Source organism: Strongylocentrotus purpuratus, unplaced genomic scaffold (genome assembly GCF_000002235.5).
Source record: "Strongylocentrotus purpuratus isolate Spur 01 unplaced genomic scaffold, Spur_5.0 spur5_scaffold_5, whole genome shotgun sequence".
NCBI classification, from domain to species: domain Eukaryota; kingdom Metazoa; phylum Echinodermata; class Echinoidea; order Camarodonta; family Strongylocentrotidae; genus Strongylocentrotus; species Strongylocentrotus purpuratus.
Genome location: NW_022145611.1, coordinates 39,555,934 through 39,628,022, shown reverse-complemented (window position 1 = coordinate 39,628,022; position 72,089 = coordinate 39,555,934). Strand labels below are relative to the sequence as shown.

At 36.0% G+C, this 72,089-nt stretch overlaps 3 protein-coding genes across 3 annotated transcripts; 1 reads left to right on the top strand and 2 right to left on the bottom strand.

Annotated features, from left to right (window-relative positions):
- Positions 1-21,445: 21,445 nt before the first annotated feature.
- Positions 21,446-23,484, bottom strand: LOC105436925 (citrate synthase-lysine N-methyltransferase CSKMT, mitochondrial-like). Its single transcript, XM_011662984.2, has 2 exons — positions 23,352-23,484; positions 21,446-22,737 (listed from the first exon to the last, which is right to left on the bottom strand). Exons 1-2 carry the CDS (start codon positions 23,428-23,430, stop codon positions 22,046-22,048), a joined length of 771 nt encoding a protein of 256 aa, XP_011661286.1. The 5' UTR covers positions 23,431-23,484; the 3' UTR covers positions 21,446-22,045.
- A 6,893-nt stretch (positions 23,485-30,377) lies between these two features.
- On the top strand, positions 30,378-32,192 carry LOC588975 (testis-specific expressed protein 55). The gene is made up of 2 exons (XM_788634.5): positions 30,378-30,965; positions 31,980-32,192. The coding sequence occupies exons 1-2, from the start codon at positions 30,474-30,476 to the stop codon at positions 32,121-32,123; spliced, it is 636 nt and encodes a 211-aa protein (XP_793727.2). The 5' UTR covers positions 30,378-30,473; the 3' UTR covers positions 32,124-32,192.
- Positions 32,193-34,393: 2,201 nt separating this feature from the next.
- On the bottom strand, positions 34,394-70,437 carry LOC592509 (echinoderm microtubule-associated protein-like 6). The gene is made up of 35 exons (XM_003727964.3): positions 70,157-70,437; positions 65,925-66,084; positions 63,283-63,381; positions 62,617-62,874; positions 61,938-62,073; positions 61,359-61,560; positions 60,458-60,595; positions 59,694-59,950; positions 59,141-59,353; positions 58,282-58,455; positions 57,717-57,933; positions 56,559-56,745; positions 56,078-56,183; positions 55,487-55,681; positions 54,740-54,942; positions 53,983-54,222; positions 53,257-53,458; positions 52,850-52,942; positions 51,838-51,969; positions 51,092-51,357; positions 50,685-50,880; positions 49,898-50,018; positions 49,509-49,599; positions 48,758-48,887; positions 48,029-48,301; positions 47,449-47,669; positions 46,806-46,963; positions 46,085-46,199; positions 45,444-45,632; positions 44,503-44,675; positions 43,746-43,908; positions 40,797-40,900; positions 39,689-39,842; positions 39,098-39,198; positions 34,394-38,431 (listed from the first exon to the last, which is right to left on the bottom strand). The coding sequence occupies exons 1-35, from the start codon at positions 70,351-70,353 to the stop codon at positions 38,407-38,409; spliced, it is 5,889 nt and encodes a 1,962-aa protein (XP_003728012.1). The 5' UTR covers positions 70,354-70,437; the 3' UTR covers positions 34,394-38,406.
- Between the last annotated feature and the right edge of the window lie 1,652 nt (positions 70,438-72,089).

The window sequence follows — 72,089 nt, the reverse complement described above, 5'->3', positions numbered from 1 at the left end:
AGAGTAGAATGGATAAGTAACGAGTTCTGTGTCAGCTGTTTTAATTGAAGCTGAGTATGAATACCAATAATAATGACTCATCAACATATATCATGTCAATGTCATTTATACCATCCTTCGATTAATATGACACACTGATGTTACTATTTTAGCAATGGCGGAGAAGAATGTCAGGCAGAAATGGGTGAGAATTATGTTAGTTGGAGAAGTTTTCGAGATACATCTTCCACAAAGCAGGAAACCATAGTCTAATTGGGGGAGGAGAGGGGGGGGGGGCGTCAAACTGACTCAAAGGTCGTTCAAGATCACCAAGGTCCATGGTGAAACCCTATACACACGAATGGCTTGTCGCATCGATGAATGTATCTGTATTTTTTAATCAATTAAGTAATGTCTTTTTTTATTTGTACAATAATTCAAGAAGTTATAATTCCAGTATGATTGATTAACAGAAATGTAAAGCGTCAGCGAATGATTTTTTTTCCCGTAGAGAAAAAATGAGACTTTTCATATCCAGTGCACATTCTTGTGCTGTCAAGCCATTCAGGGATATACTAGTTTTTATGTAGATAGATAGGGAATTAATTATAAATGCCAATGCCCTTACACTTTACCTACATACGTGTAATTGCGTCTAGATTTTCTGTATGTCTAACTATTATCGACATCTTCACCACAACGATAATAATAACATGACCTGTTACACTAGGATTTATGATGCAAGCAAACGCATCGAGAATGCTTTTTTGTGGAGATGATGAACTATCTAATATTATTTAAGGGATCGAGTGGCCTTAGATGGAAAATGCGAAGGCTCATCATAGGGAAGGCCCATCATCAATAGTTGCCATGGATGATACAAAGGGCTAGAATGACAAAAGTTCATAAAACTTCGAAATGTGATCTCCGTTTGTTTTATATCATATTTTTTCAATTCGTTGCATGGGTAGGCCTAATTGATAATTGATTTATTCAAAGGCGAGAGATTTTGGTAGAGAATCGGAAAAGGCTAACGTAATTTAAATGAGGTGTTGTCTTGAAGCCCAGTATTGTCCCATTACAGGATGGTTTTCCGCGGGTAGTCCGAGATCAAACCCAACCCAGTTGTACTCTTACAATTAAAATGGTAATTCAGAAGACGAAAAAATGTTACCGAACTATAGATGCACCATGAAAAACACACTTAAATCAAAACCATAACTAAACTAGTAACGGCTACTAAGTAGCTTTAGAATCTCATCTGTTTTAACTATTTTCATGGGAAATAAGAACTTTGATTCTACTTGTAATCTTAAATAAGTTATCAGTAATTCTGATGAGAGAGAGAGTAAGGACTTACTTTGAGGTAGGATGTTTAGTGAATGAATAGACCAACATTTTGGATCAACTTGCTTCGTTTTCACTTTTTCCCTATTGATATTTTAGATATGTTTCCCAAATACTCTGAAAACAATTAAAAATGACATAACTCTCAATTATAAAATGCCATTTCTGTCCAATATCAGTACAACAAACTTAACAGTGAATAATGCCTATAATAGGAATTTGCGAATGAGATTGAAATAGCTTTTTACGACCATTGTCTGCTTGGTATTTTAAGAGCAATAATAATCAGTGTAACGATCGTACTAGATCTAACTTTTATCATTGGGTTCATTAGAGTGGTTTTCACCCACTCAATTACGTTATGTGATGAACTATGTGTTATACAAAAATTGTACTTCCAATCGATGAGTTGCGCCCCCCCCCCCCCCCGAAATAGACACGATATAGAACACCATGTAACATTACATAATGATGGAAAAAATATATACCTACAAGACCTTTTAAGGGCTATTCAAATACAAGCTGTAAACAAATTTATTGCAAATACGTGCACGAGGATGTTTTTTGAAGTAGCTCATTTATTAATTGATTATAATAAACCACTTTGAAATCTTTGAAAATTTAACAATTTATGGCCCGAATTCACAAAGCAAGGTTTGAGCTCAAACCTCTTTTTGTTTCGCCAAACCTCCTTTTGTTCTTTACAAACCAGGTTTGTAAAAAACGCGTAAAACGCGTCATATGACGTACGAAAACCAAGGTTTGTCGACAAACCTCCTTTGTGAATTCGGGCCTATGAGTTTGACAAATATTTATCACATCTGTTGATATTCATCTCATGTATTGACATGGTTACACGAAAGTCAAGACATAATGGTCGTATTAATAAAAAAACAAAAAATGATTTGACGTACGTTTTGTGCAAAATACCTCTTCTAGAGTGAAAAAACAACAACACAAAATCATCAAGCACTAAGTTTTAATTATGCACTTGGCGATATCTTCCATACATGTCATGAGTTTTACGTGAAATTAAAAATTAATGTGTACTTTGAGTGACAGGATGGCATTACGCTATGTAAAATGATATGTGTTAACCCTTTTCTAGCTCCTACCATAATATTTATTTACTCTCCCCAATGTCAAAATATGGAAAAATTATTGACATTAATATAAACTGAAATACATATTTCATTGGCAAATTAATTTAGGTTACGTTTTATACATACTTTTGCCTGAAACCATAAAGACTTAGTATTGGGAAAGGGTAAATGGGAGGCTTGTTCACATAATAATGCGGTCGACCGCCGTACATATGAATTCTTTGAATTTCCATCATTATTTTCACGTGATGGCCGAACTATTCGACCTTTCTTTTTGTCGCTCCCTAATTATAAGGAGGAGATGAAGACGCCATGACCATGAAAATCGAAAGATGAATGAACTTTGACGATTCAGTATTCATATTTTTTGTTTTCTTTTAATAAGGCTGATGCTGCATATTTATGATGATAGCATCACTGGGCATCTGAAGCACTTGGTATTGAAGACAAGGGTAACGATGCACCTTTTAGATGGTCACAGTTGACACCGGACACCTTGAGCTCTCGCTCCTCGAACCGCCCATTAATGAATAAATGGATGAGCTGGAGGTATAGTGTTTGAGAGAAACGGCCGGCGAGTAAATGAGCTACTATCAAATCTCGCCAGCCTAACAAGCCGCCAACAATAACAGTGGTCATCCAACAAGCTTCGGCCAACCAATATTACGCTCTCAGCACATTGACCCCTTGGACATGCACTTCACTAAAGGTCAATGGCTCCTGGACCTTAGCCGGTGTTCGATTGGAGGGAGAGCGATGGCCTTTTGACAACGTTTCTCAAGGGATTGCCATATTTCTTAGATGGTGTAGATGTGGGATTGTGCAATAACTCCAGGCGCGGATCCAGGATTTCTTAGGGGAGGGGGCCCAACTTTTTTTTTTTTTTTTGCTCCCGAAAATTTGAAAAACGCGCCGGCCGAAAATTCGCTCAGTGTGGGGGGGGGGGGGGGGGGGGGTAGTGAGCCCTTTTTTTTTTTTTGTCCTCAAAAAAATTTCAATTTGCACCCCCCCCCCCCCTTGAGCGCCAGGGGGGGGGGGCCCAACCCCCAAAAAAGGTGATTTTACATGATTTTTTTCTCAAGGGGGGGGGGGCCCGGCCCCCCCCCCCCCCTGGATCCGCCACTGAATAACTTAATTTTCTAAACGGCTCAAGTCAATGACTAGGTTGAGTTTTATAAGCAGAAATTCCATTTCCAGGGTTGACATTAAGGAAATACCATTTTGTGACACACAGTGACGGCGCGCAATCATAAACAGTTTGATTTTTGTCACATCTGATCCCCTTAACAATGATGGAATATATATTACTAGAATAATACATTTTGAATGAAACATGAAATGCAATCTGAGAGACGTCTATAACATTATACGTTTTCACAATTTGAATTATAAACAATATGAAAAGGTACTTAGAAATCAATCCTTGCGTGTTTCGATCATATCATTGTCTACATCATCTATATTGCATGTTCAGATTATATTTGTTTTTGTTTTTAAATGTTAGCACTCATCGAAGAACAGGCTTCTATGGGCTGCTATGAGCTATCACAATTAGTTCAACATTTCACATTAGATCTGGGCTTCCCAACTAAAATGTGTTTTGAAATAAACGAACGAAGAAAGATAAGAAGAAAGTACGTCATTCTTATTATGCAACACAAGTATATATAGTAACAATACTGATATGAAGATATGTCTGTAATAGAGATTATATTTTAGTTCTCTTAAATACAGAATGCACTTTTTAACATGAAGTTTAAATATGTGGAAGGTAATCTTGTTGTTTGTTGTCCGTCCAATGTTATTGAAAAGCACTGAGAGAAATCATGTACAACGTGCTATACAGATCCATGATATTGTTAGTGTTGTCGGTGTTGTTGTTGATGATGATGATAATGATGATAATGATGATGATGATAATGATGATTATTAGTACTATTATAGATCTCATTACTATTATTAGAAATGGACTGGTACATCATACTTTCGAAATCGTATAATATCAATAAGGAAAGGAAAAAAAATATTGTGTTTATCATTAGTATTATTGTAGCTAAAGTAAATAAATCATATTTAATTCAACTTGTTTAATTTGGGGCCCTATTTAAATGCAATTTGCTTCTTTGTGGTCCTGACCATATATTTGCTTTGTATTTTGTATGTTTTCTAATTTCTATTGTATGTTTTTCTTTTACATCTACACTGTCGCTCATATAGGTGGAATATTTTTGTTTTACCCCAATTTATGGAATTATTTTAAAAATAATTTAAAAATAATAGATCTAGATAAAAGTATACATTTTCAGATTTTATTGAATAATAATTTGCAAATGTGTGTTTTGCGTGACTGCTAAAGCATGTGTATGCTTCTATGCTTATCAAATAGGGGACCTACGCCCTTCAGTCATAAATGACAGTAATGAGGATTAATGCCCCACAAAAGGGCACTAATAGCACATCGACACGGTTTTGATCCTGGGGCCTCACAGTTACGAGGCCATTGCTTTGTCACTGAACCATGACTGTACGCAGCGGGGGCTAAGGTAGGGAGCAGTTTCCATAAATATTTAAAAAAAAACAGAAAATGCAATAATTTTTCATTAATTTATTGCATTTTACCCCGGTTCCCAACATTTAAAAAAAAAATCATCTGTGTGCCCATGCCTTGAGCCATAATACATGGCCATCCATAAATTGGGGTAAAACAAAAATATTCCAACTATATGAGCGACAGTGTATATGATTTAATGAATTCAATTCAACTCAATTTAATTCAATGTATCAATCAAGCAATTGAGTATTAGTCTAAATATGTAGGTGTCTAAGGATTATTCTGTCAGTAGAAATTAACGAAATTCAACTTTTAAATAACATTCAATTCCCCCCCCCCCAAAAAAAAAAAAAGAAAGCGAGTTCAAATTATCAGGAGTTAATTGATTTTGATAAAAAGACAATGTAAGAATATTGTAAACATTTTTGCTTTACTGGCGGCAGAAAATAATAAGTCCCTCTATACAAGTTGTACTCAAAGTCCTTGGTTTTTATGAACGTGTTAAATAAAAGATCTGAACTGAAACGGCATTTCAAATTTATATGTTTTTAAAAGCATATAACCACAGTTTTCAATTTCACCCAATTCTTTTAACAGAAAACTTAAATTATTTTTATTGCAACGTTACGAGAATAGTTAATTTAGTGATTTTTATATTGACACAAAGTTCATCGCAAGATTAATCCCAATTGGTGCTTATTACAATTGCACGCTCAGCCTCTCTCATCATGCTATTAATTCCTACGTACTTCCTATTTTTCATATACACTGTCCTTCATTCATGCGGTCCACACCTACTCACTCCTTTTCTTTTGTATAATTTTGTCCATCTAGTTCATAATTCTATCCTTGTGCTTCCATTCTGCGTATTATGATCGGTACCTGTTCTCTTCAGCAGTCTCCGTAGACACAACACTTTTTTAATTTTGTTTATATATATATAGTTGTTTTTTTAATTATTGTGTTAACTTTTTATAACATTATTTGTTGAGGAGTCCACACTATACAGGCTATATGCTTTTAGTAGATCCCTCCATTTTTACTTGACATATAAATATACAGCAACGTTTATTTTCTTTTTCTTTTTTCTTGATTTAGATTAACGTGTAATTAATAAATTATGAATTATATTAAAAAAATCTTTTGTATAATTACTATTGGATACTTTGTAAAATGTCGTTTGTAATTTATGTCATTATTTAGTCTACATATTAAAATGAATCTTGAACTTGAACTTAATATAATTATTTTGAATTGTAATTTATTTCCTTTCATTAGAGGACGTCCGTGTAAGTCATTGCTCAGAGCCCTCAATACATATTGTATAAGTTGGACCACGGCGCATGTTACTTTGTTAGACTAGCACACAATTGAAACCGAGTTGGCCTGTCTAGGTGTATAATCTGCTCTGGTGATAATTAGCCTTTATTTTCATGTATTGTTATCACCCTTTTCCACCACTTGGATTCCTTAGGACTATTTGTATGTTATTAAGTGCATTTTTATGATACTAAAACAGTTGGAAAATTGTCTGTTGCAATAAGTAGGAGGTCATTTTGTAAAATGACTGAACTATATACAGTGTACACGATTTTACTACCAGCATATGTTGTAAAGTTTAAATACCATATTATATTTCAAGATAGATGATAACATGTTCGTCTGAATAGGGATTATGAATCAAGAAGAATACCCACACTCGATCAAAATGAGAAATGAAGCAGGATTTGACAATGTTTGACGAGGAGTGACTGGTGTTTAGCTTACGGCGATACACACAAACCAGGGAAATACCACTCGTAATGAGATTATGTGTGCTCTTTCAATGATTTTGCAACAAGACATACCATTGACCGACTTAAGTCAACACAATAGTGCGTAACACACAGGTGCATCCCATATATATCATTGATAACATCACGTGAGTCGCATCATAGCTGCTCTATTTAACGGCAAGTTCATTGACACCTAAGCTCAAACTACAATCTTCAAATCTGGTACTGAATTTGACGTCGGATTTTCCTAGTGTATTGCCTACTTCTTTACATAATTTTGTTCCCATATCAAGTAGAGTTTAATTGCTTTTTCAAAAATTAAAAAAAGACCCTTTTTAAGCGCTAATAAATGCACGTAATTAGATTAGATATTATCATAATACTTCACACTGAAGATGAATAAAGATCGAGCAAAATCCTTATAATTATTGCTACCCCGATTTATTTTAAATTTACTTTCCTTGCATGCCAAAATCTTGATATCTTATTTCCTTTTCTCCCTTCTCATTTTCTGCACAATGTTGGATGAATTGTTGCATAATTTACTCATGCTCCTTTACTTCTTGTTGTTAGGTTTTGCTCGTTTTTTGTTTTTTATATGTGAAAACTTATATATAATTTGTGAAATTCTTCGATAGAATCTTGACTGCGATTTGAGTTTAGCTATGACCTATGACTTGCATATATGATTGAAAACGTTTATTTACACTTAATTATTGTTGACAAGAAATACGCAAACAAAACTTATGCAAATTTATGCCTGGTTTAAGGATGTGAGTTTTTTTTTTCTTTTTCTTTCATATTCCATGATCAGCTTAAAGTAACATTGTTGAAGGTTGATTAAAAAAATGCGTAATTTTTGTATGAAACGTTACTTATTATCTTCCTTCTGCTGTAACTATCCCTCTAACATGCAAAAAATCCTGAACAAATTCTCAAACCACAAAGATATTAATGGTATTCTAGGAAGGCGTTACTGTGCAATACCCTCTAACAGTGATTAACAGTAAATTTTCCCAACCATTTTTGAATTTATCCAACCATTTTTGAATTTTCCAAACAGCTTTTCCATGAAAATAAGACAAAAGACGGGATTTTAAAAATCTGTCAACACTTATATTTCTGGAATGGTATATAGAGCCAATTCTTTGCTTTGTGTCGATTTATATTCACCAAAAATGTAATTAAATTGTAATAATGTAGTTGGGGAATTCAGGTACCCATCAGACATGTTTTCTAAATTTTTTATCGTTAATAATGGTCTGTTTTCCCTTAAACTTTCATATTATCTTTAATTGTACATCTAGCATTGAAGTCACTACCTTAGCACCATTTTCTCTCATCTTTACAATGTTACCAAGTCCCTTTAAATTAAGGTCGGATGTGTACAGTCTACAAACAAATGATAACAATTTGCAACAGAAACAAGCAAACGAAATAATTGAATGTAAAATCTTTATAATCACATTTTAGCAATTTATTATTTTGTTTACGACCAGTACCATCGTTACTGTTCCTATCTTTACGTTGAACAATCTGTAACATGTGAATGGATGAGATGCCAGGATAATAACACTGTGACGTAAAACGACAGATGATCAGATCCATGTCTGAACGGGGTAACTTGAGGTCGTTGTGATACGTCATCTTACTCGCGTTTTTTACTAGATATTGCTTCGAGCCCGATTTATAGCCTTTCCTGTGAGGGTTTTCCGTTGGATTATTGGAAATCATAAAATGAATATATACTCGTGTATCGATGATTGTTAAACCTTTGTTTATGAGGTCGAAAAAAATAATTATAAAGCATTAACTTTATTGCAGATTTCACAGCGTTCTTTAAAGACAGTTTCCCTTTATATGGTAAAAAGGTAGTATGATATGGACGGTATATAACACGCTAAGTTTGACGACATAAACAGCTGCTGTTATAATGATATTCAATATAAATGGTGCTTTGCGTAATTCTTCATATTTCTTAAAACGTTGCAGATTAAAGGCTTTATCATATCAATCTCGATTCTATAATGTGATATCATATCCACCTTCTGCACCGTGGCATAAACCGACGGGCCTTGGTGTGTTATAGACATAATAATATGATAGGGGCGCCTCCGTGAAATTGTATACGCATATCCAGGCCATTGCAATCGAACCATAACGAAATAGCTCTTATCCTTCGCTTTGGAGGGAGATTTGATGGGATGAGAAAAATATCAAAGACACTTTACACATTGGCGTGTGTAGGATTCTGTGATGAGGGGGGGGGGGGGGGGGGGGGGGGGGTTGCTGAAACAGAATGTTCTGGGTCCCGAAGAGCGAAGTGTGCACAGCGGGCGTAGCGTCTAACATCGTGGGGTCCAGGTGCATTATTCGAATACAAAATTACAGTGATTTTTTAATAATGAACATATGCAAACAACTACATGTACCACCAGTAGCTTGACGGTTGACCTTAACATATATATATTTTTAAACTATTCTACCCCGTTGTCGTGGGGTTATAAAGTTATGAGCGAAAGTGAGAAAAACCTGCCTTTCGCTTCGTTTGTTACCAGGAAACGCGTTTACAGGGGGAATTCATATGGTTAATAAAATCATGGTCCCCTAACTCGAAACTTGAAATTATATTAATAAAGAAAATTAATTTGGTGCACAGAAAAGTCAGCAACATCTCAAGTCAGGCACAACGTTTGAAAAGAATGGAAATTGGGTCCTGGGGGTGCAAAGTTTGGGATGGGTCCTAGCTCACGTCTATTGTGGGAGTTTGGGGAAGGCAGTGATGGTAAAAACAAATGGAGGGGTACCACAGCTAGCCAGACACGTAGCCACGGGGGGGGGGGGGGGGGGGCGGCACGGGGGGGGGGGGGGCACGTGCCCCCCTAAAATTTCCAAGATCGGTTGAACTTTTTTAAACCCCTTTTTTTTTTACCTCGATCGATTACATGTAGGTGCCCCCCCCCCCAAAAAAAAAAAAATAATAAAAAAATAAAAAAAACATCGAACTTTGGCTACGTGCCTGCAGCTAGCTACGGCGGGGAGCATTTCCCTTTTTTCTTCTCAATAGATTAATGTTCCATCTTGTCAGTTTTTAAATGATATTTTACCTTTTAAATTACTTGTCAAACATACAATTTTCATGAGAGAATACAAAAGATCTTTCTAATTCGGATATATTGAAAGCATCCAGCAGTGAGGGGGCTCAGTCAGCCCCAAAAGCTCCCCCCCCCCCCCCGAACATGCTTGTGTAACAGGTCATGTACTGATTTTTGTTAAAGGCCTCCATAAGTATACAACTATATCGTAAAGTTGGAATTTCATATTATTCGTGTATGCTTTATTGAGATATCAGAAAATGTATTCCAAACCACTCACTTTAAGAGATAGACAGTTATCTTGGTGATAAGGGTTATTGTGTCAATTACGTTACGTTATTTCATTGTATAAGGCCATTGGTTACGCGCGCGTTTTCCTTTTAAGTCATGTCGTAGGTCGTCTGCACTCGCGTCTCGAATTTGGCGCGAATTTCACCTGATGAAAAATGACAGGCGACTCAAGCTGTATGCCTTCCGCCCGCCGTTCTTTGCTTTGTTCCCTAATTGCTCACGGCGTGCTTATTTCATGACAACGCTGGGCCATGGTTCTAGTAGCCGCTGATGCAGCTACAAGTGAAATTTTATGGGTTTTCCGAACCTATCATACTAGATCTTAAACAGAGTGATAGATCATCCTGAAGAACATAATTGGGGTTAATTAGAATCCCATTTGAGAGATTAAGAAATAAAAGTCATTCTGAAGCTATTATTTCTTTTTCCTAGCAAAAAGACAAAATGCTTATTTCAAATAAATTTTGAACTATACATGATGGTATCTTTCGTGTATTTAAAAACATGTATGATTGAAGCTAGCATGTCAGTGACAGTGAGTGCTATATACATGCACATGTTTAAACTAAAAGTGACCTGTTCTTTAAACAATTTTTTTTATTATCTTACCAATGTGCCTTACAGTTCAAAAGACCTTACTAGTACTACCCCTGCTGACAGGCGCGTAGCCAGGGGGGCGGTGGGGGCGGTCGCCCCCCCCCCAAAAAAAAAAAAACGCCGGCCAAAAAAAAAGAGAGAGAAAGAGGAGAAAAAAAAAGAGGACGTAGGAAGAAAAAGGAAAAAGGAGTCGAGAACGGTTCAACGAATCATCAAAGCTTCCGCGCTTCGCGCGGTAAGGGGGGAACTGAGTTCAAATTTAGGATTAAGGGTCGGGAACAACGTGACAACGAAAGTTACAACGAATCGTCTTCTTTCTCTTATAATTTAATGAAGCGTCAAAACTTCGCACGAGGGGGGGGGGGGGGCCGAATTCAGACAATGATTATGAGTCGAGAAAGGTACAACGAATCGTCTTCTTTCAAAGCTTCCGCGCTTCGCGCGCTCTGTAAGTGATTCGCACGCTTCGCGTGCTCATTACCCCCCCCTAAAATGAAATCCTGGCTACGCGCTTGCCTGCTGATTTACACTAAACAAAAGCTAAATGCTTTACATGTAACTGCAAAGTTTGCCAACACCGTCTCCGTCGAACTCGGCTTTTACTGGGGTGGAAGGAATGATATAAGGATACACGTGATACAATCCCAAACATACAGCCTCTCAGACCAACTGTCAGCGAATGTAGCCCAGTCTTTCTGCATGGGACTAGATGCATATGGTTATTAAAGAATAGATAATATAGCACGTTCCTAAACTTAAGCAAATCGGCCAGGTACCTCCCATTATTTTGTACCATTATTTTGTTACCATTATCTTGCCATGTAATACATCTTCGACGGATATTGTGTCATTTCAGTCATTAATGTTGATCATTCTCATTACCCATTATATATATCATGCAAGCAAAAAGAATTATGTATGGTAACAAATAATGAGAGTAACAATAATCATGATAATAATACAGTGCTTTCCACTGTCAGTGAAGTGAAGTCCCATCATAGTTACTACTTTTAGGTTAAAGGTACTATGTTCCATTTGCAGACCCAAAAATGAAAAGGTTAAATTCCAACAGCATTTGAAAGATAATAATAATTTAGAACTTCCCTAAAAAGGTGGGGCTTGAAATTGTCTTCAAGTGGGAAAATAACGACTATTAGTTGTCAAATCGACTTAGGAGCTATAGAGCCAATAAGTAATAGTCTTGATTTTCAGACCATTGTATCGAATGGTCATACGTTTTATGCTGCTCAAAGATTCAATCAGTTTAATTTTGGCCATCACAAGAAGTGGGTTATTGATGTAGACAAATGCTCATGTACCCTTTACAGCTCATTTTATGTATGTTATTACCAAAGAAGAAAAAAAGCCAGTCAGTCACTCAATAGTGTCTGACAGTGAAGTTTAGCAAGTAAACGGGTTTCCTTGCATGATTTGAATATTAGGACACTGCTAACGTTTAAATTTCACAGATAGGACATACATGACATATTCATAATTCCTGCAAAGTTCATACAGAATTTGAGGTTGGCTACAAAAGGGACATAGTACCTTTAAGGAAGACATCATGCGAGCAAAAAATATATAAGCAATATAACGGGCAGCTTAAGCTCTTAAGCTCTTTTCCTTTAAGCTTAGGATATATTATTTCCCATCTCTTATCTAGTCTCTCAGATCTGTCGAAGAAAAAGAGAGTTATTCTCTTCAGACGACTGGCAAGAGTTGAGATGCATTCATTTCTTACTCAAGCACAGAGCGCAAATCATGACGTATTGGAATTGATACAGGCGTGGAAGCCCAATGAATACCTCATCATTCACTCACGCGTGGTGTAGAAATGTGAGAACTCGACCTTCTCATCAAACTAAAGTAATTTGGGGGCATCTAAAAAAAAATGGGGTGGGGGGCTACGAGAGAAATGTTTTTGCAGCTCTTTCCATTATCTGTCTATTTCTTTTTCTCTTTCTTCTTCTTTCAATTCAAATTGTATTCGTCTTCTACTTTCTCTTCTTCCTCTTAATATCATCTTATCCATATTTTACTGTATTTGTTTGTTCTTGTCCTCTTCCACCTGCTTTTTCTTCCTCTTCTTTTTCATATTTTCTTCCCCAATCTGTCATCCCTCCATCATCTCTCCCATTCTTTAATTTTTAATTTACTTTTTTAATAGATGAGACAAAATTTAATTATATCTACAGAGTATCACTTTTCATAACATTGTGTACCTGACTTAATTTTCTCGATTCCCTATAACATGATAATAATGTTTTCTATATAGAGTTTGAGGAATGCAGTTATTTTAACTTTCTCTTTTGCTCTGTATTGTTTAGTACAATAGAGAGCAACATATTTCCGTCTTTTCTAGTAATTTTGTATACTGACACGATAATGATCGTTATTCTTCCATTCTATAAGAGCAATTTAACTCCTTGCTCACACAACGCCTCTGCATATCAATTTGCAGTTGTGGTTAAGGAAGATGACTATTTTACGCGCGCTTCCAAAATGATAAATTTCCAGTCGGGGTTTCTGGCGTCATAATTATTGCGATATCGTCTGCTCAAAGTGACACCGAGTTAGATCATCGGGCGGAGGGTCGCTCTAGGGGGGAAGGGGGGGGGGCTATGCGGCGGGCTGAGGAAGGCGGTATGAATGCTAAAGAAGTGTGACAGTTTTACAAGGAGTTAGCCATCGTATATCATAGGATGGAAAATGTTAGAGATGCTGTTCTAGTTTTTTGATAATCAAGATAGGAAGCCATAAAACGTGACCTACTCAATGTCCGATAGGTTTATATCTTCTATAGATATGACACCTGCCAATGTTGTTCAATGTTATGACGTACTTTGTTCAAAATTTACGTTACCCTAGAAACAATTTATTTATGTATGTGTCTCTTCAGCATCTCTAAAAAAAGGAAGGCCCGGCAGTTGGACTTTGGGGCCACTATACGGAATGTTATTAAAGGACTTTTTGAATTTTTGACTGATATGATTAAGTTTAGCGTAGATGTTGTTACTTTTTGTGTCATTAGTGTTATTTGATTTATAAGATTTGAATGTAAAATAAATCCTCTAATGTGGCCAAAAAAAAGTTGTCTACATAATCATCTCCGAAGCAATTCAGTTGTTTTGAGTAGATATCTGTATTCATAATACTAAATGGATATCTATATGCTGATCACCCAGTGGCAGGTTATGAACCTCATGATCCGTTTAACACTCGGCAGGCGTCTTAGCCACAATAATCCATCACATTGCTCATCATTACAATATCTCATCCTTCTCTATCTATCTATAACTCTGCTTTTTTTCTTTCTCTCTCTCTCTCTCTCTCTCTCCAAATCTCTCTTTCTCTCTCCCTTTCTCTTTCCCTCTCTTCATCATTATCTGCCTTTCTCCCTCTCCATCACTATACCTCTCTCTATCTTGTTATCACTCTTTCTCCCTTTCATGTTTTTTTTCTCTCTCTCCCTCATGATATTATATATACCTGTTTTTTCTTCATAAACTTTGTTTTTTTTTGTATATTTCCCATCGATTATAAATTATCAATAAGCCTATGAATTATTGTTTGAAAGCCTATTCTATCAGGCGAGCATGTTTTATAAACAGGATAGAAAAATCTTAAATTATTTTTTTCCTTCAAATTCGCAATTATATTCATAATAATATCCAAACACAATGTGAGATATTGGGAGCTAAATCCCTAAGTGAAGAATATTAAGCTCTGATAATCTTTGGACATGTGAGCATATTGGTGGTAAGCTGGCAACAAAACGCTTAAGGCTAACCAGTAAGTACACCGCAGATATGCTTTTGGGCTTTAATATTCAAGCATAGTTATGGTTGTGACATTGCCTCTCCAAACATGGATAAATCATAGACGGTCCGCTTCGAAACATCGCTATCATTATCATTCCGAAGAATCATCATCATTATTATTTCAGAACACACAACAGAAGGCCGTCTATTACCGAAGGGGCTGACGGTGTTAGATTACGCCATGAATTATTAGTGTGGAATTAATAAGGTGTCGAACTGGATGTCTCCAAACTTGACTGAGGTAATATCTCAAATTATCTTGAGAAAATACGAGGGCTTGCATGAAAGATCTACCAAATAAACAAACACAATTTATTTATATATTCTCTTGGACTTTAACCTACATCATGCATTCCTTCAAAAACCTTTCTTGTTGGTTATTCATTTTAAACCCCCTTCCCGGAGCATTTTTTTTTTGTTGGCGCTCTTTCCCTCCATTATGCATGTCTAGTATCTTATCTTGACTTAAGTGGTGTTACATTGTTACTTTACTATTTAATTCACAATAAGATTTAATTTCACAATGGGTTATTATTTTTTAAGTTAATTTTGTGTAGCAATACTGATACTGTGCACATAATTTTAACAAGAATCAGAAGTGAGAATGAATTCATGGCATATTAGTACTGTAAGAAGAAGCAATTATTTGTGTGAGATGGTAAAATATTAACAACTTCAATACTGACTTCACTTTAGACCACTATTTAACAAATCAATATAATGATAAAATAAAATAAAAATAACAAAGTAAAAAATAAATTCGACATCAGTACCAACATTGACCAGAATCATAATTAAGATCCAAGTTAAGTCTAAAATGTTTAGTTTCTATTCTGCTGAGTACGGCCTAGAATGTAAATTTTGTTTGCTTGTCTTACGTGAACATTAACAAATATTTGTGTTATATTGTCTGATTCTTCTTTTTTTTTTAAATGGTACATGACACAGTCGAGATTTTATACCCTCATAATATTGGAAGAAATTACTTTTTATAGAAAGATAATGTCGGTGTGAGCATAGCTTTCTGAATTACAACTTTTAGCCCTTTGTATAACTATACTCTGTAGTAAGTAATTCTATTTGTTTTTACTTAGTAGGTCATAAACACATTGCACTGTCATTGTTACACATTTTCAGTACATTTTGATGAAATGGGGGGGGGGGGGGCGGTATTGGTTAGAAGTGGAAGAGGAGAAAACAGCAGGTATCAGCAGGAAATTTATCTCCCTTTCAAATATCTTTTCTTTATTATTCTACGCATTTTGAAAGAGTTGTATTATTTTCGTTTATAAAAAGAAGAAAAAATCAAACAGAAAAAGCCAACAAAAATATTTTACAACTTTGAGAAACCCCTTGCGAGGGAATGATCAACGACTTGAGGTACAATACGCAGAGGTAAGCTGAGATAGTTTCATGATCTATCAGACCCGGGAGAATTACTCAATTCATCAACCTATTACACAGAGGAAAATAAAAACATACGGAACTCATACGAAAGATCGATAACACAAAATATTTCAGTCTTGAATTAAAGTAGTCTTATATTTTTTTATATATCATATATTAACGTCCATCCCCCTTATCATCCTTCAATTTCCTTCAATTTCAGCAAAACAAAACGGTAATTTGAAACAGTTTTGCCAATAATGATGGAATTTAAACTTGGGACCTCCGAATTCCGTGGCACTTAAATGTAGCTTTATTTATTTAGCTAGGCGTTTATATATAAATATATTTAAGTTTTTCCTGTTTAATTTGTTAATTTTCAAATATCCATCAAATATGTATATATGTTTTCCTTGAATGAAAAATCTACTTCCAAATGTACAGATTTAGCATCAAGGTCTATCAGCAAAAACCTTGGGAAAGACAGAAAACTAAAAAGGAAGAAGGAGATCACTTGAAAAGTTAAAAAAAAAAAAAAAAACAGCTAGAAATTCAACAACAGAGTGGAGAGGGAGACAGAGAGAGGAAGAGAGAGAGAGATAGAGAGAGAGAGAGAGAGAGAGAGAGAGAGAGAGAGAGAGAGAGGTGGTGGACATGATAAAGAAAGGGTGTACGGGCTGGAAACAAGTCAGAAATAATGAGAAAAAAAGGACGGAAAGAGAGAGTGATAAAAAGGGAAATGCGATAAGATTTGATGAGAGAGAGAGAGAGAGAGAGAGAGAGAGAGAGAGGGGGGGGGGGGTGGTTGGGGTAGTAAGTGTAAAGGAAAGAGGATGCAGTTACGGCAGGGTAAGAGAAGTATCTGGAAATTTATTTTACAATATTAAGAGCGAGAGATAGAGAGAGAGAGAGGGGTAGGAAAAGAAAGCCAAATAAAACATGTTTCTTCAGAGTAAACAAGGACGAGAGAGAGAGAGAGAGAGAGAGAGAAAGAGAGAGAGAGAGAGAGAGAGAGAATATCAAAGTAACAATCCGGCATATAATTGGCCTTCACAAGTGCAATATCCGCGTCTGTGCGTCCTTGCTCTTACGATTCCTATACGCTCTCTTCCCCTCTCTTACCTCATCAATCCTCCCAAACCTCCCTTATCCTCAACCATGCGACTCATAACCCAGCCGTAAACAAAAACTAACTTAATTCCTTGGATAATTACACACCGATATTTGTACTTGAACGTGCATAATTCACAAATCATAACCTATAGGCGAATACCCTTGTGGTTCGTCAGACAATAAGCGTTGTCCAATTTACTTTGTTCCTCTGACCATGAGCCTGGCAACCAAATAAATTGGTTTTCCGCGATTGCATCTCTATTATCCAAGTAGACGCGCAATCTTGATTTACAAGTTTTTCGTCCAGGACTATTGATAATCATATTGTCGAGATCAATCAATCTTTATGGGGGTGTGTATAACGATCTTTTCGCTCTATCAATCCGTCCGCTCCCATGCCTTTGCGGCACCAATGTTATGTACCTGTTCATATTTCTTAATATTCACCCTTCTATAATATATCTATATTTACCTCTTTCTCATAAACAACAATTCTTGAGAAAAGACTAAACTTGACGATGTGGAGAGATTCATGTCCGAATGTTTCTGAATATGAACACTTACTTGCACAAGTTCAAAATTAATAAGTGGTTTAAACTTCGACTAAAGAACAATTGAAGAGGTATCACAAAAACAAATGAATACAATCATATTTTATCAAGGTTAATGAATCATCTTGACTGGCAAAATATGATTCTTTGACCTCTCACCGGCTTCTGCAAATCAAAAGGTTATAATTATTGTCCTTGATCATTTTGGAACTCATTTCTATAAGATTCCCTTGGGGTGGAAATTAAGACGCAATACTGGAAATGAAAACGGAAGATGGTTCCATCTATACTTCTGATACGAGATGATAAATACAGATGGCACATCCAGCGTTTTACCGTCTTCATTTCTTTCTTCTCTTTAAATCTCTCTCTCTCATCATCATCATCATCGTAATGATCTACATCGCTTACATGGATAGGATAGATACGAGAAGTTTCTCTCTTGCTCCCCCCCCCCCCCCCCCCCCTCTCGCTCGCTCTCTCCTCCATCTCTCTCTCCCTCCCCACCCTCTCTCTCTCTCTCTATATATATATATATCTCTCTCTCTCTCTCTCTCTCTCTCTCTCTCTCTCTCTCTCTCTCTCTCTCTCATATATATATATATATATATATATATATATATATCAATGGTATCTAAATATATCGTATAATAATGAGCTTTACAAAATAAAAAGAACACAGTTGTGTCGGGTTTTCTGTCCAGCAGGACAAATCTGCTTTTTCTCTAAATATAATGTTCTCCTTGGGGAATTAAAATATCTCGTTTGTTTGCGATCCAATTTACAGCTATCAAAATGAAGTCAGGCTATAATCTGTGAATATTTTTTGAAGCAAATGCAATAACACGGTATATTTGTCAGAGACGGATAACAGTCGACACCGAATATTATGTGAAATTTCAAAATTTCAATGATTACAGAGCGATCATTGTATGATATTCTTGCGAAAACAGTATCATCATTTCTGAATTATGAAAACTAGAATTCCTTTTGCACTCGAAGTTAGATACAAGATAGGACGATCTGGATGGAATGTATGACTCCATGACCTACATAGATAAATAGATAGATAGGTACTATAGATAGATAAAAGATTTTAAAACAGGTAGAATTGCCTAAAAGATACAAAGACAGACAGATGGATAGATAAGTAGATAGATAAATAGATAGATAGATATATAAATAAATATTAGAAAGGTGAATAAATACATACATATAATTCATAGGTAGACAGATAGATAGAAAAAGAAGCTAGAATAATCAGGGTTGAACGAATGACTCCATGTCCTTGACATGTAAAAATACGTGTCTGATCTCTAGCTTGTTATGTTGCTCAATATTGTGTTCCAGACGAGTTGTGAGAAGTATACAAAGCTACTATTTGTGTTTGTTTTTCTTCTCTTCGCCTGTCTTTGTCCTTCTCTGACCTAATTTCGTAGCAAGGCCAAACATATTCTCTCTTTTTCATTTTCGGTCTGGCGTCCATTACTCACATCTATCGTCTAATCTAGTTCAAAGAGTCCATTCAGATAACTCCAAACAATAATCACCTCAAAACAATCCAAGGTTCGTAATACCATCAACTTGTACTTGAACTCTCTCAAAAACTTATCAAATAATTTCTAATTGAACAAACACTGATAGTAATCTTGTTGTGACCTAAGATGTATAGAATTTCGAAAAGAAGGAAAAAGGAATTCTCTTTGTTGACATGTGAAGTGTTTTTATTGCACATTCTCCTTGACCCTTCTGCGGTAAGTAATTATACGTCATAAAAATGCTAGCTTTATTTTCCTGTTTTATCTCGCTTTGACCGCTCAGCCAGGCGAGGAGCGCCTAATCTGAATGTCGAGAGTAATTAGGAATCGTCACAAACTACCTGCAAAATCATCCTTATATTCTCCCTCCCGTTTTTAGCCACAGCATCCAACAATGAGAGAAAATGCTGGAGGCGGCAGTAATCCAATTATCTCTCATTCTTCCCATTTTGTTCTTGACAATAATATAGAGCATCGTGCCATGGATATGCCCACTTCATTGCCGACTTATCTTTGAGTAATTACTGATTATGGAACACCACTCCTCCTCGCAATATTGTGCAGACGTGCCGGGACACAGATGGTCGAGTTTCTAAGACCAAAAATGACCCAGTGTCTATAATCGATTAGAGACAAATAGAAATTGCTCCAGGGAAGGTCATTTCAGGTCGTCGTTCTTGTCTCTATTGCGCATGTGCACTGGGTGACGTAACGAGGATCAAGATCATGCTAAGTCGTTATCATCGTAAAGACAACTCTAACTACTAATTAAGATTGGCAATGTTTGTAATTTCACTGGTTTTATCTGACAATTACTTTGTTCCCGGGATAGATGTTTCGGAATGGGTCAATTGATATTATCATATAAGAATCACCAGTCATTTGTGGTTTCTTCACGGTCACGGATTTGATAGGAAAGTCCTAATTATTTTTTATTGAGTTAAATGTCATACCTTCTCGAAGGCCTTTTCCTGACACTTCCCCCATTCAAAGTGACCTATTGCTAATTCTAGATCCGTTAATCATAGACCATTTTTTAATTGATCATATTTTCAAAATCCTATTTTTGTCAAGCAGTAACGTATATTATGGCTTTTTTCCGTGCCAAGTGGAAGAAAAAAATCAATCAAAGCCAGATTCTCTCCCCAATTAAACGATTTCATCAACACGGATTCAGAGGGATGATAAAGACTCAGAACATTGTCTTAATTTTTATTTTAAAAATGATTATGAAGAAAAAAGCGTGGCTCTATACTACTACAGTGCATGGGTGTCTTACTCACTCTTAGCAGGACAGCTTCACCCACCAATTTGTAAAATGATTTGTTTTGGATCTCTCATTTGGGCAGTATTTTGTTGAAAACAAAACTTAGTAGAACATTCATGCAAACACGATTTGTACTAACAATTGATAATCATTTTACCTAACCAATTACTGGCAGGTTGAAAATAATGTCAGATTGGACAACAGTCACAAAACTATTCATGATAGGTCAAGAGATGGCGGTCTTACAAAAAACTCAGACAGGGGCAGCTCAAACTCAACTCGGAGCAGGTGCACTAAGGGGTGCAAATGCATATCCATAACATATAACATAAAAACAAGTTGCACTGCTCTGCTCTAGGGTGGATTCCTATCAGTCTTGTACACAGATTGCAAGAAATACAATAAATTAAAGCTTAATTCTAAGACATGAAAATAATATATACATGAATTCTCAAGATATTTCCATCACATCAAGTTCATTTTAAAACCTGAAAGATACACAATCAATACATGCATAGATCTTGTCTTTGGGCGTTAGCTTGTGCCAACTCATAAATGACAACTTTTGTACTAAAAGTAATATTCATATTGTCTAAATCGTCAAATAATATCTTGTTAAGTAAAATAGTGGTCCAGCAAAATTTTCAAAAGTCTTCAATATGATTGATAAAGCATATCAATATCCTGTTTGATAATTTTGTATGTTATCACAACTTGGTGATGATATTCATTATGACACAATAGTATATCACCATCGCTATCTATTATTCTTCAATCAGTTTTCTCATCACCATCATCATCAACATCACTATTGCCGTCATCATCATCATTATCTTCATCAACATAATCAGCATCATCATCATCATCTATTTTCCCCATGACAACTTGTCACGTGACTACCAGAAGAGCATAATTGCATCGTACCATTCTGCTAAATGCAGATGTTCACTATTGTGTTAAAAAGGTCTTTAGCAGTATGAGTGCAGGTAATATATATAATATGTGCTTCTTTGATACAGAACTAATACAAATTAGGTAGGTACCTTCCATTTTCACTTTATTAGTCATCCAAGTAAAAAAAAAAACTGTGTCCTGTTTTAAAATGGTACAACTGGTATCAAAACCTTAAAAGCAATAACCAGAAAGTTGATGGCATGGCATGGCATGCATGCATGCATGCTACATCTTTCTGCCACTTACACAAAGAACCATCCCTTGGACTACTAATCACAACTACCTAGCCCACTAATTTAATTACCCATAAGGTAGTTGTTTGAGGGGACCATTTGTTTCCTGGGGGGGGGGGGGCACGTATATCCGAGTCATTGTTGAGAGTTCTATTCAATTCACTTCATTCAATTCAATTCCTTCTTTGTATAATTCTGTAAAATACATTGAATAAAAAACAAGCAATTACATTTAAATAAATGTTTAAAGATGACATCAACATATAAAAATGATGACAGAACTAAATTGGTTGGAAAAAAAACAGCAATAAGTATTTGTCAAGTTAGCTTCCCTGATAAAAAAGGATATGGTAGGATGGCTGGAAACAAACATCAAGAAAAGTATTTTGGTTCAGATTTTAAGATCAATAAGTCAACCTACCATTAAATCTTTGTGCCAGATTGTCACATCTTACCGTACTGAACTGTATACACAAAATATTCTAGGGCATCATTGTGAGATATATTTTTAAAAGAAACTGATATATGTTTGGGTTCTCTTTGCCATACATGACTTTTCATTCGTTCAAGGAGATCTAGTCTCAATTCAGGTGCTTCATCAGAGAATTGTAGAAACATACCACCAGGTCTCAGCACTCTGATAGCTTCTAATAAGAATTGGTCTGATTTTGGTCTCGTGTTCTCACTCTTCAGCAGAGCATCCATAGTTCCTTTCTCAAACACTAAATCAAAGGAATTCTCTGAAAATGGAAGATGACATACATCGGCTGCAACATACGCAAGATGGCCAGCTACTGATCCGTGAAACCTGGCATTACTTTTCACATTCTTTTGGTTGTGTTCTAGGGCAGCTGTAGAAAAATCCACACAAGTAATGCAGCATGAGCTTTGATGATCCTGTATCAGTTCCATGGAAAGCTCTGATGTACCACAACCAAGCTCAGCTATACGTATCAAGTTGAAGTCATTGCCTGGTAAATTTTCAGCAACATTTGCAAATGCAGATTGAAAGACATCCTTTGTTTCGGAGTAAGGAAAGAACCATTCGAAACAGTTGGAATCTCCAAGGTCTCTTGGCCTTCGTGAACGGTAGAATGCATCCCAATAAGACTTCATCCCCATGTCGCTTGCTTGACCTTCAATTTAAAAAAAGATGAAATATGCTTATGTTTTTTTTGAAAAAATATATTATTTAATTTTTCACATTTTAATCAATCCCGAAATAGTCTAGCCTCTAGGTTTATAGATCTATATTGTTATTGGGGATAACAAATTTTTAGTGGCTACTTGGAGGATAGACCAAAAAACAAGTATATTTCATTGAGGGAAATGTTCCGCTGAGACTACCTCTGACTTCATTAAATCCCTCTTCTACAAGTACAAGTAGCACATGGAGGAGATCATCAATGACAAAAGACAAAATATTTTTGTTGTTAAATCCTTAATTAAAATCATAATAGTCTAGTCTAATAAACAACACCAATTGTTTAAAATCAATGCTAAGTAATAGCCACCAGGTTGTCACACTAAGAAATAAAACACATGTATCTTGAGCAGTAACTCAAAAAAAAAGGGGGGGAATCATTTTAACCCCCCCCCCCCCTTCCCACAAAGGAATAAACACTGCTGCTGATGGTATCGCATTGACGTACACACAAAACAAGGTATGGGACTACACATAGGACAATAGCTGATAGTCTTTGGAGAAATACTGCATAGACTGATGTCGTCACTAAAAACAATATCTTACCACTTTTAGCACGTTGTTTATGTATCCTTGCTGATGACTTGCATGCCTGAAGAATGTGTTTAAGCCTTAGACACTGCATAATATGACATTGATATCTTTATTCTCGAAAATGGAAAGATTTGAAGCGTAACCTTTCTCCCAGTCTGAACAGGTTATTAAAAAATATATGAATTTGTCAATATATTGAAGATGATTGATTTCTAGGATTTGAATGAAATTTAAATGTACAGTGCAAAATATATTTATATCCTATTATAAATAATGAAATAATAAAGGATTACATGCAGAAATAAGTACAAATGTTTCTTCAATAAGTAAGAGATGTGTGCCTAGCTATAGGCTATCACGGATAATCGTCTGCTGCAAGTTTTTGTCCGTTTTTGTCGGGTTGCAATCGAGAAGGCCTCCTTGCTTTGTACATTGTATTTTATTATTATGCTCTAAAACACTACACAAAGGATAGAGGTTGAAAGAAAATATCAAATTGACTTCGATATTATGGAAGAATGTTTGAATTTTATTTGTTTTCAGTAACTTGATGTTATGATACAATGCCATTATGATCATGAACGAGATGCAATATCATCGTTTGGCATGTGATCGAGGCAGGGATGTGGAGGGGTGCTCGCTAGTCTATGGGTTGGGACTTCTCCATGATTGTGTCTGCAAGAATCTTCAAATCTGAAGCAGGCAGATTAAAGTTATTAAAGTTTTGAAGAAGGAGAAGAAGATTTTTAAAATCAAATCAGGTGAATTTCAATAAACTACTACATTGCTTACAGAAACTATGTTCGGATAATAATAGGCCTTATTCCATTTCAAGAGCTGACTACGCACACCCACACATTTCCGGCTCGATTTAATGTTTTTAAGGCTTCGTGATCATGTTATTATTACTCCTCAAATACATATAATGATGCAGTAGGCCTAACCGACATTAATTGTCACCATAAAAAGTGTCAAATTTATTGCTCGCACTTTTGACTCACACTCTCACTCGCAAAATGTTAGAAACTAGAAAGTACTGTTGATATCCCTGCAAGATGAATAGGAAGAAGAAGTAGACGAAGAAGAAGAAGAAGTAGAAGAAGAAGACGGTGATGATGATGATGGTGGTGACGATGACGATGATGATGATGATGATGATGATGATGATTATGATGAAGACGAAGGAGGAGATCGAAGCAGAAGAAGAAGCAGAAGAAAAAGAAGAAGAGAGGCACTGTCGGATACTACTATAAAACTCCATGCATACAACAGAAAAATCAACATTTCTCTGAAATCCCGAATTAATTATCGGATATTATAGCTGCATTCATCGATGCGCATGAGCATAATGTCTGGTCCGCAGACTGTAATCGTTTTAGCAGTTACAGTTTCAATCTTCTTCTATTTCACAGTACAAGTTTAGGAGACTGGAGACGATATCTCAGCGCTCTTAAAAAACTTGAGGATAAATTAATATTATACACATAAAATACATATTTCATTTAGTGTCTATATGAGTTGGTCGTTTAATTATACACTGAATTCCAATCAAGACATGTGGAGACCTTTCATAGCGAGAAATTTACGACTGATGGGTTTGGTTTCGGGCCGAGTTTTGCATTATGATAAAGGCCTTTGTGCATTGTTCTTCATAAACAATCTTTTTTCAAAGATTTGCATTCAAGAAGTGGGGCATCAGTAGTTTAGTCAGTACCCCCACTCCCCTCCTCCGGCTCTAAGTTGTACAAATATCTATCTTGACAGGTTGGGGTTTTTTTTTCTTCATTTTTCTCTCCTTTTCATTGCAATCCTAGATTATGTAAATAAAATGGCATATTTCTCATTTCGGAATATGATGTGTGAATTTGTTTCGGATCAGAGAAAAATTATCAAACTTTTCTGATTCTAAAAAAAAAAATCAATTGATATTATTATAATATAGAAGCACAGGCAGCAAGTCACTCTACATTTCGTATAAGCTATAAAGTGGCACGTGTCTCAGAACTACAAAAAGCAAGCACAACAAAAAAGGATCTACAGTTCTCTTTTAGTTTTTTTAATTTGATTTTTAGACGGCATGATGTTATAGGATCTGTGAAAATCCCATGACAATCCCCATTTCCCGCACCACACTGGCTTCACGTTTAGATATGCTGGGTTCATTGACTTCCATAGTCAGACAATTATTTTCATCCATTTTATTAGTCTCTGTTTTTTGTTCCAGTGAGAGGAGATGGCGACAATGTTTGTCGCAATTACACTGAAAATGACAAAATAGTCCTTAATGACTTCGGCACTTCAGGATGCTGCAATGCGGCAAAGTCCTTAATTCGCTGTTAATGACCGTTCCGCTTTTGAGTGACCGTTATGCAAGAGTGAGCCGGTATCATACTGGGACTAGCGGTCACTTTCCCATTTTGTCACGTTTTCGGCCAGTCATAATTACGTGTTATTATAGCTTCAACAGAGCGAGGTTAACATGAAATTTGTGATAGAGGCGACATGTTATAACGACTCAACAGCTGCAGCCTAGGAGAAAAAAACAAAATATCATCACGGTTAGGTACCAGTACAACACATCATCCTTGTGGACCTTGAAAAGGTGCTTAGGTATTATAAAAGCGCTGTTTTGTTTAGAAAGGTGTAAGAAATTGTAATGATCAATGATACAAACATATTTTACATTAACCCTTAAAATAAAGGTATAATGATAATGATAGGCCCCTACGTTTAAAAAAGGAATGATGCTGATGATGATAAACAATACTCGGCCTACCGTGCATGCGTTTCAACAAGGAGTACCCATTACAACAAAAAAATGGGGGGGGGGGGGGGGGGAGGTTCCCCTGGATCCGCTAGTGAATACACTGGGTAAGTTTCTATGGTTATAATACACCACTGATAATCAGTGAAAGCCACTGCCTTGAAAAAATGTCAAAATTACACTCATAGTTCACTTCCTTGTAAAACAGAAAAGGTAGATTGTTTTAAAAATGGGTTTGTCAACCGAGCAAAATGATCCCATGAGCAAAATGATCCCATGATCACGGATCCGTGGGGCAAAAGGGACGAGGACCCCATTCAAACAAAGATATAAAAAACGACCCTTAACCTTAAGAAATTAAAACACCCCTTTCCGATCGGGAAGGCTGGCCAGGATTCATCTGTTTTTTAAATTGTGGACCCCCCCCCCGGCCTATAAACAAGACTGATGATCCCCAGTGCCCCTCTCCAACTGACTAAAAATCCTTGCTATTTCTCTGAAAGAAGCAAGCATGACACGGCTTGGGCTTGAGTTGCGACTGTGCTTCTTGTTAGGTTTATAGGTATAGGATTAAGATTATGGGTAGCGAAAATGTGTTCTGATTAGTGACATATTTTGTACAGGTTATGAAGCGACACCCGACGATTCCCACCCCGCCCGCACCACCCAAAAAAAGAATTGTCACCCACCTCAATAATTTAGGGTTTATGGGGATAGTTGGAGTCCCCCTCCCCAACACCCTGAAGCCACTGCACATAGTTCGAGAAGATTATCGAAAGTATTCCTTATTAGGAGATCGAAGGAGAGGGGTAGGGGGCCGGGGACCGTCATACCAATAGACCTTGACACACACTCACATCATTGACCGATTCGTTACGGCCAGTGATCAAAAAACTCCGAGTGACTTAAGAACCAATTAAAATTTGACATCATAACCGCGGTTCAATATTACACAACTTATGATTAATGGCATAAAAGCAGAGAGAATGTTATTTCTAAGCACCTGTTATGATTGTTAATTATGATAATGATAATAATCTTATCGTACTTTGTATAGGCCTACTTTACCTGAAATGTAATACACCATGTAATTTCATAATAATAATATTTAATTTTTATATAGCGCTTAATACAAATGTCTCTAAGCGCTTTACAAATATACTATTACCCCGTTCATTGGATTCAGTGCTTGCCCGCACACACTGTGTGCACAATCTCCACTCCCTGCGGAGCATTCCAGCCAGGTGTCGGACGCTCAAAAACTGTTTGACCAACAATGACGGTCGCATCGATCCTACTGGGTACCCATTTGACACCCGAGTGGAGAGTAGCAAGTGCAGGTTAATATCTTGCCAAAGGATATTAGTGCATTACAAAACGATTACTTTGTAAGATAAAAATGCTTCCATAAAGCAGGAAGCATATCTTCCTGCATAAAGCACGACAGAAACGTCATGAAAAAAATGTGTATTCACGATATAGGAGGGGGCGGGCCTTTCCCGGGGCCAGCACTCAAGCCTTCAAGTTGTTTGAAGGCTCAGAAGAAGAAAAAAAATCCATTCTCTTTGTGATGACAGGCTGCCGAGACCCATCCCCATCACTTTCTGGATAGGCCTATATAGATCCATGTATATTCTGTTAAAGGAGCCAATATACACAATATATGCTAAGGCCATCGAACCATTAATTTAAACCAAAAGTAGACGCCTGCCCCTACCACCTTGAATAACAATCCACTACCTATATCATGGTTGTAATGTCTGTCCATGCACGTTGTGATTCTATGTGGGATACCATAAGGGGCCAATACACCCCCCCCCCCAAGTACTCAGTAAAATACCCCCCCCCCCCCCCCAAAAAAAAAAAAAAAAAAAAAAAGGCTTCTCAGCGTTTGTCATTATTATCTCCGGGCAGAGCTTTAACATTTTGGTCAGATATTAAAAATTTGTATACTTCAATCAAACTGATTAGTCAAAAATATTGCAGGAATTGATTGCATTTTTTTAGATTCAGTTTCTGTGTCAACACATGCCTATCTCATCTCCCTGGTACCCCAAAATCAGAAATCCAAAGCCCGCTTATGGGGTACTTCTTGATTCGGTTGACTGTCTGTCAGGGGCGTCGCTAGACCTTTTTCAGTGGGGGGGGGGGGGGGTGTAGAGGCCAACGATTACCGACAAAAGTAGCCACCAATTACCGACAAAATTAAATTTCCAATATCTACAAAGTCAACCCTATAAACCTGGGGCCGAAGGCTAAATTGTTTTTCCTATGGACTATCTATAGTACTTGCATATGCGCAAAATGGTCATTTTCCTCGACGAATTATTTCTTAAATTTAGTCAGCATCATAGCTATATATTTTAATGCAGGCGCGGAGCTAGGATCTTATTTTAGGGAGGGGCGGTAGTGAGCAAGAGAATCACTTAAAAGCGCGCTCATAAGGGGGTGTGGGTGGTGAGCCTTTCGCGGGAAGCGCGGAAGTTTAGACGTTTCCTTAAATTATTAGGAAAAGAAGACGACCGTTTTCGACTGGTAATTCTAGGCTGAATGAAGTCCCCCCCCCCCCCTCCCGCGCGAAGCGCGAAAGCTTTGACGTTTCATTAAATTATTATAAAAAAAGAAGACGATTTGCTGTACCATTCTCAACGGTTTGTATTCCCCCCGCGCAAAGCGCGGAAGCTTTGACGTTTCATTAAATTATGAGAAAAAGCAGACGATTCGGTGTACTGTTCTCGACTCTTAATCCTAATCTGAATGAAGCTTCCCCCTCCCGCGCGAAGCGCGGAAGTTTTGACGTTTCATTAAATTATTAGAGAAAGAAGACGATTCGTCGTACCGTTTTCGACTCTTAATAAGCCCTATTCATCTGAATTCAATTTCCCCCTCTCACGCGAAGCGCGAAAGCTTTGACGTTTCCTCATATCATTAGAGAAAGAACACGATTCGTTGTACCGTTTTCGACTTTTGAGATGAGATGAGAGAGAAAAAGAAAAAAAACACCCCCTTTTTAAAGAAATCTCCGGGTGAAAAGTCAAATGCACCCCTTTTTTTACAATTCTCGGGCCGGACTTTGTCGCACGAAAAGTACCCCTTTACCGGACATTTTGGCAACACGCATGCGGTCATTTCGAACCCTGAGTGGGGGGGGGGGGGGGGCGGGATTATAGGAAAGTGAAACTTCGAGAAAATACAAGTATTGTAGTTGTAGTCACTCTCGAAGTCGTCACAGCGGATAAGAAGTCGCAGTTCGTAACCCTATGGGAAAAAAACTTGTCGGCCGACCGACAATATACATCTCACCGACTTCAAACTTATGCATTGATGAGGATCGAGCAAGAATACCGACACAGCTGACCCGACACAGCAACATATTTACCCGTGTCTTTCTTGCTCCCTCGACGAGACGACTCCACCCAACAACCCCCTTTTTCTCTTTTACTCCCACTCCTCCTCTCTCAGACTCTTAGATCCCCTCTCTCTCCTCTCTTTCATCCCCCGTTTCTTTTGTTTCCCTTTCAATCTTTTTTCTTCTTTTTTTCCTTTTCTTTCTTTTCTTTCTTTTCCTTTCTTTCCTTTCTTTCCTCTCCCCCTCTTTTTCTTTTTTCTCTTTCTTTCTTCTCTTTTCTTTCCTTTCTTTTCCTTTCTTTCCTTTCTTTTCCTTTCTTTCTTTTCTTTTCCATTTCTTTTTTTCTTTTCTTTCCCTTCCCCTCTCTTTTTTTCCCTCTCTTTTTTTCCCTCTCTTTTTTTCCCTCCCCCTTTTCTCTTTTCCCCGACGGCAGCGCAATTTTACCGACAATATCCTGACAGGTGGGGGGTGTCGCACCCCCCCCCCCCCACTTCCCCCCTTTGGCGACGCCCCTGTTGTCTGTCTGTCTCGTTCCTAGTTATAAAATGTATAAGATAAATTTGTGATAAATACAAATGCCCCCATATATTTCCAAATCGACACACCAAAGGCCGTGAGCATTATTGTCAATGACAATGAAGTAGCGGTTTTGATTCCATGTAGCCATTGCATACAACATGCACCAGCCAGGGCAATCAATATGTGGACTCGTTCATTATTTGTAGGGGTCACAAGGAAAATATTAGTGATTTATTGGAAATAATGATCTTTTATAAACAAATAAAAATGCAGTTTATCTAAAATAGCTTCTTTTTTTATAAAAGTGTTAAAGTCTGAGAATATTAGTACGAAGTTTTTAATTTGAATTAGTCACTTTGTAATAAATACCCCTAAAGAATGAAACTGCTCATGAAGGTTAAGGCGAGGTCGTATCCTGGGCATGATGTACACAAACTATATCCGTACGGTGATTGATTGATATCAAAATATTGTTTAATTTGTCGTGTCTACGATTTTCGTAATGGCGGATTCAGATGATCAACCTGTTTTATTAACTGAAGGAAATTTTGTGCAAGAAGATGCCGAGAAAGATTCCAGCGACCAAGTTGTCGATTCCACAAATGAAACCACTGAGCAGGACGGTGTCGGTGGAGCGAGCAGGGACATAGTCGAGGATCCCGCCGCAACTAGCCCGGCGCCAGCCACACTTGTAGCCGAGGATTTACGTCCTTCAACTGCTCCAGAACCTGGCCTTTCTTCAGGCAGCCTTCAAGAAGTTGAACGTTCTATTACGAAAGCTGTATCTGATACTCTATTGCCAGGTAGTGTCAATGATAGGGAAGAAGAAGGGGACGGCTTCAATGAAGCCTTACAGCCAGACACTCTGAGTGATAGACTAGATCAACTTCCATATGACTTGGGAGATGATGTTGAATACATGGCACCACCAGAGGATCCATACATGCGAGCAGTCAACTACATGGAGAAATACAAAGTTATGCAGATATTCCAGGTAGTTAAACCCTGCGCAATGTCAGTTTCTGTTCCGCATTTAGCCAAAAAAAAATTGTAGTCTTGACTGTTGATATAGAAATTAGAATAAAAAGCAGTGCATGACAGTTCTACTTCTGATGCTTGAAAAACCAGGACAGTCCAAAAAAAACAAACAATACAAATTATGAAGATTTCTGCTGATAGAGATAACGGTCAACATAAAAATAGGCAGCTTTCTTTACCTTAAATATTTGGTTCCTGATGGGACATTGAAACACAGAATCCCTCTTCCTCATTTTTGAAAATATACAAATGATAAACTAAGAATCAGTTTTACATGACTTTATAGTTATAAAGATGGTGACAATGATGTGGATTTTCCTTGAAATGACTCCACTATTTACAAAATATAGAGAATCTATTCAGGTGCTTAGTGGAAATATCAAAATTCATACTAGAAGCTCATGAGGCTCTGGCTCAACAACAAGATTTAAATTTCCCTGGAGCTGGAGAGTCTGGCTAATTATTTACCATTCTAGCAAGAGATATGTGTGCAATATTGTCTTGCAATATTTACTGGTATACTACTAACTAGTTATATAGCAATCCACTAACAAAAGACCTACACAATGTACATACCATAAAAAAGCCAGGATTTGAGCCCTTATGGGTTTTTTAAAGTTTACTAGCTAGTAGCTAATAAATGGAGAAAAAAATCTTAAATGCATCCTTTTCTCCCATCACCACTCCATATCATTTAGGATGAATGTAGTTAGTATTCTCTCTCTCTCTGTTGTTGTCCCTCCGCTTTTCGGAGATCAGCGAGTCCATCGCAGTTGAAGTGGTAGGCTAATTCATATAGACTTGATGTAACTTATGAGATTTGGTACTCGATGATAAGGCTTTTACATGTATAGATAGTTTCCAATCCATAAATGATTTCATTATTTGCCTATTTTGATTTTAATGAAGTGTCTGTATTCGCATCAAATTTCTTCTTTCAAAACTTGAAATTTATTGTCTTATTTTTCAGAAACTAACGGCTGAAATTGTGTATCACAGACCCCCTGATCCACTGGAACACATGCTGTCTGAACTGCATAAAATGAAGAAAGAGAGAGATGCTCAGGTTGAAGCCATCATATCATCAGCATCAAATCATTCACTGGATGTCTGATTTACCTTCAGAACCATCTTGCCTATTAAAAGGGAAGAGTTTTAGATCATGAAATGCTGATATTTAAAAAAGCTGTACTGCTATCATGGAGATCATAGATGAACAGCAGTCCACAGGATTTTTTCTACCGACTGAGAGTATTTTCTTGGGGTAGGATGGTTTATTTTACTAATCATGGTATCATACTTTGAGCTAGACTTATGAGATTAGTTCCTTGATATTACTCTGTATTATGCCAGTAATATTGAGAAAGCATTTCCACCAAATCGTTCGCCATTGGTCTTATAAAAGAGGGGGAAAGTGCATAAGCATTACCGGCAAAGCGCCATAGCCAGCATACTCTACTAATATATCATGGTGTAAAAGAGGCAGTTGCAACTTTGTAATCGAGCAAAATAGAAAATCAAATGGAAAGTGTAACTTGAAAAAGAATTTTTATGTGAAGTTTTGGTGATCAAGGACAAGGTGATGTCTCATTTCACTCGATTTAAGTAAAGAAATTGCATAAAACAAACAAATCTCAAAATCTAGATCAGTATCTGCTACTACTAGTATTACATTTGTGTGTCAATTTTTATATTGCACATTTACAGTGTATATGATATATCTTTCAGTATATAGTCACATTATCTGTATTATGCAAGCAAATGTATTTATTTTTTCTCACTAATTGCTTTTTATATAGGCCTATAGTTTGATGTAACAGTAAGTTACAGTATTAACATTGCATATGTAGAGTTGGATATTTTCAGAGGTTTATAAAATGCAACATTTTGGGGAATAAGTAGAAATTCAGTCAGTTAAGTAGATTTTGTTTGCTAGAGAGTTGCTATCATTTTTTCCCCAGATTATTCCATGATTAGGTGTTTTTGACAGAGATTAAGAATTCAATGAATTTGGAGTATCCTTTGATTACACTGTACGTGTTTTTGACAGGAATGAAGGATTCATTTTGTTAATTTATTTTATAACACTGCTTGTTGATGAAAACAACCTAATGGTCATTCATTAGTTTACAAACCTTCATTAAACCCAAAACACTACAAGGTAATTGGGATAAACAATGTCTTGTTTTTTTACATGAAGCAAAATACAATTTGATTTCAGATTCACATAAATAGCTTATGAGTCATTGTTGTAAACAAATACACGACTCTGTGACTTAGGGGCCCTCATTCTTTTGGTAATGATACATCAAGAAAAAAAAGAAGCAAAGTACCAAAGCAATACTGTGTCAATTTCTGCATGGAATAGTGTACTGCTGTGACAAGTAACAATATTTAGTTGTGGCGAAAGAGGTTATTTGTGCTTCTGATGTAAAAAATGTAGTATAAAATGGGGTGAATAGGGACAACAATTTATTAGTCTTCTCCCTAGAAATGTTTTTTGATTCATGAGAAATTAAAGGGAAATATTATGAAAATGCACAATATTTATTGGGCTAGTAAATTACAATTTCTGGTATCAAATATGTCAATCATCCAAATATCACTTGCAGTTCTTTTATAGAAATGGGTTCATGAATCGTGTGGATATTATTTAAAGGGATAGTGTTTTAAATAGCACTGTGATTGGAAATTCGTCTTGGAAAGTTTGATTCTTTCTAGAAATTGAGTGGCATCATAGGTTTGATATTTCAAACAGTATTCAATTAATTTGTATGGAATTTAGTTTTTGTAATGCAACTGAAATATCCAAAGTCTTGCTTACTTCATACTGCAAAATTTTATATTGTGCTATTCAATTTGCTTTTGCTTTTATCATAATTATTTAGATTGTGCCGCATACAATGCTGGTTTGAAGATTATGATGTAGGTTATGATGTGTGCAACTTTTTCATAATGGAAAAGTTATTTTGAATAAAACATTGATTCTATTTACCAAAGTAATATATACTTTGTCTGTATCTACAGAAGTCTGTTATTTTTTATCCAGAGAAGTCTCGAGTAGTTATAGATTATATTCCTATTATTTGTGTAATATCATGCCATGTAAAGTATAATATTTATCATAATGTATTCATTTACATGAAAGTTGACTCCTCCAATTTCCTTACAAGACAATAAAGTCTGTCACAAGCTCCCCAACATATCCATGAGTCTCTAACAGGGTAAAATGACTACAGAAAAATAACTGCATCAAACTAAGCAATAATGAAGGAAGGAGGGTTCAAATATCCTGAAATCTCCCTTGATCAACAACAAATGATAAATCTATTAGAACAACAGTTACACAATCTTGCATGAACAGATTACAAGAAAAAAGTAGAGTCATTCTTTTATGAAAAGTTATTTAATATGACTTAATGAAGTCCAGATTGTACACATGACACCACTGATAATCAATAAATTGCTACAATTTACATCGGGTATTACAAAGATGCTCAATTTGACATTTTATGCAATATCATTTTTAACGACTGAATAGAATCAACCATTAGGAATTATAAGAAAATGTGTCTTTCAACAACTATGTCATGTTTGATTGCCTAGGAAATCAAGAATAATACACTGAATGCAGCAATACTGACATAGCAGCATATAAGCTTCAGAATCATTGTGAAATCTTGATGCATTACATTGGTCTCCATATATCGAAACATAATCTTGAAATTTTACCCTTTTCTTTCCTTTTTACAGAACAATTTTTTTTAAACAAATGCTTGTTTAGAACATCAGTATTTCACAATGTGTGGAATGCTGACAATTGCAACAAAGCTCATTTCAGTTTTAATGCATATGAACAGTAATCAAGTAATAAACAGAATGAAATCCTATTCTATTTGCAGCACAATATATAATCATTAAGTACTTCTACAATCTAAGTATATGCTATATTTCTATGCCAGTATACATGTAATTGAAATATAAAATGTATCTACATTATTCAACATTTACAAAAAGTAAAGAAAAATATAAAAAATAAAAAGAACACCGAGTCAAGACAGAGGGTTCCAAGTGATTCATTCTTTTCACCAGTAAAACATTTACTTCAAAACACCAAAGGTATCTTTCACTGAAATAGACAGGCAAAGTCTGTCAAATATCAAAACAGGTAAACACATTAAAAAAAAACGAAAAACAATAAATTGTCAATGTACATGTTGTTTCTCCATTGAAAACAAGACCAAAAATACACAAAATGAAAAACATTACGCTTTTATATTGTTCACAACGTTCAAAAATTGACCCCAAAACTTGCATTTTCCTCCAGCTTATTATTAATTAAGTCATAACACAAGTGTTTTGTTGTAAACTTTGCTTATGAGTTTCTCTTCTTAGTGATCAAGGTAGAAATTGTGTTGCATTTACATGAACCCATGTTCTTTTTAATGCTAATTAGCAAGCCATAAGCAAATAACAATTCTCAAATAACAATGGTGAGAATATTTGTATGCATGTTTGACTTGTTTACTGACAGACATTGCCAATGTTGGAAGAAAGTGGCTATTTTCTTCATCTTAGAAATTGCCTATTCAATCTCCATGTACAAACAAATAAATTTGCATTTTGCTTTTAACCTGTAATTTGCTACTCTAACAAAACTATAATACCATTCTGTTTCAGGTGAACAGCAATGTCACAATGATATGTATATATCAGCTCTCTTGTTTTCATTACAATCAATTAATTGATGACCAAAGGCCTACACTTTGTAACACAAACATTGCTGAATTCATTCATTTTTCCCTTAAAATTGTCAAGCTCACTAAAACTTCTCAAGACACAGTGTTCTTGGACATATTACAGAAGCTTTACAAGTATTTTTGTATATGTTTTCACAGGTTGCCAATTAAAAAGAAAAATCCATATCTAATGAGCAAAATGAGCTAGAATACTGTAGAATTGACCTTGGGTAAATAAAGAAACAAGACAAATGTCCTGGTCATTGAAAGGAAAAATTGGTCAATGATCCATCCAGTTCCATGATTAATATAACATAATTTATGACAGAGCATATCAGATCAAATGTTATGTGAATGTAATGTGCATGTCAAAACTGGTACATGTAAAGGAGGGTTCATGGGGGGGGGGGGGTATTTATTTAGTATTACTCATTACTTATACATGCTTCTGAAGATTTCTAGAGTCGTTGAAAGCTACTTACAAAACGAGTTTAAAGAAGTAATTTGTGGTTTGATTGCTTGGAAGGTATATGGCTTCACATCCATATCAGGTTGAAAATCTCTGCAACTGCAAACATTATCAATAATATTTACCACGCCTTCACATCTGTTCAAAATATTATGAATCATGTTTTGTTTTTATGTTGATTGAATAGGTAATCTTGTACTGTTAATCCAACTCTAAAATGAAGCATTCTTCTAAATTCATATTCCATCAAAACAAGATACAAAATTTCAAACGTATCATCATGTTACCTACATTGGTGTTACTTTGTGGTTTGATTGCTTGGAAGGTATATGGCTTCACATCCAATATCAGGTTGAAAATCTCTGCAACTGCAAACATTATCAATAATATTTACCACGCCTTCACATCTGTTCAAAATATTATGAATCATGTTTTGTTTTTATGTTGATTGAATAGGTAATCTTGTACTGTTAATCCAACTCTAAAATGAAGCATTCTTCTAAATTCATATTCCATCAAAACAAGATACAAAATTTCAAACGTATCATCATGTTACCTACATTGGTGTTACTTTCAAGGACTTTCAGTTCAATTGCACTTGTGGTTAATCTGGGACTAAGGTACTACCATAAGCATACACAAAGGCTGGTACATTTACTTTATATTTAAATGGACATGAATTATATTTTCTCTACCAATATCTTAATTTATTCTTCTTGATTTTAGATTGTTCATAAAGGTTAGTTATGCTTCATAATGATTCAATTTACTTATACGTCAAATATAAGTCTTCAACACATCGATTTTGAGAGGTAATGTCTTATGAAAGAGAAGACAGTAGAAAGTACATTATGACATATTAACAAACAAATGTTACTTTCTGACTCAATTCATACATCTAGTAGTTGAAAAGCTCTTTCATGAAAGTGAGTTTCAAATCAATACTTCAAAAATATTCATATGAGAACGACACATAATTTGTTCAATATGAAATACTCTTGTACCTAGATTGATTTGGTATGGTCTATGAAAGACAAGAAAAAGAAAAAAGAGAGTTCTGAAAAAAAAAGAAACCAAAAATAACACCTGAATACATTCTATGCTGCACAATGGCATCCAAATACCACATTACCTTTTTTCTTTGATTGTCTAATCACATGTGATCAAGAATGTCCTTAATGCCTTGTGCCATTCTAGTCTACACCATCAATGATTTGGTAAGGCACAATTGTTTTATGGATCTACGTTGGAGACTTCAGAATATTCTTTCACGTTCAAATTCATCACAAAATTAATTATATCAATTTACGGTCTACTGATATTTTTTTAGGAAGAGTGTGAATCCCTTCAATGTTCCTGCATGATACAAATTTATATATAAGGCATGTGGGTCTTCTGTATTCTTCTATAAAATTGTGCACGATGTGTCAAAAAGTATGAGTGAAAATAAAACTGATAAAATGGAGTAATCCAGTCATTATGGACATCACTCAACAGAGTCAACAGTTTACATGCCATTCAAGGAGTCAGGGAGAAACAAAATTGAGTGCATCAAGTGTGCGTAAGACATGGGTACCCATGATAATGCATGTGCAAATGCTGACATAAGCTGGTAGACATCCCAAAATCATAACTTCAATTTTTATTTTCTCCTTATCTTCCTATTTGTCCTATTCCTACAGTTGTCTTGACCAGGGATTTAGGGAAGGGATTGGGGTACGATGGGGGTGGTATAAGTAAGTCTTTTTTTTCATTAACAAAATACTGTTGAAAATAATTACAAGAGACCAACAAATAAGAAAATATCTACCATACCATGCTATACAAAAACAAAAGATTTCAGAAGTACATATAGTACAAATTGTTTTAAATTTCACATCTGTCTCCAGTCCAAACTCGCTTATGTTCCGATAGATTTTTGACAATGCTTTTGGCACAAGATATAATCCCTGCTAACTATAAACACAAACACCATTTACAAATGGAAGAAAGTCTAAAGCAACATTACACATTCAGAACTATGAAGACAACATAGAGACTTGAATATCACTGAACTGTTCATGGTATCTCTGATATACAAAATATGGAAAGAAATCCTGGTCATAATGTCCCATCCTTTGAAAGTGACTTTCAGAATGTGGCGTGAAACCCTGCATTGAAGCGTGCTTCTCAAGACTGGTGATCAAATCTCACCTACATTTCCACACAAACAAGCTATGGAATCAAGCAAATGAGAGAAATTAGATAATGTTAGTTTCCAGTCTCAGATTGGATGACATTGTATATTTGAATATCAGTATATAACACATTCTTCTTCTAGGTTTTGTTTTAATTCTCAAGTCTATCAGTCATGGTCTATGATCAAATATTGACCCTAACCCTTCCATTGTAATATATGTTTCCAAGGCATAATAGTAGATCTTATATCTTTGGACAAAATAAGATTATGTTTCTTGGAATTCAAAATAGATGAGTGAATTTTAAAATATAAATTTTGACAGTATTTCTCTTATAATTATTAGCAATTACAAAGAAACCAGAATAAATAATTTGTCCCAGTAACTTTTTTTCAAAAATTATATACATGTTTGTGACTTGGTGCATAATCTGCTGAGTCATCACTACCGGTATCTACTTCACTTACATAAAAAACATTTAACAAATTCTTAAGGATGATGATGATGATGATGATTTTTTTTTTTTTGGGGGGGGGGGGGGGGGGTTGTACAGCAATTTTTCACTTTATGACAGCTCACACATCTTAGCAATGATTTCAATGTTATGCCAGTTGAAATGTTTAAAGCTACCATCAAGGACTTGCACATTAAAACAACATCACACCTTAAATGGATTAATCTGTAACGAGTTGAAAGCACTTACCAGCAATCATCACCTCCAGTGGAGATAAGATGTCTGTCATCATAGATGAACTTCACATTGGTCACATGAGCAGAATGACCAACATACTTCTTGTGAGGTGCCTGGAATTAGATATCATATTAAATCAGTCAAAGAAACCAAATCACACTAAAGGGGGAAAAAGCCTTCATCTGAATGATAGATTACATTCAAATCATTACTATTCAAATGGATATGGATAACAAAAGAACCCACAAATGATAATTGCCTTTTTACTGCACCAAATAATAATTTTCCAAGGGTAGTATGCCCCTTAAAATATTAAACATTAATTAGATTAGTAATCCCCCAAGAAACAACCCTCAGTGCTACAGCAGTTGTACCTTTAATGCAGTTTCCACAAAATTTGCATACTCAATTATTTCACTATCTTTCCGTGTTCACAGATCAAGCATGTGCGGACAAAAATAAATAAATAGTAAATAAAAATAAGTTATTATATTGAAAACTTCTTGTTCATTTATTCTTATGCACATGCACTAGGAGCCTAAAAATTCATAGTTCCCGGTATTGAGTAATATTCAAAAGTATATGAATAACCTCAAAACTCACATATAGCTCTGCACATGGGAAATTGAAAAGCTTCACAAAGCCAAAGTCATCTCCTGTTGCTATTGCATTGCCTTGTCCACTGACAATGGAACAGTTCACATCAGCCTTGTCTGCATTCCTTGGCCAAACTCCTACCACTTCTTGACCAACAACACTGGCAATAAAATAAAGTGCAAAGTCAAAGTCAAACATTCTGATAAGAACTGATACAGGCAAAGATACCCAGCTAGAACTAACAGACTAGTTTGTAGTCAGCATGTCGTGTAAATGACCCTAAATATTCACAGAGATTCAAACAGGGTGTTTGTAATGTCTCTTTCTTTGCATTTTAGAATAATCATTCTCAAAATGATGGAGGTGCTTCATGAATAACTTTTTGTTTCCTCATTTGAAGAAAAAAAAAATATATGACTACACCTGTGTACCCCATGTGGAATGCAGCATTGGTGGTTCATAAACAATCTGATGAGATGCTTCATGAATAGCTTTTGTCCCACTTTCGAACAAAATAATTCAATCTGCATACCCTAAAATGCAGCGTTGGTGCACAAATGAATGATAACATAATTTTCATTATCACTTGACTGTTTTTTATTCAGCTGGTTAAGTACAATTAAGTACAAATGAAATTGGTCTCTTATATGTAAATTGTATCTCTGAACTGGCTTTTTGTTTCCTCTGTAGACATTAGTAGCTAACTTGACAAACAGTACCATCTACATATTTAAATGAAAGAAAATGGTCTCTGTTAGCAATGAATGGCAGGTTGGTTCAAATACATTTATACAATTTCTTAAGAAATATTTAGTTATTCTTAGCCCCTTTCAAGCGTTACACTATGTCTTACTTTAGCAATACAAAAATTGTCCTTTTCTCATCTTTAATTACATTTCTAAATAGCAATTTAAAAAGTGGACTTCCTCTTTGCATTGAAAGGGGCAAGAATGGGATACATGTTCACAAACATGGGTGAACATTATGATCTTCTTAGACTCCCTTTCTATTTATTTCATTATTCGTCTGGCAACATACATCAGGATAAAAAATAATACATTTCCAGTCTCCATATATTAACTAATTTCCCAGACACATTAATGGACGGACATACCTTGTCCATGTAGCCCACGTGATGTTCTGAATATCAGAGTTCTCTGTTACTGGTTTACCACTAGGCACTGTGTAGACTAGGCGTTGATAGGTCCCCGTACCAATCTGGTGTATACAAAGCAACAGATATCAAATAAATCAGTGAACATATATATATATATATACCATGGAAAATGGACAAAGTTGTTGTTGATGTTGTTATCATCATAACCATCATATTTTTCTTCATCAAAATCGCCATTATCATCCTCATCACTATCATTAGATCATCATGACCATCATTATTTTGATGATAATGATAATATGATGATGAATAAGTTTGCGTTTAGAGTTTTCAGTGCCAATCTGCTAAAAAATACAACTTTAATATCATACACAATGAATAATGGGAGTGATACATTCATTACGTTGGCATTTCCATGGACTATGACCCAAAGTCATAAAACTTGTAAAAGCCTAGAAAATGGTTTTCCTAAATAATGATTGCCTCATAACAAAGTTCAACCCAGAAGCAAGGGGCTGAATTGCCTGTACAGAAAATAAAAGATTAATAAGAAACTGCTAAAACACTTGCTCTGCCAGGCATGTATCTTGGCAGCTGATTATAATAGCTCTTTAACATTGATATCACTAAAATGCTGTGATTTCAATTTCTTGCACTTTGGTTTAAGTAGTCAGCAGTTTTATTCCATTTTACACTATCAATCAAGACAATTACTCCAAAATATAAGTTAATATTTTTTATATACTTTTTTTTAATGGAGAATGGTCCATGGGATGGGGGGAGGGGGAGGGGATCATAGAGCATAAATTTACTATTCAAATTTCAGGATAAATACATTTAAAAAAAAACTAGATAAGGAGTCTGTACAATAATCTGATAAACAAGAATAGATAACAAATGTTAATATTTCTCAGGAAGAGCACCCCCCCCCCCCCTCCCCATTAAGCAAAGAAATCAGTTTGAAAGTAAACAATTTTTTTTTTTATGGGATGTAATATATGTTTATTTTGAGTTTTTTTAAACGATTTGAAACAGCTAGGTTGAATTGTCTTACTTTATTCTATTTGAGAGCTCTGTCATGCATTTCTTTTACTTATACAGGACTATTTTGCTGTATATTTGATACATCTTAATAATCAAATCAGTCACCGGTAGTACTTTTAAAAATTACAAATGTTATTTCCTTTTCCTGAGACCAAAAATACACCTAGAATGAATTCACACTTGAATCAAAGAAATAAAGAATCTTTATAACCTAGTTCATTATGCGAATAAAAAATAATGAGTACGGTACAAGGCTAAAACAAATACAAATTTAGAATATGGAGCAAATAATCATATGAGAGTGAATCCTGATAATGAAAATAGCTAAAGGTCATCAATACCATAAAAAAGCAACAGAACAGAGCACAAAGAATCTCCCACGCTGATTGACAGAAATAGGGTCCATCAATGTCAAACTGACAAGTGATTAAATCAAGAAATAACTGAGAAAGAATAATAATATTCCGCTTTTATAAAGCGCTTAATACAAATGTCTCAAAGCGCTTTACAGATATACCATTACCCTGGTCATTGGATTCAATACTTGCCCGCACACATCTCCACTCCCCAGGGAGCATTCCAGCCAGGCATTACTTGACGCTCAAAAACTGTTTGACCAACAATGACCGTCGCATCCTACCGGATAGTCGGACACCCATTTAACAACTGGGTGGAGAGTAGCAAGTGCAGGTTAATATCTTGCCAAAGGATATTAGTGCCGTGTCGGGATTCGAACCCTCAACCTTTGCATTTCCAGTCGAGCGCCTGAAACCACTCGGCCGCGACACTCCTAATGAAGCACTACAAGAGTCTTCATATAGCTTTACGAATAATGTGTCATCACTATATATATATATATATATATATATATATATATAAACAATGCTCACAACATCAAACGCACTTCCTGAAGAAATCCTTTGCGAAGCACTAAAAGACTCGACCTTCAGGCAAAATTCAATTTAACTAAGAGAATAGGTCATCACGTACAAAGGCTTAACCGGATTGGCCATAGCTCTGCTTTCCCAATTAATTGAATGTTGATGAAAGGTCGAGTTTTCAGGTGCTTCACAAAGGATTTCTTCAAGAAGTGTGTTTGATATTGTGAGCATTGTATGTATAAATATAGTGATGACATAATATTTGTAAGGCTACATGAAGACTCTTGTAGAGCTTCTTTCTCAGTTATTTCTTGATTTAACCACTCGTCGTTAATTCCATTTGCTGCATTGTACTGTTTGGGTCATTGCCAAAATATTCATTAGCATCTATGGTTTCTGTGACCATGAAGTCTTAATCTGTTGAACATGATTTAATTTCATTAAATCATGCATTTTGCATAGACTTCCGCCCAAGAATTCTCAGGCTTAGTATTCAACGAGTTAATCATCTGACAAAAAGTTTCTGGGTCAAAAACATAATCTTCTACATTAACCAATGAGAAGGCTTCTCTCACAAAACAGAGAATATCATTGGATTTTGATTGGGCAATATCAGGACGATTAAACCCTTGTTCACAAGTGATTTGGTACACTGTCTCCAAAACCATTATATAGCATTAAAAATCACATAAAATAAATAAATTCTCTGTAAACATGACATCAGCTACTACAACCAAAATATCACTTAAATGCACTATATAACATGACAAAATCTTCTGAAATATTTTCCTCTACTGACATTATATGAAATGCAACATATGACATGGTAGACTGCCGTTAAAAACAAAAACAAAAACAAACAAAAACAAAAAAGGAAAACAACAAAAACAACAAAATGAAATGGCATAAGCATAAAGGATTTGAACATAATTATGCCCACCTTTCGTCTCCACTTGCCACTCTTATAAATGCCTACATAAGTTACGGTACATAGGTAGAGTGCCATAGCTATGCTACATACCTGTATATATTTGCTGTCAGCTGAGAAGTCTATTTGCACTACGAAGCTTGAGATACCTTTACAGAAGCCAGCCCTTGATAGTGCAGACCCTGCGCTGATGTCATAGAAATCAACGCTGCCATCGTCAGATGCTACAGCAAGGTATTTAGAGTCTGGGCTGAACCTGGGAAGGAAACATGAAATCAGGGGAAAATTAATTGAAAAATACATGAAAGTCAATGTTAAAATGACCTTGTTTTATTATTATTATTTATGATAGCAATTATAAAAGATTTAGTGGCTTTTTCCACACACTTTGCTTTAAAACTGGATGTAACCTCAAGATTGGTATATGTATATTTTTCATGTACTAAACCATGGAAAACTTGCTTCATCATTCTCATAAATAGAATTATCAATGGACACGTATCTAAGTACTAAATATGAGACTCTTTCAAGATCCTTCAGCTTCATATGTTAATGAGTCTTATCAGGACAGGCTGTTAATTCATACAGTTATGACAAGTAGAAAATATTCATGTACAAAAAACATGTCACTGCCAAGAAGAAATGGATCTAACAGGGGCTGCAACTACACGTATAAAAGAAAGACACTAGATAAGTTATATGTATAATGAAAAGTATACATTTCATCCCAAATAACAATTTCACACACCTTTGTGGATAATAGACAAATGACAAATGCAGAATTTTACAAATTGCTCCAACATAATAGTCTGACAGCAGAGTTAATGTATACCCATTTCTGTATTCTTACTTGATGTCCTGTATGGCTTTGCTCCTGTCTCTCTTGCGTCCCCACATCTCTAGAGTAGCTACAGTCAAGATGACAAATTCTCCATTCTTGAGACCAACAGCTAGCTTCTCACCATCAGGACTGTAGCTTATAGACCTGGCTGCAGTCCCAATCACTGCCTTGTTCAACATTTTCTACATTCAGTAAGAAATCAAACCAGAACAAGAAGAGTGTCATGGATGTGTTTTAGATGTGTCATGGTCAGCAGTTCCAATTCCTTTGGCCAGACAATAATCTACATATACCACTCTTAACCAATGTGAGAAAAAAAAGTAACAAATTCTGTAAATTCCTGAATATATTTACGATATATTTATATCAAGCAGAGTAGAATATGCTTGTACAGTAAATGCATCTATCATTATGGTGATTTATATTGATTGATTTTTAAAATTCAACCAAATAAATATTTGTCTTGAGGATTATGGTATGAAGTTCCACCTGTATTATTCTACTAAACTTGTTTACAGAAGAAGTGTGATTGGGGTGGCCAACATTCTCTGCCTCCATGCAGAAAAATACATGTAGAGTAAGAAAGTCAAAGGGAAAAGGCTAGAGAGAGGAAATAAGGCAAATGAAGATAAGATGGGTGGAGGAAGGAGGGAAAGGGGCAGAGAAGAGTGTGAGTGTGAGAGAGGGAGGGAAAGAGAGAGGGAGGGAAAGAGAGAGGGAGGGAAAGAGAGAGAGAGGGAGAGAGAGATAGTGTGTGTGTGTGTGTGTGAGAGAGAGAGAGTGAGAGAGAGAGAGAGAGAGAGAGAGAGAGAAAGAGAGAGAGAGAGAGAGAGAGAGAGAGAGAGAGAAAGAGAGAGAGAGAGAGAGAGAGAAGAGAGAGAGAGAGAGAGATAGAGAAATGAAAAGAGAAAGAGAGAGATGGGTGGGTCTTCTTCAATCAGTTGTCTTACCTTGTTAGGAACATCCCATATTCTAATGGTTGTATCGTCACTAGCTGATGCAAATACTTCCTTCGTAGGGTGGGCAGCGAGACCCCATAGCTCCCCTTCACCGTGACCCTGGCTTAGATTGGTTACCGTTCCTTTCTTCTCGTCAATCTCAAATATCTCACTCTCCTTAGTACCTATCAGGATCTTTCCCTATTAAGAGAAATAATATCTGTCAGCTCTAGATCAAGCTGGAATACAGTAACACTTTCTGCATCTAACTTTAGCAACTTTGCTTTGAGGCATTTATTCACAGATTCTTACTGGAAATATGACAATGTTGTAAACATTTAGGATCTGTTCATTGCTTAAACCATCAAACAACTAATAATCAATTCTCTCTATCAATTTTTCTTGCATATGCCAATTTTAACTACACTTTTATATTCTTTTTGGCTTAAAGACTAGTGCAGAATTCATAACTATTAGTTCAAAAAAGTCTTAACTCTTGGCATTTCAATCTATCTTTGGACTGCTGACAAAAATAAAATGCAACATACTTTTGTTAATATGCATCATGACAAAATGCAAGAATGAGAAACAAATATTGGAAAACAAGCATCACTGCAAGTAATTTGAAGGAACCTCTCGGAGTTGGAACTGACCTTGGCCCTACAGACACTCTTCACGACATCCATCTTGTTGCCTGTGCTGAGCTGGAAGTTTTTACATTTCTTCATGTCCTGGTCCCATAACTTCACTGCATTTCCACTACGTCCACTACATGGGAAACAACAAACACAAACTTCATTGCCTCTATCAATGCTAACCCTGCATAATAATATACACAAATTTGAAAAGTTCGCTACATTACACTCTGTCAACTGTTGGATGCAACATGCATGAATGCCAAGTGGGATAAGGGCTCAAATTACTTCAAAAGAAAAGAGAAGTAAAAATTCAACAACAACAAAATTTAAAAAAAAAATCATATCCTGTGTTTAGAGCTGGAAGAGCAATAACTCTTTAAAGTACATGACTTCTAGTGTCTTTTGGTCTGCTAACAGACAATACGTATTCACCTATAACAAACAGAGTCACAGCAAACACTTGAAAAGGGGGATACTTCAACCAAAATAGGTTCAAATACATTTTTCCTGACTTTTGAAGGGACATATCTCCTAGGGTGAAAAAAATTCTTGATTGATTTTGATAAAACTAATGAGGAGAACCTAGTTTCGAATGAATTTCAATTCTATAATATGACATTTCCACAACCATGATTAAGCTGAGATGACAAATGGAGGCAATTTGGAATGGATAATGGGTAAGATTGTGCACATCAATGATTAAAAGCTTGTGCATTTTCAAAGTGGGATGACTTACGCCTTCTCCTTGCCTCCTGAGACGATGAGTCCATCTTTGAGGGTTGTGTAGAGAGTGAATACGGCATCTTGGTGAGCCCTGGTAACCACTTTAGCTAACATGTGCCCCTTCCATACATACACATCACCGCACATAGATCCAGTGTATGTCGTCTCATTCTATTTAGGAAATTAATGAAAAAATACATATATATGGTATGATACAATGTTGTTGTTTCTTTTTGAATGACTGTAAAACATCCTTTTTGTTTGAGTTATACAAACCACATATCATAACAACTGTTACATTTGCAATTCTTTGCGGTTGACAAAGAAATTAGTATCAAGTTCACTCAAAAGGCTAGGCTATTGCAGGTCACGTTGGAATTTATTTAATCATTGAATATTGAGGCTTCTAGATATTTTTTAACAAACAATCAATATTCTTATGTAAGCTGGCACTTCACTTTGAATGTACACAAATTCAAACTACACGACTCTCACAAATTATGTGAACATATATCCCCCAAAAATAGTGAATTGAGGAAAGAAAAGAAGAAGCAACAAAATGAAACACGCATGAACACAGATATATAAAGGATACAAAACAGACAAGAAATGAAGAAAAACATTCAGATCTTCAGTATCTCATTAAAATGACTTACTGCTCCAAATGCTATTGAGAGCATGGTTTGCATCTTGGATTCCTGTGGATTGGTACCAGATCTCTTGAGTAGACCTCTCTTGCCTAGGAGCTGACTACCTGCTACCGTCCAGAACTTGACGTGCTTCACACCAACCGTCACAAACTGAGAATCAGAGTCCGGTCTGAATTCGGCCATGAAGATTCGCTTTGTGTGTCCAACACCACTTGCAATCCTAGAACCTGTCAAGAAAAATCAGAGGTCAGAAATTAGTTTCACTTTCCATGACCTCTTATCATGCATCAATACTCTACTCTTACATACTTCATCATATCTAATGTCTAGAGTCTCTGCTAGTCAACTCTATGACACACAGTCTATATAGTGTAACCTCATTTCAATGTATATTCAGTACAATCAAGGAGGATACCTTATTGTTAAGGAGAGGCCTACGTTTAAATTTAGAACTGCTTTAATAAATTGACTTCTTTCATCATATATATATATAATTCACAAAAGACAACAGGGATGACAATATCAGCTATGTACATATCTCAAAGAAATGATCAAAGAATCTATTCTAAGAATGAATTCCTCTTACCATCTTGCCATCTCCACACGGCAAATGAATGGTTCTGGTCGATGCCAACGGTCAGCAATAGCTTCCCGGACGCACTGAAGTTCACTGAACAAACCCCCTTGGTGTGGAACCCTCGTATGAGGGACAATGTCTCCTTGGTCTCTGCATTCCAGACATTGACCGCTGGTGTCTCACCGATCTGACCGGTCGCTATAACGTTGGGATACTTGGGGTGCTGATTGACAGTCAGGCATATGATGTCATCCGTGTGCTCAAGGTAAAAGCTCTGGCTCCCTGTGGGTCAAAGGTAGTAGGTCAAAGGTTGAAGGTCAAACTACACATCAATAAGTAGTGACACACACATTGACCCAGATCTTTTAAATGGGAATATTTTCCTGATGTTTTCCATCACTAAAGCAACATTTCAATATCATGCATTCATTCACTTTCATTAAAATAAATCATCCATATCACTTGAAGTAATAAAGTTTTTACCTTGGATCAAATCATGCATTGAAACTTTTCATTGCTTTCTAGAAATAACATTTGATTTTGTACATACATCAAGGTTTGTACTTTTGTGCTGATCAGAATTACCCCTTATTGGCCTACCTTTTGATGTACCCAAATGCAAATATATGATCTCTGTTTAATCAAATGACAAAGAATGAAAATACATGTACCATCCAGCCATAGTATAAATAACAAACAACAATGCTATATGTGTGCACATGACCTAGGATGACTGACCTTTTTCAAGGTTTTGGACGATGCCAGCTCCAGCGGCATGATAGACGATATCAGCACCGTCATTGAGGTAATGGAGGTTGTTTCTACAGTCATAGCCTCGATAGCCATGGATGTGTTGCAGTACTAACTCCTGCATAAAAAAGTTAGAAAGTAACAATTCAATAAATCAACTTAAGAGAAATAGAATTATGAGTTTTCAGCTTTAAAGTTTAGTCAAGTAAACAGAACAAATGTCAGAATATACATAATCATCCCACTGCGGCACTAACATCCTTTGGCAAGACATTGATCTAAATTTGTCACACTCCACCCAGGTGAAGTAAATGGGGACCGGTAGGAAGGAATTTCTTGAATGCTGTGAGCACCGAAATCGGTAGCCTAGCAGACCGGGGTAATATTGGAGCGCTTTGAGCACCTTGCAGGGTGGATATGTGCGCTATATAAATATCCAATATTATCATTATTATTATTATTTTACATTTGAATTATTAATAACTTCAATACTTCTTGATTCTAAAAACCATGAACGATTTCTTACAATGCAACTTTATTCACTTATCAATTCTGATATGACAGACATGCACAAAGTTTTGCCTGTTGGATACAATTTGATTTTGGTAAACAGCATTCTGAGTAGAATGTCTCATGCTTTACAGTGTTCAAGAGTTAAAAGCCATCAACAAAATTGCCAACTGCCAAGCTTTGCAAATATTAATTTATAAATCTTGAAATACTTTAAAATCACACTTACCTCTACTTGGCCAGGCCTTTTCCTCTTGCCTGTATCTACATCACTCTTCTTAACTTTAGTGGGCCTGGCTGCAGCCCTGCTGCAACTAGGCCTGTAACAAAATAAAAAGACATGACTTATATAATACTGTTTATTGATGGAGAAGGGAAATACATGGACTGTAATCTCTTAACAACCTCACCAAATCAAAAATGATATGTGTAGCCTGTTGACTTGATATTAAATGAGGTTCACATTGTGCTCCTAAATTGTGATGGTAAAATTACTTTTCTCTGTTTGACAAAGCATTCATTTTGGATCAAAGATAAATTTGTATGTTGTCAATCTTAATATAAAGAGATGTGCAGTGAGCTGTACCACAATCATCTTCTCTTGGAGGCTGTACTTACGCATCATCATCCTCTACATCCCGTAGATGAGGCTTGACTCCAGCCATATCTCTCTTTGGACCCGAGTACGTCTTGGCTGAATAGTCCATGTCCTTCTCACGCTGAACATCACTGTCATAGCCTGGGAGATAGCAAGAGAGAGAGAGAGAGAGAGACAGAGAGACAGAGAGAAAGAGAGAGAGAGGGAGACAGAGAGAGAGACAGAGAGACAGACAGACAGAGAGAGAGAGAGAGAGAGAGAGACAGACAGAGAGAGATAGAGAGGGACAGAAAGAGAGAGAGAGAGAGAGAACCAAACTTTGCCTTAGAAGTTATGTTTCTACCATTCAAAGAAATTGGGAAAGGTGTGTTGATTAGGAAGATCATTTTAATTATTACCCATTCTATACCACTATTAAAGTTTGTTGCAATTCTCTGTTTCATTGATAAACTGGACATTCCTTACAAGGTACATGTAATAAACTTCATAATATACGGTATATACCTCTTTCTGCTTCAGAGAGATAAAAAAATAGCTTTTCTGCAACTGGAAACATTTTAGAAAATTACACAATATCGCTCAAGAGTAGTGGTCTTAAGCATGGAAGGTAAGACATGCATAGCAAGTGGCAAATAGGAATAATAGTTTGTAATTCATTTTTAGCAGAGAAACTTGGACTAACATTATAATGGCATTTATAATATATCTCATTTTAAAAATCTTGTGCATACATTTTTTTAATTCATGAATCTAAAATTAAGATTACTTTGTATCAAGTCGCTAGTAATATTGATGGTATAAACTCACCTTCTTCCTCTGAGTCTGTGTCTGAATCATCGCTATCTCCACACGCATTGCTTTCACCAGCGCCATCTCGTGACCAAACCATAATGGAGGTATCAGCCCCACCTACCGATATCAGCTTCGTATCATCATATGACCACCTGACGTTGGTCACATGGGCGCTGTGTCCGACGTACTTCTTGAACTTGGCATTCTTCCCCTGGTGAAAAAGATAGAAAAATGGGGTTGGATTTGTTCAATGGAGTCAGTAAAACATGTGACAGATATTGTGAATTTTTGAATGCATTTTAAGTTAGATTTAAGCATATTTCAAACACTTCAAATATTTTTATCTATTTATTTGTATAGAGTTTTTTTTTTGGAGTAGAGGGGGTCAATTTGTAATTCTACAAAGTGCCTCATAAACCTACCGCAACGGGCCATTGGAACAGCTTGACAAATCCAAAGTCATCCCCCGTTGCAAAAGTTGTGCCGTCATGTGACAAGCAGCCAGCGTTGACGTCCGTCACATCACTCTTAGCAGGCCAGATACCTGTACAGGTGTGCCCCAGGACACAAGTCCACGATGCCCAGTTGAGACGCTCTATCTCCATGTTACGTATGGCGTGCCTCCTGCCTCGAGGGGCTTCAAAGAACAGCTGCTCCTTGGCACCGGAGTTGGACATGACAAGTTTGCCTGTTGAGTGAAGGATGAAAGGTGGAACAGAGTTTACAGGAAATGAAGAATCACTTTCTGCCAATGAGCTGCTCAAGGATTCTTCTGCTGCTGTTGAGATGTTTAAACAGTTTTAACACCTATGTGGCTGATAGTAGAAAAAATTTGGCTGTAGCATTACTGAGTTTGATGATTTAAATTGATCGAATATTATCAACTATTCAAGAAAAACCTCAAATGGAATGCATGATTGTTAATAGTAGCTGGTGGCATGGCATTGCATCTGAAATTTTACTCCTACTTTATGACTAACAGATTTGGTATTACTCAGCCTAATTGAGGTAGTACATGTATTTACTAGCTCTGGATCCTAATATCATGGCTCTGTCTCTGTACAATAAAATGATGTTTTTCAACAATCTAAATGTTTTTGTTCATCTACTTAAGCCTTTTGCCTAATTTTCTACAATCATTTTTGTCAACAGCTGATGATTAACCTACCTGATCTATCCCAATCTGTATGTGTGATATAACTGGATGATCCTTTACAAGTACCAACTCTCTTGCTGTTCATTACATTGTAGATGTCCACATAGTTGTCATGAGATGCTACAGCTAGGTATTTTCCAGGATCTGTTGAAAGTATACATGATATGGTCAGTGAAGAAAATATGTGATTAAGAACAAGAAAGCACCAATTTTACACAGGGAAGAGATTAATCAAGCACCCAAATGACAGGGCACACATATTTGCAATTTCAAAACTTGCTGAATTCAGCCATCGCCTCTGGGAACCAGGTGGTACCTGTTAAGCATATCATCATATGGAACTCATATAATCCAGTAGTCAATTGGCTAAATAGGAATATGACCTTGGCAAAATGATGTTGGGGTTAGTTACAATTTCTCATTGCTATTCTAAGAAGAAGCTATGCACAAAGAATGTTTATGCGTTGAATCAATGGTGATCGATTAAAGGTATTACAAAGTTATATTCAGTGATCATTATTGCGGTTGAAATCAAGTCTAAAGTGATGAAATTGTAAATAATAAACTCTTTTCATTGTATAGCTACCTCTCAAGGTTAAGATATTAATTTAGCTATAAAACAATATTTATTGATTAAAATCGACTGATTGGCTATTCCCATTTGGAAATTATGTATCACAACTACATATTCAGAGATTTTCATGGTCGCAGCTACCATTGTATGGCCATAGGCATTGTTTGAAAATTATCAAAATTTACCGGGAGCACCTGTAAATTTAGATATTCAATTTTTCTCGAAAGCAGAAGTGTTTTAGGGGCTAAATTTTCTAGTGCTTATAATACAACCACAGGGGCATCCAAATATTTCCAAGTTGTAAAGGATCACTATCCAGCCAATTTTAAAAATTTCCCAAAACTTTGTATTACCTTTAATGATTGAACCAATAAATAAAGAAATGAATACTTCTGAAACTGGAGTTAACAAAATGTACATATTGTTATCATCTTAACTTTGTATACTTACTAGGTGAGAATTTGACGTCAGAGATTTCTTCTTTTCTATGATGGAATCCTGCAATGTCATTGAGTGTCTCACTGTCCAGCACAGAAAAACTGCCTGTAACATACCAAGAAGGACAAAAACAAATATAACTTCTTCAGGCGAAGTTTGAATAATTATCAACTTTATAAAAATATATTTATTTTAGTTTTATGAAAATAGAATGTTAAATGTTTAGCTTGAAAGGATGGTATGAGAACATATCTGTCCACTATGCCAACACATTTGAAGAATGCGGAGTGAATAAGATGCATCTTTAATACTGATCAGTCTCTGAACGATAAATGATCATGGATGAAAAATATTCATGTTGCTACTCATACTTCTAACATAGCCTACTTTGAGAAAGTCTGAGGAGGTTGAAGACTCACCATCTTTGTATCCTACAGCCAATCCCTTGCCGTCAGGAGAGAAATCACAACACCGTGCACCTGTCTTCAGCTTCCTAACATTCAGGAGCTTGTTGGCTTCTCCAATGTCCCACAGACGTAACGTCTGGTCATCGCTAACCGTTGATATGACATCCTTTGTTGGGTGAGCAGCTAAACCCCATACCTCACTCTCCATGTGACCCTGATGAAAGGAGGATTGTTTAGAGTTTACCACAAAATGTACAAAATGACATTCAATTTTCATGTTATAAATACCTTAGAGACTTCATGTGTGGCAATCACTGACTATTGCTAGGTATTTAGATGGGTTAGCAACTAAACTCCATGCCCCCCCCCCCCCCACACTCTCTATGTGACCCTAAAAGGACTATTTTCACAATATTTTTTAAGAAATTCATAAATTGTGCACATTCTATGTTTTCCCTGTAGAAGGTCTTGGTAACAGTTGACAAGTAGCTAAGCTTCAATCCTACTATTTGAAAAAAAAATTATTTTATTTATAACTTGTTTCATTTTAAGGTTGCACCCTCAAGTTAAAGAGCAGAACACCAGAATTTCTCTAATAAACAATGAGCAAAATATTTTTTACATCCTACCACTAACATTTCATTGTGTAACTCTCCATCTACCCACTACCCTTTCAATGTCTTAAAAATATATTCACACTCCCTGTTACCAACATATACATAGAAATTGATAGCATACCTGAACGAGTAGTTTGATAGGTCCGCTCTTCTCAATCTGTAGGACCTCACTGTTCTTGGTCCCTGCTAGAATGTGTCCATGTCCTAGCACCACTGACCGAATGGCTGGCATGTCACTGGTCAGAGTACCATGGGAGTCATGGGACAAACTGGACTTCTTGACAGCGTAGGTCTTGAGACACTGTTCAAATGCTTCATCCCAAAGAGCAATCATGCCGTCCTTTCCACCAGTCACAAAGCCCTGGAATGAATAGCAGAAAGAGATTACATTTAATATTGATTGAAGTGATGGTTACCATTGGTAAGTGAGAAAAAATGTCCAGCCTCTGTCTGCAAGACATTTGATAGCTTACAGCACTCTCCCTTTTCACTACTATGCAAACAAAATCAATTTTCCATAAGCACTTAGTAGAGTTTCTGATAATATATTCATTATTCTAACGTCAGGATGGAATTTAAAAAAAACATCTAAAAGTCATGAAGAACATAAAGTTTGATGCAACTATGAAGAACGGCATATCTAGAGACATTTATTTTGAACTGTCTAAAATAGAAATAAATAAAATTAGTAGAATTATATACATCCAGCTCTTAGTATAGCCATGCCCATGACACTAAATATGACAAACAGTTTGTGGTAATCATTTCCACATATATCTTAAAAATGAATTTGATATATTTTACAAACAATGTGGCCAACTTCAAAGTTGGTTCGTGCCAATCACCATACAAAACTTGCAATGGTAGAAAAAAGCTACCTTGTCCAAGGAATGCATGGCAAAGCATGGACCATCATGTGCTTTGACTGTCCTCAGTAAGGTGGTCCCCTGCCAGTGGTAGATGTTACCATTGGCACCTCCAGAATACGTCATCTCTGGTGAACGTCCATAGCAAACACACATCATGGTGTCAGGTTTGCCGATGTTACCGAATGTACCACGTTTTGATGTGAAACCACCACCTGAGAAAGAGAGAGAGGGGGGGGGGGAGACTATTAATTATCACACTTGAAAGTACTTGCAGAACGGGACAGAATATTTCCATCCAATTCAGGTTTTTTTAATTTACTTGCTTTAAATATGATATCTTAAAACAATAATGTTGACCACAATGATAATCTAATGTACTTTTCACTATATCACAACACAGCATCAACAAGGCAACAATGTGTATCAAATAAATTACAATACACAATTTAATATTATGTGGGACGAAAGTTGAAATATGCTGTCACATTTAATGATATTAGAAATGAAGGTGAGATACTTTTTCCATGCTCAGGAAGCTGCAACACTTGATCACCATGGAGAAAAAGGAAAAAAAACTGATCCGGGAATGAAAGGTTATGTATCTGTGGATCTTGGAAAATTGTCTAACAGGGTAGAGGAAGTAACATTGTTTGGAAAAAAAACAATAAAAACCTGTAAATATAAAGACATAAGAAAGACATAAATTTGGCTGTGTTCATACTATACATAAAAGCTGAACTTGTGCATATTTCTTACCAGCTAGAGTCCAGAATTTGATGTGTTTCATCCCAACAGTGACCAGTTTATCATTATCATGTGCATTCCACTTGATGACAAAGATCTTGTCCTTGTGTCCTCTCGTTGTAGCTAGCTTTTCACCTTTCTTCCAGTCCCACACAACAATGCAGTGATTATCATCAAGACCCACGCTGGCTAACTTCTTCCCATCGGCTGATGAAATGAAGGAAACAAAGAAATGCATTGTCATGGCTAAAATTTCAATGAAATGGTCAATGTTAGCCAATTGTTCCTCAGTGGTATTCATGTTAACTCATCATAGAAGAATATGCATTTAGCTATATTGTCATCATGAATATCATAGCAAATCAAATTCTCAGCGTAATGACTACCAACCTTAACCCCAACGTCATCTAAATCCTATGATGGAAGTTTAGCATAAATAATAAGGCATTGCAGCTCCTATTAAACACATTCCTTACAAGTTTGCTTTCCTAAAGTCTAACTTTTAACAATAAATACCATGGTAACAGACATCTAGATCGAATTTCTCACTTCAAGATTTTAACATTTTAATTCAAAGATCATGGAAGAGCTGTTTTCAAGTACCTGAAAAGTCCAGCGCACAAACTCCTCTCTTATGCTGGCCCTTCAGGAGAGCAAGTGGTTTCAGAGTCTCACATTCCCAAACATAGATAGATGGATCTCTGCCAACCTGATGGATACAAGCAAATAAGGGTCAAAAGCATACATATCTTCTATAAAACTCTGCATGAATTCATTAGTGAGAAACCATAATAGAGTGGAATTGCTATTTCATAATACACACTCTGTATGTTTCAGGGCAAACAAATTTTAATTTGATGTATCACCTATATGTGTTCCTGCCTTTCAGCTTCTATTCAAATGTGATTTTACTGACAATTTTTATGTTAACATCAATAACCAGCTATCCTTTGGAAATAAGATGATTATAACCATATCACAAGTTTGCCTGTGAAAACATTATTGATCCTCATGTTACGGACATTTCATCTGCCTAATCCAATAATTACCAATGATCTAATCAGCTTACGTCTAACATTCTTACCTGTCCAGTTGCCACATAGTCCTTGCGTGGATGAATACATAAGCACAGAATGTCATCAGTGTGACCAAGGAAGAAGCGTTGTGAGTGCGTCTCACGATTGTAGACGATACCAGCTGCTGCAACGTGGAATACTACCTCACCTGCTTGAGTGTAGAACAGATTGTTACGACAGTCGTACCCTCGATAGCTGCAAAGAATAGAAAGGTGAAGTGGGATGAGGACTGGCATGACCTTTGCTAAACATATCCCAATATTTGCAATAAAAGCAATGTTTTGACCTTCAAATTATCATATTTAAGTAAAACTTTGTTGACAGACAATTATTTCGACATGTAACATCAATGTTATGATAAAGAGCATGATTATGGGGCATTTATAGCAATATCTTAATCTATTTTCTTGTTTCTTTTTTTGTACCTCACCTGTTTGGAGCTAGAAGGGTATTAACTCATATCACGTTACAAAGAATTAATGCCCTTCAGACAAAAAAAAAAAGACAAAAAAATGACCACCTGTACTAATTCTCTAGTATTGTTCATAAACTGTCTTAAAGGTATTACAAAGTTTTGGTAAATTTTGAAAATTGGCTGGATAGTGATTCTTTACAATTTTGATAAATCTGGATGCCCCTATGGATGTATTATAAGCACTAAAAAAATTAGTCCCTAAAACACTTCTGCTTTCGAGAAAAATTGAATATAGAAATTTACCGGTGCTCCTGGTAAATTTTGATAAATTTCAAATAGCGCCTACGACCATACGATGGTAGCTGCGACTATGAAAATTTCAGAATATGTAGTTGTGATATATATATTCCAAACGGTAATAGCACATCGTTCGATTTTATTCAAAGAACATTGTTTTATAGCTGAATTAATATATTGACCTTGAGAGGGGGCTGTACAACATAAATAGTTTATTTACAATTTCATCGCTTTAGACTCGATTTCAACCGCGACACTGATCACTGAATATTGTAGAATCGCCTACGCTTCCAATATGTTCATTTGAACCAAATTCATGACCCTATACCAAAACTTTGTATTACCTTTAAATTGACAACTATTTACATATCAATATGAACACCATAGAAGCATTTTCCATTTCACAAACATCATTGACATGGGGTTCAATAATAGATATTCTATTGTAACTCACCCATGCACAAAGTCTAGCTTAATTCCTTTGCTGGGACCATCTCGTCTCTTCTCTCCTGTAGAGTTATTGGTCTTGTTCTGTCTCTTGAGTTGGTCCAGGTCCTCCTTGTAAACAGCCCTCTCATAGTCGATCTCCTTCTCCTTCTCGATGTCGGAGTCCAGATCACCCATATCTGACATGTCTGAGTCACTGTCCTCACTGTTTGAATCCATATATCCTGTTCAGAGAGAGAATGTACACTTCAAATTTAATAGAAGATAAAGAATGGCTATCATTTTGGAATGTTAGAGGGTTTTATGTTTATGTCATAATATTAAATGTTGTGGTAATCATCTATTTAGAACTCCCAAGTCAGGGTGTTTAAGTGTGAAAGAACTGTTTTCCTAGCTACACAACATATGATCTAATACATTCAGAAATTTATCTTTCTTTTCTTATGTAAACATTTTTTGTAAGGATTGGAGTAGCCAAAATCTTCATCTGGTTGGATAATGCAGGATAGTAGCTTCGCAGGAAATCCATGATTGAGGCTATAATGTTTGAATGTAAACCATCGTATACTGACCTGTATCATGGCCTGTGCCTGAATCTTCATCATTCTGAATACCCTCTGGGTTGTACCTCCACAGGAAGACAGCATGGTCACCACCTCCTACAGACACAACATACCTCTTATCATGGGTGAACCTCACATTGGTCACATGGGCAGAGTGACCAACATACTTCCTGAACTTAGCACCTGCCAAAAGAAACATGTTGAAGTTAAGAATAAGAGAATAATAAAACAGCAACAACAATATTATTCATGCTGGGATTATTGGCAGACTGACCAGTTTACTTTCTGAACTTGGCACCTGGAAAGAGAATTATAAAAGATTACAATTAGAAAATAACAATTAAAACAATAACAGCAACACCAATGAGATTATCAGGTACATTTTCTTTGGGAATTAAATGTGTCTTACTGCCTTCCCAAAGTCTCAGGAGGCCAAGGTACATTTGTGGTATCTTTATATGGAAACTGGAAGGTTCCTGTATTAAGACTATGGGTAGTAGAGATTTAAGTATTTAATAGCTTAAAGCCCCACTGTCCTACTTGTAGCTACTTGCTCCCTCTATATAGAAAACAATGCATAATCGGTGACCATTGGTACCTCATGATCCTCTTTTTCTTATGTTAATTGAGAGCTGAGATGATGAGATAACCACCTGTCCAGTGACCTTGCAGGGTAGTCTAATCCCTCCTATAAACTTGTACAGATAAGCTTTAAAATGGTCCAGTGAAGCACTACTTCTAATATAGCAGATAGACACTACAACACAGGTAATTTGCAACCTGGAAGTTTGAAATGCATCTCTGTTTTGGCCAAGGCTATATTAATACACATCATCTTGAGAAGTGGAGTACTGCATTCCAAACTCACCTCGTTTCAATGAGGGAAACCTGAAGAGTTTGACCAGTCCAAAGTCATCTCCTGTCACCATCACCTCGCCATCAAAGTTTGCATCTATAGCATTGACGTCATTGGTGTCCGAGTACTTGGGCCAGATACCATTAGCTTCAGCTCCAAGAACAGTGGTCCAGGAGTACCAGTGGATCTGTTTGATTTCATCTCGGTTGGTCAGATGCTTTCCAGCTGTCATAGATAGCATGAAGTTAGAAGTTAGAACTTAGAATTATATAAGTGTAGGTAGTCTCTGACATTACAAAAACTGAGAATATTTTATGTTTGATACAGTGAAACATGAATACAATGAGGGCTCAAGAGAGACTATAAAATTGTCCTTGTAAGTAGGTGGTATTTATGTACAGGTTTCTTTGAAACTATGAAAAGACTGAGAGATCCCAACAAAAATGTGGTCTGTAAAGGCAAATATTTCTATTCAAGAAGTATTTCAACTGGAAACGAAACTGTCATCAATACATTTTTGGCAATCTTAGAAAATCAAATAAGTCAACAACAACAAAATTCTCACCAGGCATCTTATAGATGAGTCTCTCTGCAGCACCACTGTTGGTCTGAAGATACTGGCTATCCTTGGACCAGTCTAGATGAGTGATAAAGCTACTGCTACCAGAGCACTGCCCAACCTTCTTGTAGTGTTGCTCCACAGCATACACATCTACGTAGTTATCATTTGAGCCTACAGCAAGATAGTGACCCTCCGGAGAATACTTCAACTCGTGCAGGACCTCCTTGCGATCCTTGATGTGGATGATCTCTGAAAGATCTCTGTGTGCCGAGGAGGATGTACAATGATTCATTAGGACTTTGGATTCCTAGGGTAACTTGATCATAGGTAATTACTGTTTTAGTACAGTGCAGTTACAAACAATATTTATCCATTTATCATTTGGGAGGCAGGCTTGAATCAAGAAAATTCAGCAACAAATACATGTATCAATGCCTTCTAAAAAGATCTTGAAGACTGGTGACTCTAAAATACTCATAACAATATTAACAGTATTAAAGGTAAATCTGGTATAAACATCTCTAACCTCTTGATTCTGTATTGCTGTGTAAGTATACCTACATGAGTCTTGGTTGGTTGATATTTCTTCAAAGTTTTTATCATATTGCGCAAGTTTGAATATGTTGCACCATTTGATACAATTCATTTGTAAGAATTACTTTCTTCTTTCGGCTCACGTTTTTCTACACAATTTACTTTCTTTTCTCTACACAATGTACTTTCTTTTCTACAAAAAAATACAAAAAAAAAGCATCTGTAGCACTCACTTTGATTTGAGTACTGTGAAGGATCCGTCTGACATGCCAACTGCAAGATGACTGCCATCATGGTTGAAAGCTACCGACCGCACATTTTGCTCCATCTCTGTCTTTGCCAGTAACGTCTTATCTTCACTGTGCCATATCCTGTTAAATAATGGTACGTTCATTTTCAGTGTTCCTTGTACTTACCGGTACAAATATGTTTACTAAGAATCATTTTATTTGATAGGGATTTTTTAAAGAACCATTTATAGCAATTAATTTCTAAATGGGAAGCATTTATTTTCAATTATTTTCAGGAACACATTGGCAATTCTGATTAAATATGAGCAAAAAACCTGAATAAATAAATGCAATATCGAAGATTCCTAAAGCAGTGTTTACTGTCACTGATAAAAGCATATTACAGAAATGATACCAATCAAATTCAATTGAGCCTCTTGTCAGCTGCACACAGCTCTAATGCCCTTGAACACAGGCAGCTAATTCAATAATGTTAATGACTAGGACCCCTTGTCACATACAATGTATAGTATATGTGTATAGATCTACAGCGTAACTTCAATAGAGTTAAATAATTGGCTAATCATTTCTATAAATACATCAGATCAATGCATGTGAAACCTTTGGTTAATGTTTCTGAAACTCTAGTTTTATTCTCGATTAAATTACACCTGCACAGTGCTTAACAGAAATAAGTGTAAGCAATGCACTTAGCCATAATTTATGTTTCTGTGACAAATTCAACTACCGTAGCAAGAATGATGCTCTATTGGATAGTATAAACTACTAAAAAAGTTGAAGAGAATTGATGTATTCAAACCATTGACAACCGAATTCTCTCATACCTATTTCCTGTGATACAGGAGCCATCAAATTTCCATAGGCAATGAGTTAAACGACTTACCTTACACTCTGGTCATCACTACCGGTGGCAAAGATAGGTTTCTTAGGATGTGCTGTGAGGGCCCAGAGCTCTCCCTCTGCATGACCTTGCACCAGCACCTTGGGTTTATCTCTCTCTCGTACAAAGATCTCCAGGATCTCACTGTCATGGGTGCCCACTAGGATGTGCTCACCCAGCCAATGGACACTGCGGATCGAGAGACCTGTACAATGCAATATCATCAAAACAAAAGTTACACAATTTTTCAAATCCTACTAAAATTAAGACGATTTTCGATCTCACATTAGCACCTATATTACGACTTTTTTTTTTTCCTTCTGGTCCTGGCCTATAGAAATTTCTTCTTGAGAATAATAAAGCCGAGCAGCACATATATATGACTTTCATGGTGTCAATCTGCCTACATAACTCTTTTCAAATTTTCAATAACAACAAAAATTGTCCTAAGAAAAAGGCTGCTTAGAAGATTTTAGGAACTATTTATATAGTAATTCACTGATTTGTGGTGGGTTTTTTCTTCTCTTCTCTCTCTCTCTCTCTCTCTCTCTTGCATACAATCTGCTAATCCCTAGTCCTTACCTGGGTATCCTTGCTTGGTCTTGTGTAGGTCAATCTTGGTAATGTGTCTGAAGTCTGTATCCCATAGACACAGACATCCATCCTTCCCTCCAGTCACATACCCTCCTTCAGCTGCGTTCATCGTATATATGCTACCCTGCACGATCATATCAAGACAAAGAAGACAGAATGATGTCTATCATCGTCTCATGCAAAAGTCTATAAACAATTACTGGTCAAGTTTAATCATATAACTATCTTAACAATCTTGTTAACATTATTGCTGGTAAAGTGGAAATGTCCCCAGACTATAGATCACCAGGAATGGGGTTAAAATCCCTGTCATGGCACTCACTTCCTCTGGCAAGATATTATGTTACATTTGCCTCTTTCCACCCAGGTAAATTAAATGGGTACATGGTAGCAACACATTCCTTGAATCATTAAACACCTTGTCAGAGTAGCTTGGCCACAGTTTGATAAGAGCTTTGTAATGCACTTAGAATCATTAGTCTTGCTACATGTAGTATCCTTTTTTCCTTCAAATCATCTTCAGGATTTAATTACCCGTTGCATACTTAACATGGATGAACTCACACTGTAGCCGATGGAAAATGCATTCATAATCAAATTAAATTGTGTTCAATGGGTTGGCAAAAACAGTAACAAACAATTTGGATTTGAATAAATCCAGCCTTACCCTGTGAGCATCCTGTATAACTCTCTGTAGGTTGGTCCCATTCCATACATAGATATCCCCACTGAGTGTGCCTGCATAGGTGATGTCATCGTTGGGTGCAAACCCAAGACACAGCATGGTCTGGATGTCTCCCACCTTGCCAAAGACACCCTTCTTAGCCGTCAAAGCATTCCCACACAGGGTCCAGAACTTGATGTGCTTCATGCCACAGCTTACCAACGTACCTTCTTTGTGTGGGTTGAACTGGCAATCAAATATCTAGTGAACAATCAGATAATTTGAGATATATGAAGGATGAAAGCTCACAATGACTTCACCACTAGGAATTTTATCATTGTTCAAAATTTCTATTCAATTACATTTTAAATGTAAATTTCCTTTGAAAATGTTTATTTCTAAGCTTGTTCGTAATATTTCATTGTTTTTTGTTTAAAAGTCATCATGTAGTTTTCAAAAATGTATTTCACAGCGTTGCTGAAAGCCTGAAAATCATTTTTTCATAGTAGCTTCTTTACTAATGTGATTAAATAAATAAACTCAAAGCGATTCAATCAATTCTATTTGACTTTCCACTTACCACTGTATAGTTCAGTTCAGTTCAGTTCAGTTTATTTTATTTTTGCACGGCACCAACTTCAACAATTTAACTTTAAAATGTGTTCTTACCCTAGCTGAATGACCTTTCACAGTAGATAAGATCTTGCCTTTCTTCCAGTCCCACACATTCATGATGTTGTTAGGGTCCAGACCGACAGATACGATTCTCTGCAAATGAATAACAGGCAAACAGAATTTTCAAATTCAATTTTGGATTTCCCAAAGTAATGTCCTTCTTACATTTTTTACTAATGATTGGCAGACACCTGGTAAATAAGTTTCCTAAGGCAGTTGGTTCTTAAAACAAGTCTTAAAGAATCTTAAAGCTTTGTATGAGCGTGAAACAATTGTGAAGACATCTTCATCCATACATACATGTATGTATCAACACTTACTACGGTACTCACTTTAATTTGAAACAAATATTTTTGTACTTCATGGTTTGGCAATAGAAGGAGTCAAGTGCATACATGTACATATTACCCCCCCCCCCCCTCCCTTAATATAAAAAAAAAAATGGAAACAGTGGTTTTGTGAACATCCAGAACTTTAGGTAGAAAGTTAAAATGGAGCAATGCTTATTTCTTAAATTGTAATCTTAAAGGTACATCTGTATTAACCTTTTCAAAATCAAAATACAAGTAGAAGCAACTTTTATTTTATAACAAACTTCAAATGAATTTGACATCGTGAATTTGTGACATTTCAAATTACTGCATTTAACCTATTTAAGGAGGAAGGGAAAAGGCTGATCCAATGACTATGCAAAGTATGGGTAGTTATCCTGTTTCCTGTTTATTGTCTAGCACAGGTTCCTCCATGAGGGCCTCCCTCCAAACTCTTCAGGTCCGTCCTGCCACATCCATTTCCATCACAAGTACAACTCCTTTCCCTCTTGACATACCACCACTCTTAGCTTTAATAAGACGTTAACCCGAGGACCTCACACTTTGAAATTATCCTCATCTCTACACCAACACACTTTAATTGGATTCAGATTGCATTGCTTATTGTGAAAGATATAAGCATTTTTTTGTGTGTGTGTGTTTTGCATCTCTGCAAACCTGCATGCATACACACATTTTGTACAGCTCCAAAGTAATTATTCAAGTTAATACTTATTATAATTTATAAAAAATGCAAACAAAGTAAATATTACAGTAACAATAGATTCATCTAGAAATTATTTGTTGAATTCATGCAAACATTTACAGATAGTCCATAAACCATTTGATCTAAATTTTTGTTTAGTTTGTCAAATCGTGTTTGACGCTATGAATATCTCTGAAGTCCAAAATTAAGATAAAAACAGGGCCACCACGAGCAACCATGTACTTCAGAGTTAAAAGAGGACTTATTTTCAAGAGCAAATTTGAAGAAGTTGGCTATAACATTCAGTGGTTTCAAGCTGATATTTTTATTCAAGTTGTTTTCTTTTCTTTTGAAGACTCATTTGAAGAAAAATAACGACTTTCATATCTGGGGCTACTTTTATCATATTCAGCTTTTTTTTTCTTCAAATAAAAAAACATTTCCATAGATTATCTTTTACATAGAATTTTGTGAGTTACACGTAATAACTCAAATCACTGAAGCTGTGCAGGGTAAATTTGTAGAATGCACTACCGGGGTATGCAAATAAAAATGCCTAATGTCTTCATCTGAATTCTGAGTAAGTCTACACTGTAGCATTGGCATTGTGATATCAAGGACTCTTCTCAAGATGTTGAAGTCCAGGAGCAACTTCAAACAATCAACCAGATCTAATTTACTTATTCAGTTATTCTATTCACTACAAGTGGGCAATATGAGTATGTTTTATAAGATGAGCTCATCATTAGGCTAGGGTGGGGCAATTGACGTTTCTCCAGATTTCAGAAGAAAAGCAATGTGTCTTTCTCTGCAAGCTACATGTGTATATTCACACAGGTCAACAGCTGGAGGAAAGAAGGTCTTTCCTCTAGAGGCGAATGCAGAGTAAATATGGCCACAAATATTAAACTGCAGATGAATAAAGCCAATGACCTTATAAATACAAACGGGTCAAGGACTGTGAGAATGGTGCTACAATATACATGTAGGAATAAATGTCAAAATAGACAATTTGAATGAGAAGTAGATTTTCACCTAACAGGATCATTATTAGGTATTCTTTTTAGCTATCTATTGTGCTGACACAGACACTTGTACACACACATTCCAAGTTCTCTGAATTGATTTCCATGATTTTAAGTCTTGATTTTTACACATTAGTTGCAATTTTACATTGGTGATATAATATAATCATTAGCATTAAAAACACATACAGTACAAGTTTTAGCAATTGACAGGCCTAAAAAAAAACTTTCATGAGTCATAAGTCATTTTTTCCTATTAGCATTCCAAGAAGAATTCTCCTCATTCAGAAATCAGATTTTTTTTCTTTCTTTTTCTTTTGGACACTTTGTTGTTGTTGTTGTTATTGTTGCTGTTGTTGATGTTGCAAATTTCAAAGATCCCCTACAGAGGGTTAACAAATTATTTTGAGGGTGGATGATACAAGAAATTGCAGTAACAGAAATCTATTTAATCTGTTTAAGAAAAAAAATATGGTGTAACGTTTAGTAAGAGCTAAACGATACCTTTATATTGGAATGTCCATACTATTAGTCACATCTATCAATGCATTTAAAGTATATAATAAACAAAAATAAAGATTTGGTGATACTTACAGAGCCGTCGGGACTGAATGCAAGAGAGCCAACACCATGAGTGTGGCCATCCTTGAGAATAGACACTGTCTGGACACTGTTAGAGTCCCATACACAGATGTAAGGATCCTTTCCAAACTGACCAGTAGCAATGAGTGACCGCTCAGGATGGATGGCCAAGCTGGTAAAGAAACAGCAGAAATAATCCATCTACATCGTTCACAATTTTTTATTTTTTTATATAGTAATAGTTTATCATCGTATTTTGTTTGTTATAGCGCTTAGAGACTTTGGTGGTAAGCGCTTTATAAGCACCTTTTATTATTATTATTAACATCATATCAAAGGAAAATAAGAACAAATTTACAAGAACATATTTACATTTGTACTTTAGTATACACAATTCAAATATACTCACTGATAATGATAATAACATGATATTGATTAAAGTTAGAAAATACACAAAGATCCCTACAGATGCCACAAATTAGTACGGACCCCAGTCCCACAAATGCCAAACTGTCAAAAGGTAGTAATTACAGGGGCCCATGACACACAGTTCTTTGCTCCATGGTCCTTGAGAAAAAGTTGAATGCTGATAGATGTATCTGACTATCTGTTAAAAAAGGCAGTGCATCTCAAAGTTAATTCAAGCTAACATTTTTTTTGAAAATTATGGCCTTATTTATAAATGGCAGTATTGCAGTGGGTTAGGATTCTGCAGGATTTAAAATACCATCATTGAAAAAAGGCTAAATACTGGTGAGAAAATCTACTGTTCTAGGCTCCTCAAATGTTTAAATAAACATGACCATACATGTACACTTGAACCCCATTTCTAATAAATTGAAAGAGTTTCTTTTTCTGTCTGCCATGACGATTTTGAAAATTGTACCATGGTTAATGGTTTACAGTATGTTTAAATATTTTATAGTCCAGTGCCATAACAAGATTAAGTTTCCCACGACAGAAGAACCTCTTGCTACATGTACATCGATCGGTTCAGTGTCCATTACCTGCTCAGATTTAATCTTTATGGGTTAAACATAATAACCTTTGTGCTTTTATTCTATCCCATGATTCATGTGACTCGTCAAATTGGACAATTCTCTACTGAATATTTGACGTAAAGACCTGACTCACCTGGGGGCATTGGCTATTGTACCATAGCACTCTATTCTCACCGCGCTCAATCACGCTAAATTAAGATCAAACCCTAATGTGCTACTTCCATACATTCATGTACATGTAATTTGATAGATGATAGTATGTAGTACAACTTCGATTGGGAATAACCAGGATAGATTTGATAAATTAAAAGGTATTAATATTTCGACAGTTGTGAAAGATATTGAATTGTTTATCTTTTTTCTTATAACAATAAAGAAAATTCACCCCTAAAAAATGAAGAAAAAATTTAGCTTGTGCCTTGTAGTAATTGAAATGTATGTTTATTTTCAAATTAGAGAATAAGAAGTCTATTCCAAGTAGGAATTTCTCTAAAATCATTGATATCATGACTGTAGAATTAATTAAAGGAAATTAGAATTCCATGAGACAGACAGCATCCATATGCTTTTGCTTCCCATAACCTTTCAGACCAACCGTTCAAAATTTCCAGGTAGAGGCAAACGTATAGTCCATAAATTAAAAAAACTAAGACAATAAGAAATACCACCAAATGGTACCTGATGATGATCAGTAATAATTTGTTTCTGTTGAAGTTCTCATCAATTTACAAGACAGTGGACAAGGAGTTCAGAAACATACTTATGTATATTAAATTGAAGAAAAAAAAACATTAATGTAATTAGAATAAAAAAATACAACTTTGAAAAGAGTAATTGATTATCAAAGAATGATTTTCAATATAAGAAAAGCAATAAAGGGAAAACATTGGTACATTATGAAAAAGAGATGTAAAAAAAAAGAGGTGATAAGTAGTCGAAAGGAAGCATCCAAAACCATGACAGGGATCAACACTAACACATTGGCACCCAAAGTCTGGGTAAACTTTCAAGATTTTTACGTAGGGTATATACAGACTATTTACTTTACAATAATGAATAAGGACCTTCTTACAAAAAAAATAATAATTTTGGAGCCATGCCATTGAGCATAGTAAAAATATGGGACAGGCGTTTTGAAGAGATCTCCCCCTCCCCCCTCCCCCCCCCCCCCCCCAAGAAAAAAAGAAAAAAGAGATAGAGACAGAGATGGAGAGAAGCTACCTAAGAATAGAAAATCAGAAAAAAAGAGGGAAATAAATACCAACATGCATTACCATATACGAGCCATTCAAAAATATATGACAGTATAAATTTAGAAAAATATTTTCAAGCTGTCAAGGAGCATAATAATACCACATTAAATTTCAAAATAAAGATTTAAAATAGCGATAGGATGAGATAAATGGGAGAGAACAAAATTGAGCTAGAGCTTAAGGGAATAAGTTAAATAGTCCCAATCTTTATCATAACTTTTTTCTTCTTCATTATTGACAAAGAATAGAGTATGTAGAATGACAGTTTAATCATTAACCTATAGAATTCTAGCATGCAGTTCATTTCAAGTTTGTTATCTTCAAAATTCTCTCAAATAAGCTTGTCAAATAATTACAGAATTTATCAAAACATTTCTTTTTCTTAATTTATAAATGACAAAGTTCTTATGAGGTAACAATGCATGGTATGCAACACTATAATGTATTATTTGAGCAAGTGCATGAGGAACGATAACAAAAAATTGAAAAGGAAATGCAATAAATACCACATATAATTCTTATTAGGTAAAAATGCATGGTGTGCAATATATTATATTGTTACCCATACAAGGCATTTTTGCTGTAAAATATTAAGTTGTATTTTGTATGCTACTCCGAATACGAAACCGAAGCATGCAACATTCCCCATATATTGCCCTCTCCCGGGTTTCCCCGTAGACTACTGTACTAAATCAGAGGGCAACATTCTGCCATATTCCACTCTTTCTAGTCAGTGCGCTTTTATTAAAGTGCATAAGCGCAGTATTGTGTACGTGTTAAAGTTTACGCGCGGTAACAATTTACGTCACAATTACATTTTCATACATTTTCATCTCTGGACAAGAGTAAAGGATATACATGCATACATGGTGAGTAAAAAAGATGCTTGATACCAAAGTTCAGAGCTACCAAGAATCACGCATTAGGCGTGACATCACTCATTTCGAGGGTCTGAAAATGCTCTTATGCACGACGCGCGCGCTATATTTTGAAAAAGCGCTATACCTTATACATGTGTTATACCCTCGCACGCACGCTTGCGTGCCAAATCATGAAAATATCACGCATTGCTGATCTTTGAACTTGGCGTCTCTGAAAGTTGCCTTGTATAGGTAACAACAATTATATTGACAGGGCTTCTTTTGGGGTACATAAGACATATTGACCGCGCTAAGACCCTATTGCCCTCGTCTTCGACTCGGGGCAATATGATCTTAGCTTAGTCAATATTTCTGATGTACCCCTCAAGCCCAGTCAATATAAATGTAATATTTAAGTAAGAGTGCATTAGGAACTATAAACAAAATATTGATTCACAGCGATAGTCACAGCAATAGCGTGTACAAACTACAATGTATAGTATCCTAATCCTCCTATGACTCTTATGAGTGCATTGCAAGATATTTTATTCCCCTATTCTGCAAGATTTCTATACATTTTAAGTTGAGATAGCAGACCAACTTCATCAGGGCTATCAACTTTGGGAAACTGCTTCGAGGGAGATCATATGCAATTTTTTTTTGCTCAACAAGGAAGGGGTGTTGAGTAAGAAAGAAAAAAAAATTGAAGTGCTCACTAGACCTAAAAAAATCCAAATGATACAAGTACACTGGTTAATTTTACACGTTTGGCGGGAGGTTTTTTCATAAACCGGGAAATTGCGGGAGTCTCCTGCTACGAGCTGGTGGGACGGCGGGAGAATGAGCGTGGTGGCGTGAGACTCCCTCCAAATGCGGGAGGGTTGACAGCCCTGACTTCATACAACCCCGAATGACAACTACATCATTGTGCATGAACCCCCCTCCCTCCCCCTTCCCCCACTTCACATCCATGATCCAGCATCATCCAAGAAGATATTTTAACTGGACTATGATCAATTATGTGCTACTAATAACAGTTTGATCAAAATCAAAAGTTTTGTGATAATGCCGTTAAACTGAATGGACTGTAACTTAGAAGCTGTTTTTGAACTTGAATTCGAATGGCTTACCTGACAATGTCATCATCGTGTGCCAAGAAGAATTTCTGAGTGTGTTCCCTCGAATTGTAAACCACTCCCACTCCCGCCACAAAATATACCACGTCTTTAGAAGCGGTGTAGAAAAGATTATTTCGACATTGATGTCCTCTATATCCATACACCCATTCTAGTCGAAGGGATGAACCTGGGGCGGTTTTACCCGCCATTTCTGGTGTAAACTGCAGACAATTTTGTGCTTAGCAGTTGACCTTTTCTGTACGACCACTGACTGATTTACGGTTAATTCCTTTCCTTGCAATATAGGCGCATACCCAATACACGCACAGTACATGCAATGCAAATGCATATTGCCGACCGAGGATATGGTATAGTCTTGATACAATCTTTTTCGGGGTTTTCCCCAGTGAAAGAAATTAGTTAATTGTGTTTTTTGAAAAATTCAAGACCACCTGGCCAAATAAACAATTCGGCCAGTTGGTTTTGAATTTATCTATTAATTATAGTGGGAAGCCTTCAATAGTTATTTAGGTTTTTTAAGACAGACAATGCAAATAGATTTATTGGATCAGAAATGTGTGTTAATTTATAGGCCAGTGAATTAAATTAAATGTGTTTTGTGAAAACTCAAGACCACCTGGCCAAATATACAATTCGGCCAGTTGGTTTTGAATTTATCTATTAGTTAGGCCTAAAAAAAGAGATGTTGTATTGCCCTTTGAGACCGACCCAAAAATCTATGGTCGGCCAAAAAATTAAATGTTTTTTTAGAACAAAATGTATTTAAAGCATTCAAAACTGAAAAATATCAACTCATACAGGGAGCAAAAAATTCTGACCGACCGACCCATGTTTTGGCACCTAAAGGGCAATACACCGGAAATACATTTTTCTTTTAGGCCTTATTTATGTTTTTTAAGACAGACAATGCAAATAGATTTTATTTGACCAGAAATGTGTCTATACTAGGCCCGTATACAAAAGCCTATTATTAAAATGAAGTTTGATTGTTTCTTTCAAAAGTCAAAATGAATTTCTGTAATGCAAAACAACATCAATATGAATCACAGATTAATGGTGATAATATTTAGATATATAATTGGTATATTTTGATGTTCTAAACTTTTAGATTATGCTTTAAAGCCCCTCTGCACTAGCTAGCTTGACCAGAGGGCATGGTTACTGACAGGTGGTTATCTCATCAAATCAGCTCTCAATTAACATAAGAAAAAGGGGATTATTGGGGACCTATGGTCACCGCTTTGTTTGCTATAGAAGGCGCAAGTAGCTATAAGTAGTGCAGTGGGGCTTTAAACATGCATGCTGATTCACAAAAAAGGATAAACCTGAAATAATGAATAAAAAAGAGCACAAAATGTAGAGCACCCTTTGATGTTGGTAGGGGGTGCAGTAAACAGACTGGCAGTTAGGGGGGGGGGTTAAAGAAAAAAAAAGAAAATTAAAGGATAACTGAAAATGAAAGTGTACATTTCAAGTGTGCTACTCTAAACAAAAGCAGAAAAATCTGAGAAGCAAACCGTGATGAAAGTTTTAATTAAATCTGACTAAATATAAGAAAGTTACCGGTATGCATTTTTGAAAGTTATAATCACTATACATACGTATGGGCACTTCAAAAAGGCTGAAGCAGTAATGTCAATGTGATGTAGTGTAGTGATCTCATATTTCAAACATTCATAACTTCCTTATTAATTGGTCTGATACATTTCAAACTTTTGCCATTCTGTTCTTGTTATTTTACTGCTTTCATACAAATAAACTTATTACAAGGATTAGATTGCTCTTTAAAAAATGTCTTCATCATATAAATGTTACAGACTTGTGTATTTCAAATTTATGCCTGAAGAATTAATATCCGGATTAATATACTATTTAAATAAAAATAATTTTTTTTTTTACAATTTACACAAATCAAATGTTCACT

Excerpts from the sequence above, each read along its gene's own strand:
- LOC105436925 (XM_011662984.2), bottom strand. The coding sequence starts at position 23,430 with ATGCAGTGTCTAAGGCTTAAACACATTCTTCAGGCATGCAAGTCATCA. Across the intron at positions 22,738-23,351 it reads TAAACAACGTGCTAAAAGTG|GTCAAGCAAGCGACATGGGG; the intron begins GTAAGATATTGT and ends TTTAAATTGAAG.
- LOC588975 (XM_788634.5), top strand. The coding sequence starts at position 30,474 with ATGGCGGATTCAGATGATCAACCTGTTTTATTAACTGAAGGAAATTTT. Across the intron at positions 30,966-31,979 it reads AAGTTATGCAGATATTCCAG|AAACTAACGGCTGAAATTGT; the intron begins GTAGTTAAACCC and ends CTTATTTTTCAG.
- LOC592509 (XM_003727964.3), bottom strand. The coding sequence starts at position 70,353 with ATGGCGGGTAAAACCGCCCCAGGTTCATCCCTTCGACTAGAATGGGTG. Across the intron at positions 59,951-60,457 it reads TTCACAGTACTCAAATCAAA|AGATCTTTCAGAGATCATCC; the intron begins GTGAGTGCTACA and ends CTCGGCACACAG. Across the intron at positions 39,199-39,688 it reads TCCCATGTGCAGAGCTATAT|GCACCTCACAAGAAGTATGT; the intron begins GTGAGTTTTGAG and ends ATCTAATTCCAG.